This window comes from Rhodamnia argentea, chromosome 10 (genome assembly GCF_020921035.1).
Source record: "Rhodamnia argentea isolate NSW1041297 chromosome 10, ASM2092103v1, whole genome shotgun sequence".
NCBI lineage: Eukaryota > Viridiplantae > Streptophyta > Magnoliopsida > Myrtales > Myrtaceae > Rhodamnia > Rhodamnia argentea.
In genome coordinates, this window is record NC_063159.1 from 24,489,836 (window position 1) to 24,561,924 (window position 72,089).

The following is a 72,089-nucleotide window of genomic DNA, read 5'->3' on the forward strand; positions in this document are numbered from 1 at the left end:
CTTGAATTCACTATTCACTTCAAGAACATGATTTCTCTCTCCTCACAACTTCATTCTCGGCCAAGGCATAAAAATGGCCAAAAACAACCAATTTTTCACCCAAAACTACATAATCTATGGTCTATTAGCACCCTAGATACCTAATATAAGGTTAGGGACCAACTTACAACAAATTTTGCAAGTTTTCCGGTGAGAAACGAGCGAAGGAATCTTGGTTCCAACCAGCGGTTCCGGCGACTCCCTTGCTCGGCTAAAATTCCACAAAACTCCGGCAGTTTAAGGTGGTTCGGGTGGTAGTCGAGCTCCGGTGATCCAAGATGAATCCGGCGAGGCTTAGAAAATTTTCTGGTGAGAGGGAATGAGAGCTATAGTGTTCGGCCAAGAGAGAAGGTGAGGGGTAGAGAGAGAATGTTGTTGGATTTTATGAAGAAGATGGCCAAAAATTCATAATAAAAGGCTAGGATAATATTGGCATAGATATTTTTGGTGTCTTGAAAGTCAAGGAGGGTAGAATGGTAATTTCTCACCAAGGAATAGCCCAAAATTTTGGCCAAGAGGGGTATTGACCAAAATACCCTTGAGCTAAAGTGAAATCTTGGGTATTCTCCAAGGGCAAATAGGTAATTTCCCATTTCCAGTCCAAATTTCATTTTTCCTAAACCTTTTGGGCGAACCGCGAAGAAATTGTACACTAGATGAGGAACGTCCAAAATTTATTTATTGAAACCCCCGAAGGTCCGATGTCAAATTCCGAAACTCGATTCGCGATCAATCTCGATCAATAGAATTTTCAGCGTATCTCAAACTAATGGGCGGCTTTTAGGAGTTATGCGTATCGACTCGTGATTAATATCACGTTTAAGAATTTCTCGAGCCATGGCGACTTTGGTTGTCATTCAATTGCGATGGTCAATCACTAGTCCCGATGGACACGATCGTTAGAAAATAATTCGGGGACGTTCGGAACTCATATGAAGTCAAACGGAATCACCCGTGATCCAAGCGTAGGGTATTATACAAATCGTTCCTTAATTATTCTAGGATCGGCCTATATTGGTCCAAAATATTCCCTCGACAATTTTCATGGCCAAAGAGTCAGTCCATGATCAAGTTCTTAGATCCACGTACTTAATTTTCCTAGCTAGCCATTCCCATTTGGTTAGTCTGCTCAAGATGGACCATTCCCGAGTGAGATTAAACTGAAATACATCAATGAGACTTTTCATTTATTCAAGACTTAAAAAAAAACGAGCCGGAATATAGAATGTCACACATCCCAAAGTGAAGAAGAGCATTCATTTCTCTACCCAAATACTTATTACCCTTTGAATAGACAAGTTGGGCCTTTAATATTCATTTCTGCCTTTCTTTAGCATATAAGATGGTCTGGAATTGCTAGATATGAAAAGGCTCAGGAGTAGTTTTAACTTGTGGACTTGGAGTCTAAGACCAACTTCCATTTTTGGCTCATTTCTTTGCAGACACCATCTGCTTACCCATATCAAGACCCTATTTATTGAAGCATCTTTGCTCCCTGTGATCGTAGTCGTACCCACAGCAGGCCTATGGTGCGCAGCCTATGGTACAATGCTTTTGAATATCAAACTGCAGGATTGGTTTCTTCATTGTATGAGGCAGCATATTCTGTGATGTGACGACCCTTGATTTCTCATGAATTTTGAACGTTTCAATCATCCAAATATTGTTTGCACAGGTCCATCTGCAATTAATGGGAATTCAACAAGCTGAAGTGTCGTTGCCATCAATGAAATGGTCCTCTTTTGCTAAATTTCGAATAAGTACGTGACACAAGCATGCTAATTTGGAAAGTTCATGTGATTTTAGGATTTGCCGACTGAAAGTTTAGGCATTTCGAATGCATACTTAATGCGAGAGCAATGTCAACCATCGTCCAAACTTTAGGCAGCAGAAGACATTGCTTCACTCTCAATTACGTGATGCCAAATTTGTGCTCGACAAAAGCTTTCAATTTATTAATCTGTGCAGGAATCGAAGCTAGGGGCATGGGTGTGACCTCTTCGACCTGCTTGCCAAGAGCACAAAGAGTGCATGACATCCAGGTACATTTAATCAATATGATATTTTAACTTGGAGATTATGTGTTGTTGTCTAAATGATTGCTGGCGTTGTTTTGCTTTTGATTTGGACGTTCTGATGCTGATATAACAAATTGCTCGGTGTTTATAGATTTCTCTGTCTCATACTATCTACTGGCTGATCTCTTTGACTCAACAATGCCTAAGTTGGTTGTGGACTCATTGCATGAATGCTCAAATTCCTTTTATTATTTTACTTAAGACAGGGACCTTTCATCGGATGAGTTCTTGCTATTTGCCCTTCGTATTTAACGTACTTCCAATTTGCCCCTGTACCATCTTATGCGTACTCCAGGTTATAAATTGAGGTAATATTACGGTGAGGTGAGCTGCAACAAAGATGGAGTTGTTATATGTCTGTACGAACAATGATGTCTTTGCTATGTATCTCGCGGTATCACCTGATTAATATGTTAAAATATTTCTATGTTTATAATATAAAGAATTAGTTCCAACAGCAGTATCTTTTTTGCAAATCTTGGTTTAAGACCATTTGGTTAACACTTTCAACTTTTGAGAAATGCCATGACGTTTATATATGGAGAGTTCAAGCTTCATCTCAAGATATCCCCGCACGCAACACCCCCTCTGGGAACCAATCCAAAAAGAGAAAAATAAGAGGAAAGTTTCACTTGCGCATTTGTTATATCCTCGCCGCACGTATTTCGTCATTCGATTGATTAAAATTGCTACTGATGACAATATAGTGGTATGATATATTACCGGCAAGCTATGGGAGGTTGAGGCTTTTCTTGACATGGCCAAAGCTAAAAAGTGCACGCTTTTTCCATGATTAGCTATGTGGAAGTTTTTGAGTTGCTTGAGACTTAGGTGGTATTTAGCTGGCTTTTCAATGGCCTATTCTCGTATAGCTAATGCCTATTATGCTGTTTGTATATTTAATCAAACATAAGAAATGGCTTTCTCTCACCCTAGAGAAAAGCTGTTTATCCTTGTTGCAGGATTCAAGAGAATCACTCTAGCTTACCGTCATCGCATTTGACCACGGTCCGAGTAATCTCGTAATTGATACGACCGAGCCAATTTGGAGGTCTTGATAAGAATTGTAATGAGGGCTAGATCACGGGTTCACAAAAAAGAACTCTCTATTGAGTCAAGGATGTTTGAAAGAGAATCTTCATCATCTGCTTTAGGTTTACTAGTTAAGAACCCTGCAAAATGAGAGATAAATAATCTTGCTCGAACTTCTTCAAGTGATGCTTAAAATCATTTAACTTTACGTTAACTCAAGTGCCTTAATCTGAAGAGACTTTCAAGGGTCGTAACATGGGTTCGGATTTGGGACCGAGGAACGAAAATGTTCGTTTTGGCTCGGAAAATACATGAGAAGGGTTTAATATTGGTGATCATTACGGACTTGTCATTGATCTTAGCCTTCTGGATTTTTCTTCAAGGAATACCATCATTGCATGAGGATGGCATGAACTTCTGCTTAGGATTACATTTTGCAACTTTAACTTTTGTGGAGTTTTACAACCAGACCCCATTAGAGGTTCACTAGGAAAACAACATGCAATCACTGTTCATGGAATTTACAAATTAACATACAAAAATGTACAAGAAAATTTCTAGAGTACTTTACAAATGAACACGGATTTGAATGGACATTGGCCTTGCTTTTAATAGGCACTTTACTTTTTTAATGCCTGGGATTTTCTATGAGATTAGCCTTCGCTTTCTTACTCCCGACTCCTATTCTTTTTTTTTTTTCTTTTGACATCATGAATTTTTTTCTCTTCTTTCTTTTCGATTTTTGTCTCATGAGCAGGTCCTTTTCTTTCAGGTTGAATTTGCTTGCCGTTTATAACCCTTGATTTTAAATCAAGAATTACAACAACATAAACATGCACAAAAAAAAATATATATATATGCTAGACATCACTTGAAAATTTTAAAATAGAAGATGAGTTATCTTGAAAATTTTTTGTTGATCCGATCTTCTTCAGTTTTGCTCCTTGGGAATAGCGCCGGCTTCATCTTGGAATGGGTAACGATCACCAACAAGGCTCAAGAAATGAATTACTGGCTCATGTAGGCTATACAAAGGATATAAGTGTGTATGATAGAAAAATGAATGCTTTTCATCATCCTAAGGCACTTGAATTAAAGTTCGAGTATGGTGCAAAGAAAAAATTGAAGATTGACGTTTGTTCGAGCAAGAGAACTTCTAACAATTTACCTTATGCTGCTGTTGGAATTAACTCGTTTGGTCTCAATGTGGGGTGGTTCTTAACAGAGGTACAGAAATGAAACCATCACTCAAAAAGGGTTAATCAATGGTCACCTATACTATTTGGGATGGAGAAATGAATGCCTCGTTCACTTTGGTGATAGTATCTTTCACAAGAAAATCCTTTACCTCGAGGAATGCGGAACCTATTTACTACTTAACTCATTGGGGATTAAAATGCATGACGTGTGTGGAAATGGTTTGCCTTTCATCATCCTGTCATACCCCAGTTTGTGCATTCAGTGCATCATATACAGTTTTTGCTCCCTATTCAAGATTGGTAAACTAAACATGAAGAATAGTAAGGTATAAAACATGCAATGGGTGAGCATTTTCAAGCACGCAAAATGTATCAATTTCAAACAACTTGTCTTGCTTTATGAAAACATATTTGCTTGAAGAATAGAACATGTAAGCATGCAAAAACTTCTTGGGGAATGAGGGGATTGTGGGTTGCCCCGGAACACGCGAATGGATCAAACAAGGTGGGGAGCTTAGCCCTCGAATTGAGGAGTGACTCATCCATGACTTTGCCTCGACAAAAGGAATAATAAGTCGAGTAAAGACTCGAGATGCTCTAATTGAATGAGGGCAATGAACATCACAATGGGTGGCATGCCCCTGCAAGCAACAATGCTTTATGTTTTAAATCATGTTCCTACGAAATTTGAGCCACTTACTCATTTTGGATTATGGACTGGACGTAAGCCTAGTCTAAATCATTTGAAGGTTTAGGGATACCATGTAGAAGCAAAATTATATAACCCAACTTTGAGTAAGTCGGACTCCGGATCCACTCGGTGTTATTTTGTATCTTATCCAAATCATTCGAAGGGATATCAATTTTATAATCCCAATGGAGGAACATGAATTGTGGACTCACGAACAGCGAAGTTTCTAGAGCTAGATGTGGCCGAAAAAGGTGATTACTCATAGACTATTGAGGATAACAATACACTGGTACTTCTATGTCATTTTCTCTATATGTACAGACAATTGTGGAGTCCCTACACCACGGTCTGAGCCTTTTGAGGTTCGGGAACCCGCTCTTGAAGTAGTTTCTGATGAAGTTCCTCAAGCCTATTAGGAACAGAATGAGGTTGAAGATGCTCCTTTAAGGAGATTCGTTAGGCAGAGATGATCAGCTATACCACCGGATTATATGATCTATTTGGGAGAGCAGGATTATGATATCGACTGTGTTGTTGATCCGGTAACTTATACATAAGATGTTTCTTGTTCTCAATCCAATTTATGGTTAAATGCGATGAAAGATGAGATGCATTCTATGAAACATAATGATGTTTGGGAGCTTGTTGAATTACCTAAAGGTTGGCTATAAATGGGTTTGTAAAACTAAGAGAGACTCCAAAGGAAAGATTGAGAAATTTAAAGCCGGATTGGTAGCTAAGGGATTCACTGGAGTAAACAATGAAGCAACTTTTTCTCCAGCCAATTCTAAAAACTCTTTCAAAGTGATAATGGCTTAGTAGCTCATTTTGATAAGTTGGCACGGACTTTACTATTGTTGTTCTTACTTTTTTTTCCCGAGTAAGAAGCTACTTGAAACAGTGCATTCTACTGCTATTACTCTAGTTCCTAATGTCCCAAATACATCTAGAACTATTCAACCAGTTCTTGTTGCAATGTGGTTTATAAGAGTATCCTAAAACAATTGCTAAACAGATTGAGGGTAGCCCTAACCAATGTGCTTTTCGTTGAAGAAAGGAGGGTCCTAGATAATGTATTGCTCATGTGCATGAAGTTATGGAGCACTCTCATAGGAAGAATAGCCTATATGGCAATCGTTCTGGTTTTTCGATTCTATTCTCCCGAACAAAAAAAGATGAGAATCATGTTTAGTAACATAAATGATTCTGATTCTGATTTTGTTCTCGAAATAGTTTTGGAGGAAAAACAAGAATAAAAAAAAAAGTTGGTTTTGGAAAAAAATAATCACTTTTGAGAATTACAAAACAAAATGAAGTCTACATCTCTTACTTTTCCTTTTAAGTTCTCTCGTCAATTTTCCCTTGACCTAAAATAGAACGAGGTCTTAATTTCAAAGAAAATTATATAAGATAAAAATATAAAAAATAAAAAAGTTTGAAAAAATTGGAAATATTCTAAAAATTAAAAAATTAAAAAAATCCCTAAAAATAGAAGAAGCTTAGATTAGGCTAGTTTGACATCATTTTCTTAAATTTGGGGCTAGATCCCTAGATTTCATAGATTTTATTCTTTTTAGGAAAATCATAAACACCTTTGTAACTAAATTCGAATCACAATTTCTCTAAGCCCTTATGGCTTCATTAGGGTTTTATGATGCGATTTATCAATGTCATGATTCCTTGATCGCGTACTTGATTTCATTGGTTGTGATTTGCCTAGGTTTATGTACTTTAAACTTAGTCTAGTTTTAGAAAATTTTGAAAAAAGACAAAAATAACTATTATGAACACTTAGCAAGTTCTCGTTCTTAAGTTTTCAATGAATTAAGACTGAGATTTGATTTCCTAGAACCAAAAAATGCAAACAAATGCAGGGCAGTGCAATGCATTTTCCATGCAGAAACGAGGGTGCCGGTCGCATCGATTGTCCGCTTGCTCAAAAGAATTTGATGATACCCCCACAATAATGGCGAAAATGACTCGTGATGATTCTAGATATTTTTTACATTTCAATATGAGAATCAATATGAATTAATTTTCGATTAATTCGAAATGTAGGATAAAATTTCACAAAGTAACTACATAATTATTTGACTTAAACAAAAAAAAAATTAGAAAGAGCAACTATTTTCGAGAACGGGAATTTGTGCGGTTATCAAACGCGTTTTTGTTTTAGGAACAGAAATTTTGGGTAATTATTAAACGCGTTCCAATTCTCTAAACCTTATCCGAGAAACAGAATCGGAAAAAATCATTTTAATCAAAATCACTTTTTTGGATCATAATGGTTATCATATAGGCCCTAAGTCTCCCGGAAAAGCTATAAAGTATGTTCTTATGAATGCTTTCATTCGGTGCATTGGCTTTGCGTATTCAACATCCTACATGCTTACTGCAAGCTATATTGATAGGGCGAAATGTTTGCGCATTACCTCGCCTTCTTTATCTGTCACTATTGATGGGGGATCGAAAGGTTATTTTCCTGGAAACAAATACTATGGATAGGGGCATTGATGTGATGTCTCATATGTCAAATAGAGCTGTTGAGCAACGAGTTTCTCATATCATCTAAAAAGCTCTAAAGTAAAACCAACACATATGTGTTTTGTTAATGATGTGTTGATTTTGACGAATGGAAATATCTTTCTAGACTACTATGTCACGGGAGGCAAAAAGTAAAACCTTGCAAGAGCTGAATATGTACTTGAGGAATTTCAACTGCTATTTGGAATGAAATGACCCTGAGGGTTAGAAGTTAGTGCTAGAGGACTCTAATTTGCAGGAATGATTTAGCTAGTCAGCTCTATCCCAAGAAGTTAATCAGAAAAGCAGGAAGCTAATGCAATACCATTTTGTCAACTGCTACTTCCACAAATGTAAAAACAAAAGGAGTCAGGTTGAAGTGGATTGATGTGTTTTTGCCCATGAAAGAATATGGACCAGGGACCGAAACAAGTTCATCGATCTGGATCTTGCTGATGTTCTTGCAGGTGGTGAATGGAGTTGGCCTGCTAGTCCCGATAAGAGTTCTCGGAAAGAAACTCCATCTTAAATTTACTAGTGATAAATCAGAACTAGAACAGCAACTCTATTTCTATCTTATTCCTTTTTTGCCCATCTTTACTCTCCCTTGTCACTATTTTGAAAAATATACCTTTTTTCGTAAAAATAAACATTTAAAGGTATGAATTCTTAAATTTAACAACTTAAGGAACTTATAAGAATTTATTTTCTTATGTTAAGTACATGCCTGGCAAGTATTATTTAGTTTCTCTTGAACCAGTCAAAAAGTATTAAAAAAATAATAATAACATCAAAGTCAGTGGCATGGGAAGCAAGCAGCAAAAGACCATAACATCATTTGCAAGGCAGCAAGATACTAAGGAAGTTTCACTCGCCCTAATTCCAACAGATTTACCGAAAGTAAATAGCACCCTGGGTGAAATCATGTGGCGCACAAAACCAAAAAAAAGTAACCCAATCTAGACAACTAGACTAGATAAGTTCCCCCAGGAAAAGGCAACCTATGTTCATATAACACGAGACAATCTCACTATCCAGAAAAAAAAACTGCCAACACTGGGTTTATATCAATTAGTGGTTTGCATCCCGTGCAGTTGAAATTATAACACTATATTGCGTTTGTAAGATTTGCTAGGCCATTGTTTCTTCCATCATCTACCTAAGGTAACACAACCCTAGGAAGGAGAAGAAAAATGGAAGATGAAAGCGCTGACTATTTCCTAAACAAGATAAGAAAAAATAAGATACCGAAGTAGACATTAATTGTTATTACAAAGGAAACAAGAACATGATACCATGGCATGTGCCGCTCCAACTTGTCGACGTGTGGGCAAAGTGACACCTGGATGAGGCACACCAGTTGCAGGGGAGGACTCATGCTGTTCTCAATGTTTTTACTGTTCCTCACCTTTACCACTTTCTGCATGTATTTTGTAGTGAGGATCCGAAAGAAGTCTGATAAGTACAAAAGATACAAAGAATTTGATGCTTAATGTGCACAGATGACAAAACTAGGGATATATTGCAAAGAAGATTCTTTTCCCATATCTGTAGGCACCAACAACAAACAATTCCTCAGGAGACATCAATTTTAACCAGATTCAATTGAAGTAATACAAGACTTGTAGTAGACCGGTCAATTGGAAACCATTTCAAAAATGCCAATACAAAAGGAAAAGCTTTGCATTCGCCATACTTAGGGCCTGCCAAAATGGAGTCTACTAAAGGAAGGTTTTTTTCTTACAACCCCTGGGGTAGGCAATCCGAACTCTAATTAAGGGAAAATGTGCGTGTGTCCGTGCATATGAGAAACATCAATCATTCTCTCAAGCTCAGTAAACACTCCACAATATGCAATCATGAGAATTATCTTCAACACTAGTATGTGCAGCTACTGCTACATCAAAGAAATAAGCTGCCTGTGGAAAATAATGCATTTTACTTCACCAAAGCCAATATGATGTAAAATTAAATATCACCCAGGAAGCATATTTGGGAGAATAAAGCAGAAAGGGCAGTCTACCACTTGACTTGGAGCTTTACTATATTTCCATACTCCCACTGAGTTCCACTAAATAGATTACCAAATTCTATTGTCTTGAACTCTTAATATCATAAGTCATAAACCTTTTTAATAACAAAAGAAAGAACATTCAAATGCAAAAATTTAGGGGAATATCTTAAACACATTGTACAAATCGTCAGTCAATCAACAAGACTTAATTTCAAGCCAATGTATCTAGATTAACAGTCATCGACGCTGATCCAGTCAAGTAAATTTAGCATTTGGATTACCATCCCAAACAACAAAGTAATAATAATTCGACAAAAAGAAAAGGAGGAGAACCATGGGAGGGAGCATTCTTGATTTTTAGAGGCATATTTTAGATAGATTCCAACATATTTAGCAAATGTTTGGATAGGAACGCTTTTCCCATTCAGCTCGTTCATCACTGTCTTTCTGAGACACCCTATCAAGTCGATTACACTCTTTTTCATCAAAGTAACCACATCAACTTCAACTTGGCTCATGTTAAACCTTCCAAGTCTGATTTGAATGAGCCCTTGGGTCCAGTTTTCGCCCGCCTTGCAAGCCTTAATGTCAGGTCCACCCTTAACTCCCATGTCCTTTGTGCGAACCTTTAAATCAGGGGAACAGATCAGTAAAGGAGTTCAACCAAATCGATTCCTTTACCCACTAAAAATGGTAGAATATTCACTAAAGTCCAATGAATCGCTCAATAAAAATTTGGAACCTGCCAATCTCAAAGGCCGGTGTGAGCCCAATACTGAGGAATGGACACTTCTCTGACTTGGATTTGAGGAACTGCATTTCCTGCAATTCTGTAGTGCACAATTCAGTAGGCTGAGGAATGGTCACTTCTCCGATTTGGATTGCTCCCTCCTAAATTATCTGCTGGGGAGCTTACAAGTAGTCTAGAAAAGAAGAAGAAGAATTTCTTACATAAATTTGATCCTTTCTCACACGACACGAAACCAGTAAAAGAAAAGGACATACAAGATCCAATTGCGGCACTGCCATCTATCTATTTACACAATATCTTGTTGGTTCTCCTTCACATACCAGAGCTATAACAAATTGTATGGAAAAAATTTCTTCGACATTTGATATTTTAACCCTCTCACTTCTATCACCCCCATCATAAAAACAACATTCCCAGCTTACCAACTGAATTGCGAGACTTAAGAACTTTGTTCTCTCACTCAGCTTTTGCATGCAGATGCTGCACGATGCCATGATATTTGTTTTACATTGGCAAAAACAGGGTCCTCAACTGCATTCGATGGCAACGGCACGCCAGCCTGTGCAAGAAACTTTTGGATTATTTAAACATTCCAATGAATGAGCCGTTCTATTTCATATGACTTTCTAGTGGATGTCAACGGAAGTAGGTTTATGCACAACATCCCTCTCACACTCGAAAAGAAATGTGGTTTTATATTACAAAAGAAAAAAGAACAAACCTTTCCTACCCGTCTAAGACTTTTGAGTGAGAGGTCAACACCAACAATCTTTCTCAGCAAGGTTGAATAGTCCAACAGGGATTACAGCAAACTTCCGGGGCCACACCCAAAATCAACTTGCAAAAGCAAGCTCAGAAGCTAAATATCTATTGTCATCCCACAATTAGACAATTTTGAGCTGAGACAAGGTGAACTGAACAGATACCAAAGTAGTTGCACCAAATTTCTTATTGTGTTCCACGACATCAACCCATTGCTTGGACAGAGGAGGGCTTAGAGGGCCAGCTCCATCCTGTCCTCCAGGGGCTCATTTCCATTTACTGGTTAAAAGCAGCTCAATAATGAAGCTGCAATAAAATTCATCACGCAACTAAAGTCACAGCTCCAAGATCGAATGATTACCAATGAGTCGCCAAAACAACCCATGAATCTTTAGATAATATAAAAGCATCAAAGGGATTAAACAGACAATGGAGATCGTGTACAAGAAGCTATTCCAAACATGTTTTTAATGGAGCAATGTTGAAATGACATATTGTCATCTTCTAATTAGCTTATTTGAGGCACTAATGCATCCTTGAAAGGTTACAAACCTCATTTGAGAATAAATATGCAACTTGACAAACTAAAATTTCCCCTGCATCACGTATATTTCTATTGTGCGTTCAAGGATGAATACCTAGCGGCAGAACAAGGCACAAATTAACTAGAATGAAAATCACAAAAGAAGAAGCTGATTTAAATAGCAGTAAATCTCGATCAGAACACGTAATACAAAGAGGAAGGAAACTTAGAACTTCCTCATCCCACTTATATGAAAACTTCAGCTAAAACCGTAGCTCTCAAATATGTATATAGGACCCTCCACTACTACCCGAACAACACATCATTGGTAAGCCCATTCCCAATGCCCATGATACACTCAACTCAACTTTGAAAGACAGAGTTAGCAAACTTCATGATCACCCTTAGACAACTAGTCAGATGATGTTGCATAAATTTCACAAGACAAATTAATTTGACAGATGGCACCTAAATTGTTGGTTGGCCACTAATCAACTGTTACAGCTAATATTCCAAAGAAAGGATCTCTCTCCCAATGAGGATCAGTGCAAACTATAATTTTAGTTTCATGCATGAGTTTAAAAATAATCAATGATTCCAAGGTATTCAAGCTCCTTTGTTTCATAAATACACTTAACACCTGGCTTTTGACATCCTGAGAATGATGATTAACTGCTGAAACTGTCCCTCACTTAGCCTTACACAGACTTCCGACCTATCGTTCACACTCTCCTCAATCCTAATCCAGTCAAGTAAATGCAGCATTTAGAATCCATCCCAAACTAATAAAAAATTTAATTATCAGAAAAAAAGAAGGGAGAACCTTGGAAAGGAGCATCCTGGTCTATCTTAGAGGCATATTTTAGATAGAGGCCCACATATTCGACAAATATTTTGACAGGAGCCCTTCTCACATTCAGTTGGATCTTCCCTCTCTTTTCGATACACACAGCCAAGTCCATCACGCGTTCATCAAAACGACCACATCATCTTTAATGTGGGTTATGTTAACCTTGCCAAATCTGGTGTGAATGAGACCTTGGTCCAGTTTTTGCCTGCGTTGCAAGTCTTAATACTAGAAGCACCTTTATCACTGATGTTCTTTCGGAAGACCTTTAAATCAGCGGAACAGATCAGTATAAGAGTTCAACCAAATCGATCACACGGACCCCATATAATAAATCACTATCTAACTTCGGGTTAATCATAGGCCTCTATGTCAACTTGAAGTCCCAATGTCATACACTTACAAGAACAATAGCAAAGCCTTGAGTTGCAGCAACTCAATGCATGTCTTATCAAACAATGACAGAATTACTAAAATGAATTTGATCATTTCTCACAAGATACGAAACCAGCACAAGAAAAACGGAACATGCAAGACCTAAATGAGTCATCGCAATCTATCAACTGACATGATATCTTGTTGGTACAAAACCAACACAGGAAAAGCGAATTTGTTCATTTCTCACAAGATACCAAACCAATACAAGAAAAACGGAACACGTAAGACCAAAATGAGTCATCGCAATCTATTAACTGACACGATATCCTGTAGGTACTCCTTCACATATCTATGCCACAAAAAATTTTGTGCCACTAATTCCATCAAGATTTGATATTTTAACCCTCTCATATCTGCCGCCCAACCAGAACAACATTCCAAGCTTACTACCTGAATTGCAAAATACCGTGCGAGAGATAAGAACTTTTCTCTCTAACTCAGCCTATGCACAAGACTGTCGACACCTCAAGACACCATGATATTATTTTGCATCAGCCAATACAGGTTCCGCAACTGCATCTGATGGCAATGGCACTTCAGCTTGTTTAATTCCCATTAATTGCAGATGGACCTGTGCAAACAATATTTGGATGATTGAAACGTTCAATCATCCAAATGAAGCGGTAAAAGAGTTTTACATACGGATCGCATACAAAAACTCCCAAATGAGGGAATGCTTTGTAATGCTATGAATTCCCTTGATCGCCGAACTTCTATTCCACTGGAAGTAGGATCGACAAGGTATTGGATTGTCTATCTATTACTTGTAATTTCCTACAGATGCGAAATAGCGCATGATATGATCTGAAAAGAAAGGATTTGAAGAAAGGATTAAAGGGAACTTGTTGCCTATACCACTGGGCAATCACGAAAAGAACCATGCCACCTATTCCATTGCGAGAACACGAAATGGGGTGTGCTGCCTATTCCACTAGGCAAACACAAAAAGATATGTCACCTATTCTGCTAGGTGAACATATAAGAGAGATCATGTCACCTATTCCACTGGGCAAACATAAAATAGATTGTGTACATGGTAGACACAAGAAATATATCACCTGTTCCACTGGGTGAACGTACAAATGATATGTGCTACCTATTCCACTGGGTAGACAAGAAATGAGATGTGCCACCTTATCCACTAGGTGGACACGAAAGAATTTAAAAAGATAATTCGAGCTAATCAAGTATCGATACGAAGCTTTGAAGGGTAATTAGAAAACATATCTAAGTTCTTCCTTCACTAGCAAAAATGGCTAGGCTAAATTGCATTGCACCCGTCTTTTCACCAGAAGTAGGATTTAATGGACACTGTGCTGCAAGATGCCAGGTCAATAAAGTGGACTTCGGGCTACGAAAGCATGCGAGGTCGATAAAATGGACTCCAGGCTACGAAAGCACGCCAGGTCGGCAAAGTGAACTCCGAGCTATGAGAGCACACCAAGTCAATAAAATGGACTCCGGGCTACGAAAGCACGCCATGTCGGTAAAGTGAACTCCGGGCTACGAGAGCATGCCAGGTGAATTAAATGGACACCGGGCTACAAGAGCACGCTAGATCAATTAAATGGACTTCAGGCTACGAAAGCACGCCAGGTCGGTAAAGTGGACTTCGGTCTACAAGAGGACGCCTGGTCAATAAAGTGGACTCCGAGCTGCAAGAGCACGCCAGGTCAAAAAAATGGACCTCGGGCCACGAAAGCACGCCAGGTCCATTTCCTGCAGAAAGAAAATATAATGGTATTTGGATGAATGTTGAGGCTTCACAAAGCAGCTCGATCGCTGGGCACTTTTGGGTCTTCGAGGAAACATTACCTATCAAACAAGATTGGAGGCAACATTTGTATGCATTCATAGGCAACCAAGAACACATATGATAGTACATGCTGAAATTCGCCAATTCAATGGGTTTATGCATAACTACTCTGTCAAGTTTGCATTACCAATTCTATTTAAGGAGGTTATCACATTGTGAACACCTTGAATATAATCTGAATGGGGGACTTCGGTCTGAAAAAGCTTTCTCTCACCCTAGAGAAAAGCTGTTTATCCTTATTGTAGGATTCAAGAGAATCACTCTAGCTTACCGTCATCGCATTTGACCAAGGTCCGAGTAATCTCGTAATTGATAAGACCGGGCCAATCCAGAGGTCTTAATAAGAACTGTAATGAAGGCTAGATCACAAAGTCACAAAAAAGAACTCTCTATTAAGTCAAGGATGTTTGAAAGAGAATCTTCATCATCCGCTTCAGGTTTACTAGTCAAGAACCCTGTAAAATGATAGAGAAATAATCTTGCTTGAACTTCTTAAAATCATTTAACTCTACGTTAACTCAAGTGCCTTAATCTAGAGAAACTTTCAAGGGTCCTAACATGGGCTCGGAAAATACATGTGAAGGGTTTAATGTTGGTGATCATTACAAACTTGTCATCGATCTTAGCCTTTTGGATTTTTCTTCAAGGAACACCATCATTGCATGAGGATGGCCCGAACTCTCGCTTAGGACTAGATTTTGCAATTTTAACTTTTGTGGAGTTTTACAACCAGACCTTGTTAGAGGTTCACAACAAAAACAACATGCACGCACTGTTCATGGAATTTACAAATTAACATAAAAAAAATGTACATGAAAATTTCTGAAGTTCTTTGCAAATGAACAAGGATTTCAATGGGCATTGGCCTTGCTTTTGATAGGCACTTTACTTAATGCATGGGATTTTCTATGAGATCATCCTTCGCTTTCTTACTCCCAACTCCTATTCTTTTTTTTTTTTCTTTCGACATCTTGAATTTTTTTTCTTTTCTTTCTTTTCGATTTTCTTCTCAGGAGCAGGTCCCTTTCTTTTAGGCTGAATTTGCTTGCCTTTTATAACCCTTGATTTTGAATCAAGAATTACATCAACATAAACATCTACAAAAAAAAAATATGCTAGACATCACTTGAAAAATTTAAAATACAAGATGAGTTATCTTGAAAATTTTTTGTTGACCCGATCTTCTTCATTTTTGCTCCTTGGGAATTGTCACACCCCGATCCCCGGGCCCGCAACAACCCTACCAAAATGCCTCGCTGTCCTTTTATTTTATTTTTTTTATCCGACCAAAAAAAAAATAAAAGGACAACGTCCCAGGCACGTCATCGACCCATTATTTTATCTTATTATTATGCGCATACGGAACGTGTAACTCTCAAACAATTATAAAATATACGGGAATAGAAAAGCAGGAAATCACTCCGGATAATCCTTAATATTTATTTACTGTTAACCCTAGGAAGAATATATATATAAGCCCAACCTCGGGGCTACTTCCTACAACCCTCAAAAATATCGGATCGGGATTATGGGTTAACACTACTCCATGTTATTCAAAAAGAATCTGCGAACACTTCCGGCTTCTATAGCTAAGGACCCGAAAAATTGTTAACAACAACGAGGTGAGATATAAAAACTTAGTGAGTCATCGCCTAAGTCCGAGTAGCACATCGACTCGCTCAAGGCATCCTAAGCATGTAATACAATAACGATGGTAAACTAATAGCGTGCGATCTTTGCAACGCTTTACCAATCACGAAGTCAAATCCAAAATCAACAGTCCACCATCAAGCACATGCAGGCTTACCCCACCTTGGTCCACATATTAAATAATTCATATATAACATGTAATCAAATGCATACAACCAAGGCACATAACCGTAACACTCATCATAAATTGCATGCACAATGTATTACGGGTGTTCCAGTTATTAACGACCGTTCTCGGTCTTAGCAAAACCATACTCTTCCGGCGGGACCGGGCACCGTTCCATTCCTTCGGCAACGGCAATTGACAAACCATATGGTTCCAAGTACCCTCGGCATGGATTAACAATCGGACATTCTTATAGGGAGCATCGATCCGTCACCAACTGCGATCGACATCTAATAAGTCGTGTGGTTCCAAGTACCCTCGACACGAACTTACCAGGCTTGAACCCTCGTACTCGGGGGTCGGCTTCGTTCTCACGTACCCGAGAAACGGTATCCATTATGTGATCACACACGCACGACGGGCAACCAGCCAATTTATATCTTTGCATTTAACCCAATGCACACTCACAAACCGTCGTGCTCAAAACTTGGCTCGAGGCCATTTTCATGCTTAAAATGTCGGTCCACACGTGATCACATAAATACACATATTGTCCACCAGACTTTGCATCTATATATATATGATGACCCGGTACAACAATCAAGGCACTAAACATTCATCGGACAATCATCCAATAATAATAATCCAATAAACAAGTAATTACTAATTAACATAATTAATTATCCTAACTATAACTAATTAATATAATTATCGCAGTCCTAATTAATAGATTTAATTACAACTTAATTAGCAATTATAAATCTCGAACATAAATAATTAAATCTATCTTAATTAATTAACCCGACTTTAGTTATTAATCCCTCTCAGTCAATTAATCCATGCTTCGATTAATTAACACCTTAATAATAAACCGACCCGACTTCGGACAAATAATGCAATTATAATTTAAATAAATACATCCGGCACCCGCTAATTATTCTAATCGCAGTCCACATCAATTATTCTAATTCTCGAACGCAATTAACACACTAATCAGAGTTTAGGGGTCGACTCACTACTCCGATGTTCGATGTAGGGTCGGGCGCGAGGCGACGAAAACGGCGATGCGGGTCGGGATTGGGGCTCGGGTTCTTGTTCAGGTCGGGTCTTGAGTTTTGGGTCGGGTCACTGATTTTTTGGTCGGTTCAGTTATTGTTTCGGGTCGGTTCAGATCGGGTGCGGTTCGGGTCGGTCGGCTCCGAGTTGGGTCCGCAAGGCTTCGAGTTAGGGTTCGGATCCGAGTCGCCGGTTGGGGTTTTGGCGACGACAAGACCGGTGGTGTGGCGTAGGGGCCGAGATGAGCTCGGATGGGTCATGGACGGTTGGCGTAGGCGACGAGCGCAGGCGCGGAGACCGTAGGGCTCGGGTGAAGCGCGGCTGGCGAGACCGCGAGGCGAGATGGCGGCGGCTTGGGCGGCGGATTGGGACCGGCAGTTGCCGGATCCGGGTCGAATGGCATCGATCGCGGCGGCGTGAGCCTCGTTGGCCCTCGATTTCGTGCGGTACCGAGGCCGACTGCGGGTGACGGAAACGAACAACCGAGTGAGGTGACGACACGAAGGACAAGCGGCCAAAGTGGTGCAACGACGGACCAAGGCGGAGGCTAGATGGTGCAGGTGGTGGTGAAGGTGGCGTCAGGCAAGGTGAGACGGGGGGGTGGTTGGTGCAGGAAACAAAAGAAACAAGAAGAAGATTACGGTTGGGGGGGGGGAGTTGTCGCGTAGAAGAGAGAGGAAGAGAGGGAGAGAGAAAAGAAAAGAAAAGAAAAAGGAGGGGCGGTCGATCACGTGGGGGAAGGGAAGAGAGAGAGAGAGAGAGAGAGAGAGAGCACATGGAGAAGGGGGAACGGCTGAAGTGATGGGAAAAAGAAGGTGGGGTCCACCTTTAATCAAATCAAAATTAAATTTTCTTGTCTTATACTACTAAAAATCTGAGGGCAAATTGGTAATTTGGCAAAATGGATACCGGTAATCATTTGGCTCAATCGACCGAGGGCAAAATTAGAATTTTGGCATTTAGGGTTCGAATAAGATTGAATTTGCGCGTGAAAGGTCTTGATACTATAAGTCAATGTTTGACTATTCAAACCTTACTTTCTCTAACGGATGTCCCGGAACAACCAATTATCGTCTCTTAAATCCTTAAAATCCAAATTTTATTTTCCACGTTGGAATTCATAATTTTTTTCTTACGGACACCAAATTTCCAGGACGTCACAAGAATAGCGCTAGCTTCATCTTGGAATGAGTAACGATCACCAACGGGGTTCAAGAAATGAATTACTGGCTCATGTAGGCTATATAAAGGATATAAGTGTATACGATAGAAAAATGAATGCTTTTCGTCATCCTAAGGCACTTGAATTAAAGTTTGAGTATAATGCAAAGAAAAAATTGAATATTGATGTTTGTCCGAGCAAGAGAATTTCTAACAATTTACCTTATGTTGCTGTTAGAATTACCTTGTTTAGCCTCAATGTGGGATAGTTCTTGATAGGGGTACAGAAATGAAACCACCACTCAAAAGGGTTAATCAATGGTCACCTGTACTATTTGGGATGGAGAAATGAATGCCTCGTTCACTTCGATGGTAGTACCTTTCACAAGAAAACCCTTTGCCTCGGGGAATGCGGAACCTATTTCTTGCTCAACTCATTGGGGATTAAAATGCATGATGTGTGTGGAAATGGTTTGCCTTTCATCATCCTGTCATACCACATTTTGTACATTCAGTGCATCATATACAGTTTTTGCTCCCTATTCAGGGTTGGTAAATTAAACATGAAGAATAGTAAGGCATCAAACATGCAATGGGAGAGCATTTTCAAGCACGCAAAATGTATCAATTTCAAACAACTTGTCCCGCTTTATGAAAACGTTTTTACTTGAAGAATAGAATATGTAAGCATGGGAAAAATTCTTAGGGAATGAGGAATTGTGGGTTGCCCCAAAACACGTGAATGGATCAAACAAGGCGGGGAGCTTAGTTCTTGAATCAAGGAGTGGCTCATCCATGACTTTGCCTCGGTACAAGGAATAACAAGTTGAGTAAAGACTCGAGATGCTCTGATTGAATGATGGCAATGAACATCACAGTGGGTCGCATGCCCCCGCAAGCAAGAGTGCTTTATGTTTTAAATCGTGTTCCTACGAAATTTGAGCCACTTACTCATTTTGGATTATAGACTGGGCGTAAGCCTAATCTAAATCATTCGAAGTTTTAGGGATACCATGTAGAAGTAAAATTATATAATCTAACTTTGAGTAAATTGGACTTCGGAACCACTCGGTGTTATTTTGTATCTTATCCAAATCATTCGAAGGGATATTAATTTTATAATCTCAATGGAGGAACATGAATTGTGGAATCATGAACAGCGAAGTTTCTAGAGCTAGATGTGGCCGAAAAAGGTGATTGCTCACAAACTATTGAGGATAACATTACAATGGTACTTCTATGTCGTTTTCTCTATTTGTACAGACAATTGTGGAGTCCCTACACCACAGATCGAGCCTTTTGAGGTTCAATAACCTATTATTGAAGTAGTTCCTGGTGAAGTTCCTCAAGCCTATCAAGAACAAAATAAGGTTGAAGATGCTCCTTTAAGGAGATTCGTTAGGCGGAAACGATCAGCTATACCACCGGATTATATAATCTATCTAGGAGAGCAGGATTATGATATTGGCTGTGTTGTTGATCCGGTAACTTATACATAAGATGTTTCTTGTTCTCAATCCAATTTATGGTTAGATGCGATGAAAGATGAGATGCATTCTATGAAATATAATTATGTTTGGGAGCTTGTTGAATTACCTAAAGGTTATAAACCCGGCTATAAATGGGTTTGTAAAACTAAGAGAGACTCTAAAGGAATGATTGAGAAATTTAAAGCCGGATCGGTAGCTAAGGGATTCACCGGAGTAGACATTAAGGCAACTTTTTCTCCAGCCTGTTCTAATGACTCTTTCAAAGTGATAATGGCTTTAGTAGCTCATTTTGATAAGTTGGCATGGACTTTACTAATGTTGTTCTTATTTTTTTTCCCGAGTAAGAAGCTACCTAAAATAGTGCATTCTATTGCTATTACTCTTGTTCCTAATGTCCCAAATATATCAAAACTATTCAACCAGTTCTTGTTGCAATGTGGTTTATAAGAGTATCCTAAAACAATTGCAAAATAGATTGAGGGTAGCCCTAGCCAGTGTGCTTTTCGTTGAAGAAAGGAGGATCATAGATAATGTATTGCTTGTGTGCATAAAGCTATGGAGCACTCTCATAGGAAGAATAAGGGCCTATATGGCAATCATTCCGGTTTTCAGATTCTATTCTCCGGAACAAAAAAGATGAGAATCCTATTTGGTAATGTAAATGATTCTGATTCTGATTTTATTCCCGAAAACAGTTTTGGAGCAAAAACAAGAATAAAAAAAAGTTGATTTTGGAAAAAAAATATTCACTTTTGAGAATTACAAAAAAGAATGAAGTCCACATCTCTTACTTTTCCTTTTAAGTTCTCTCGTCAATTTTCCCTCGACCTAAAATAGAACGAGGTCTTAATTTCAAAGAAAAATATATAAGATAAAAAAAATTAAAAAAAAAATTGGAAAAAATTGGAAAATTTCTAAAAACTAAAAAAAATTAAAAAAATCCCTAAAAATTGAAGAAGCTTAGATTAGGCTGGATTGACATCATTTTCATAAATTTGGGTCTAGATTCCTAAATTTCGTAGATTTTATTCTTTTTGAAAAATCATGAACACCATTGCAACTAAATTCGAATCACAATTTCTATAAGCTCTTAGGGCTTCATTAGGGTTTTATGATGCAATTTATCAATGCCATGATTCCTTGATCGCGTACTTGATTTCGTTGGTTGTAATTTGCCTAGGTTTATGTACTTCAAACTTAGTCTAGTTTTAGAAAATTTTGAAAAAAGACAAAAATAACTATCATGAACACTTAGCAAGTTCTCATTCTTAAGTTTTCGATGAATTAAGACTGAGATTTGATTTTCTAGAACAAAAAATGCACACAAATACAGGGCAGTGCCATGCATTTTCCATGCATAAACTAGGGTGCCACTCGCATCGGTTGTCGGCTCGCTCAAAAGGGTTCGATGATATCCCACTATAATGGCGAAAATGACGAGAATCAATATGAATTAATCTTCGATTAATTTGAAATGTAGGATAAAATTTCACAAAATAACTACATAACTATTTGACTGAAACGACAAAAATTGGAAAAAGCAACTCTTTCCGGGAACGGGAATTTGTGCGATTATCAAAGCGTTTCTATTTTAGGAACAGAAATTTTGGACAGATTCTAAACGCGCTCCGATTCTCTAAACCTCATCCGGAGAATAGAATTAGAAAAAGTCATTTTAATTAGAATCACTTTTTTGAATCATAATGATTACCATACAGGCCCTAAGTCTCCTAGAAACGCTATAAAGGCCGATCTTATGAATGCTTTCATTCAGTGCATTGGCTTTGCGTATTTAACATCCTAGATGCTTACTGCATGCTATATTGATAGGGCGAGATGTTTGCACATTACCTCGCCTTCTTTTCTCGTTACTATTGATGGGGGATCGAAAGGTTATTTTCTTGGAAATAAATACCATAGACAGGGGCATTGATGTGATGTCTCGTATGTCAATAGAGCTATTGAGCAAACACTTTCTCATATCATCTAAAAAGCTCTAAAGCAAAACCAACACATCTATGTTTTGTTGATGATGTGCTGATTTTCACGAACGAAAGCTCTATATTTCTAGGAGAAATTCTAAATATCTTTCTAGATTGCTATGTCACGGGAGGCATAAAGTAAAACCTCGCAAGAACCGAATATGTACTTAAGGAATTTCAGCTGCTATTTGGAATGAAATGACCCCGAGGGTTAGAAGTTAGTGCTAGAGGACTCTCCTTTACGAGAACGATTCAGCTAGTCAGCTCTGTGATATATAGTATGGTTTTATACTGGTGCAATGCACTTATCTTGCCCAAGAAGTTAATCGGAAAAGCGGGAAGCTAATGCAATGCCATTTTGTCGATCGCTACTTCTCCAAACGTAAAAACAAAAGGAGTCGGGGTGAAGTGGACTGATGTATTTTTGCCCATGAAAGAATGTGGACTAGGACCGAAACAAGCTCATCGATCCGGATCTTGCTTACTGGTAGCTTGGGAGAAACTTACTTGCTCAAGGCAAATACCTCCATCAGTTCATTCCTCTTGTATTTGGAGGAAGTTGCTGATGTTCTTGCGTGTGGTGAATGGAGTTGGCCTGCTAGTCCCGATAAGAGTTCTCGGAAAGAAACTCCATCTTAAATTTACTAGTGATAGTGCCTGGAGTAAAATTAGAACTAGAACAGCAACTCTATTTCTATCTTATTCCTTTTTTGCCCATCTTTACTCTCCCTTGTCACTATTTTGAAAAATATACCTTTTTTCCTAAAAATAAACATTTAAAGGTATGGATTCTTAAATTTAACAACTTAAGGAACCTATAAGAATTTATTTTCTTATATTCGTTACCTTAAATATGTTAAGTCCATGCCCGACAAGTATTATTTGGTTTCTCTTGAACTGGTCAAAAAAGTAAAAAAAAAAAAAAAAAAAAGAAGAAGAAAAATTTAGGAAAAAGGAAAAAAAAATTAGTTATTGATAAAAAGAATTTTAATGTCACTTTAAATATGCTTTTTTTAATAAGAATTATTGTAGTACAACGCCTCTTTTGTTTTGTCTTATAAAAGTTAAAACACTATCTAGAAATCCTTAACTACACTAATTAAATCATAATGGTAATAACCAAAAGAATTCGGTCTGCAAGGGTCATCATGAGGAGACACGTGACATCCCATAAAAGGCCACACCCAAAGTTACCTTATTATTTTGTTATTTTACTTTTTCAGTATTTTCTGTCAATATAATTTTTTTATTTTACAGTTTAAGTAAGGTGATACCTATCTAAGAAAGAAATTAACAATAGCTTATTGAAAGCATCTAATTAAAGGTATAGGAAATGAAAACCGGCCACAAGAGGCACAAGAAATAGACATGGCATTGTTATAAACCTTAAGACATGAACCCCATAAGCTTGAGTGTATTATGAGAAAGCTACACAACATGAGTATATTATGAATTTAAACGGATTAATTATCTAATAAATTTAAGTTAGTTATAAATAAGTTGTTTATTTAATTTATTTAATATTTTAATTTCTTTGATTTTTCTTTCTTTTCTTTTTTTTTTCCTATGAAAATCGACAAGGTTCACCATTGCCAATCGTGTAAGTTAAAAATTAGAAAAAAAGAAAAAAAGAATAAAAATATCAAAATTTTTTTAAAAAAAATTATTAGAACTGCCCACACAATGTTTTTAGCAATATATGTACATTTTTGAAAAATATAGGAAATAGTTTTTTCTAAAATTAATTTAATATTAAAGTACTTTAATAATATGGATAGTTTGTGTTGCATGAAAACGAGTCAAAATAAATTGAATGGGTTAATATAAATCGAACCATTGTCGGCCCACCCCACCCCACCCCACCCCACCCTTCCCTTGACGGCTTTAGCCAGAGGCATGAAATGGCACATGAATCTACCAACACGGACACTTTGGATGGAGCCCTCTTATTCTCCACGGGAATTGCAGAGGGAATAATTCATGGGGTCTTTTTTTTATATATTTTTATATTATCAAAAGGTTTCTTTTAGGGAAAATTTCAAAAAAGGGCCTGAAGTGAACATCGTTTCAAATAAAGGCTTGAAATTCTCAAATTATTTCAAAAAAAGGGCCTACTTGAAGGGCATTTTTGTCTTTTAATTTTTTTGCCTTTTTATTTTATTTTTTTCTTTTTTTTCCCTCCCCTCTTGTTCATCATCTCCCCAGCACGTCCTTTATGTCATCGAAAGACCCGCACCGCTCGTTGCATACCGCCACCGCCATCGACTCCCCAAGCTCAACTCCTTCGACCTCCCGCCCGGCACCCATCTTCCCCCTCGGCCCGGTGGCCCGCTCTTCTCCGTCGCCTTCTGCTCGTACCAAAGAGTACAATTTACCTGAGTGGCTTTGATGACAGCGCCTTTGGCCAAGTAAAGTGTCATGTGGCTTGTGAGGTTGAAGCTCTCTATCAAGTGCACCCCGGAAGGCACGTACAACAGCGTGCCGCCGAGCCGGTGCAAGTGCCGAATCTGGTACACGGCCTCCCTAAACGCCTTGGTGTTCAGCATCCACCCATTGCCGATGTTGCCGAAGTCCATGATGGAGATCCTGTACACACAGTCACTCATCGAAATCATGCCGCAGCATGTAACGACTTCCTCCTCCGTAGCCACCAAGACACTGGCTAGCAAGACCGCGATGGCGATGAGCGGGACGACGGCCGAAGCCAACGACCACAACATTCTCGTGCTCTTGATGGCTCCTCGGGGTAAAACGTTGCGAAGAGTGGGCATGACACGAGGGAAGGTGCGACGGACGATGAGAAAGATTGAGATTCTATTGGTGGTTTAGGGGGTGGGATTGGGGAAGACTAGAGATGGATTTGGTGGGCGGATCGAGCCAAGGAGGATAGCAACAAAGAGTCCGGATGAAGCTTTTTTTATGGAGGTGATGATCTAAGGAGAGTAATGAGAGGAAGATGTGAGCAGTACTCGAGGAGAGTAAAGCCGATGAAGAAGAAGACAACGCAGAGAGAGAGAGAGAGAGAGAGAGAGAGAGAGAGAGAGAGATTAATGCATTGATTGCAAGAGAGCGAGAGAGCTTTGTAGAGTAGCTCTTTGTCAACGGCGGGAGCCCGGCCGCAGGAGGGAGAGGAGCGGGCCGCCAGGCCGAGGGGGAAGATGGGTGCGGGGCGGGAGGTCGAAGGAGCGGCGAACTTGGGGAGTCGGTGGCGATGGCAGTGGACAACGAACGATGCGGTCTTTCGATGACATTCCCACAAAGAAGTCGTGCTTAGGGAGATGATGAACAGGAGGAGAGGAGAGGGGACAAAAAAAGAAAACAAAAAAGAAAAGGCAAAAAGATTAAAATGGCAAAAAGATTAAAAGACAAAAATGCCCTTTGAATAGGCCCTTTTTTAAAATAATTTGAACACTTCGGGCTCTTATTTGAAACGATGTTTACTCTAAGCCCTTTTTTGAGAAAACGAGGCCACCTCGAGCCCTTTTTTGAAATTTTCCCTTTCTTTTATTAATTTAATTTCTTCCCATCAACCCACAATATGCACCTACTTGTCCAGACACAGCACCAAAAAATGTGGTTGTCATGATCTGCAATCTAATATTGTTTAAGGAAAGGAAGGTCCTTCCTGGGGACTCCAATCCTATTTAAGATTATGGAAATTGTCCATTGAGAAGATGAAACACACACTGGTAACCGCCATGACCATTAGCATAGATTAGCACGTGTTTTCGGATTGGATCCGGATAAAAATTATGCAAAAAGCATGGCCGTCCTTCAATTTGCTTCAAATGAGTACTTATAATTACTTTTTGGAATACAAAAAAGAAAACTTCTAACTATTTTCTACACAACTAGATATTCTAAATTCGTGGGTTTAATTACGTCAATATTTCTACTAACACCTTTTCCATAATTATTATCTAAGTGGTCATGCATCAAGAGCCCTTAAGTTTTCATGCATGTGTTTTTTGTTGGGTTTATTAATTGATACCAAACTAGACCAAACCTATCCAGAAAAGAAATTAACAAAGCAAGCCATTGAAATAACTCAAAGGTAAACATTCAAGTATTGAAAGCATCTAATTAAAGGTACAAGAAATAAAAACCCGCAACTCGTCGGGCACAATAAATACACAGGAACCCCATAAACTTGAGTTTAAAGCCTAATCCTATCTAGGGTGAATCTAAACTTAAGTATACTATGAAAATGAAGCTAAACAACACTAATCTAACCACCTATTTAGAAAGTGAAGCTAAGTCTACATGATTTTATTATTTAGAGTCTAAATTAATCAATGACAAAATATTAGAAACTTAGCCTAACTAAGCTAGATTAAGCTAACATCACATTGGGCCACCATGGATTGCCTCGGCCACGAGTCTTCGAGGTCTCATGGACTGATGGGTACCGGCAAAATAAGGGCAAATTGAATTTGTTAAAATACAACAACCAATAGGTCAAAGATGAAAGATTTAAGCAGGGGTATTAAAAAAGCCCATGCTAGATGGGCCAGCCCAACCTGGCTCGAAAATTCACTTAATTTTCAAGTTTTTTTGGGGCCGCCGACCGGCCTTTTTTAACACCAATATTTTCTTTTTAATTTAATTTTTTTTATTTTTTATTTTTATATTCTTTTATTTAATGGGTTTGTTAATTGATTTTGATTCCAAAAAACAAAAAAAGAAAAAGATGAATCATACGAGAATCCGACCCGAGTCGGGCCGGGTCGAGCTCAATACTTGTCTGTTTAGGGCCGGTTGGGGCCGGGCCGAGACTTGGCCCGTTGACACCCCTAGATTTAAGTAAGAATGAACAAACACGCAATCATGAGCCTCAAAATATCCTGTGAAGGGTACCACATTGCGGACGTGGGACTACATACATGAACTTCATGTCGGTTACGGCTTGACATTGCCCCACAGTGACCAATCACCTCCTGAGTGCTCCTCTGTATTTGGCTCTATAAAACTTTCCATTAAATCTGCACATTTGCACTCTTGAAACAACCACAATCCGCTTTCTTATGATAGATTAGACCGAGATTAGACCGTTGAAAAGCCAGCTAAATACCACATAAGTCTCAAGCAACTCAAAAACTTCCACATAGCTAATCATGAAAAAAGCGTGCACCTTTTAGCTTTGGCCATGTCAAGAAAAGCCTCAACCTCCCATAGCTTGCCGGTAATACATCATACCACTATACTGTCATCAGTAGCAATTTTAATCAATCGAATGATGAAATACATGCGGCGAGGATATAACAAATGCACAAGTGCAACTTTCCTCTTATTTTTCTCTTTTTGGGTTGGGTGCGGGGATATCTTGAGAAGACATTTGAACTCTCCATATATAAACGTGTGGCATTTCTCAAAAGTTGAAAGTGTTAACCAAATGGTCTTAAACCAAGATGTGCAAAAAAGATACTGCTGTTGGAACTAATTCTTCATATTATAAAACATAGAAATATTTTAACATAATAATCAGGTGATACCGCAAGATACATAGCAAAGACATCATTGTTCGTACAGACATATAGCAACTCCATCTCTGTTGCAGCTCACCTCACCGTAATATTACCTCAATTTATAACCTGGAGTATACACAAGATGGTACAGGGGCAAATTGTAAGTACGTTAAATACGAAGGACAAATAGCAAGAACTCATCCGATGAAAGGTCCCTGTCTTAAGTGAAATAATAAATGGAATTTAAACATTCATGCAATGAGTCCGCAACCAACTTAGGCATTGTTGAGTCAAAGAGATCAGCCAGTAGATAGTATGAGACACAGAAATCTATGAACACCGAGCAATTTGTTATATCAGCATCAGAATGTCCAAATCAAAAGCAAAACAACGCCAGCAATCATTTAGACAACAACACATAATCTCCAAGTTAAAATATCATATTGATTAAATGTACCTGGATGTCATGCACTCTTTGTGCTCTTAGCAAGCAGGTCGAAGAGGTCACACCCATGCCCCTAGCTTCGATTCCTGCACAGATTAATAAATTGAAAGCTTTTATCGAGCACAAATTTGGCATCACGTAATTGAGAGTGAAGCAATGTCTTCTGCTGCCTAAAGTTTGGACGCTGGTTGACATTGCTCTCGCATTAAGTATGCATTCGAAATGCCTAAACTTTCAGTCGGCGAATCCTAAAATCACATGAACTTTCCAAATTAGCATGCTTGTGTCTCGTACTTATTCAAAATTTAGCAAAAGAGGACCATTTCATTGATGGCTTGTTGAATTCCCATTAATTGATGAACCTGCACAAACAATATTTGGATGATTGAAACGTTCAAAATTCATGAGAAATCAAGGGCCGTCACATCATAGAATATGCTGCCTCATACAATGAAGAAACCAATCCTGCAGTTTGATATTCAAAAGGATTATACCACGGGCTGCGCACCATGGGCCTGCTGTTGGTACGACTGCGATCACAGGGAGCAAAGACGCTTCGATAAATAGGGTCTTGATATGGGTAAGCAGATGGTGTCTGCAAAGAAATGAGCCAAAAATGGAAGTTGGTCTTAGACTCCAAGTCCATAAGTCAAAACTACTCAGCCTTTTCATATCTAGCACTTCCAGACCATCTTATATGCTAAAGAAAGGCAGAAATGAATATTAAAGGCCCAACTTGGCTATTCAAAGGGTAATTAGTGTTTGGGTAGAGAAATGAATGATCTTCTTCAATTTGGGATGTCTCAAGCACTCATGAGAATTCACCTAAATTCACCACGAGAAGGTTGATGCAAGTGAAAGGGACGTATTTAGGCATGGATTGACTTTCGTCATCCAAAGTGCTTTCACTTGGCATATTCAACACTCTTTCATTTTGTCAAAGTAACTTGTTAAAACTACCCTCTGTGGGGTGTTTGATTTATGACGCATCTCCCAATGCATGCAAGAGCAACTTTAGAATGAAGAATGTCATTCAAACTTTCTGGAAAAAATGTTTCGACTTTCTTTTATATTCACTTGAATTTGCATTAACAAACATTTTCATTCAAAGATTTTTCAGCAGATTTTTTCATGCAAAGAATTCTAAGGGAGAAGGATACTTAGATGCGCCGTTACGCGACTAGGCAACCCAGTAAAGTCCTTTCTCCTTAAGGTCACAATGGATCATAAGACCACAGTGGCTCATAAGACAACAACAGCTCACAAGCCTAATGAAACTTATGAGAAATATCTTCAACAATAGTATGTGCAGCTAAAGCTACATCAAAGAAATAAGCTGCCTGTGAAAAATAATGCCTATTACCTGTCCAAAGCCACTACCATGTACAATTAAATATACCCGGGAAGCATATTCAAGAGAATAAAGCAGAAAGGGAAGTCTAACACTTGACTTGGAGCATCACTATATTTCCATACTTCCACTAGGGTTGCACTAAACAGATTACCAAACTCTATTGTCTTGAACTTTTGATGTCACGAATCATAAATCATTTTATTAACATAAGAATGGACCTTCAGATGCAAAATCTATGGGAGCATCTTAAAACACATTGCACAAATAGTTGGCCAATGAACAAGACTTAATTTCGCGCCAATGTATCTAGATAATTTGCGAGTTACAACATCAAATAGAGTGGAAGGGCAACACAATATTGTTGTGGCCAACAGCACTGATTAAAATGGATATGCTTATTGTGCCTCTCGAGAATTGGTAGTCAACAATGAGGGAGCATAAACTATGACAATCACAGAGGCAAGTGAAGGGAGCAACAGGACTCAACCCAATCCAACCTATGGAGATGTATTTATTTTGCACTTTGACAACTAACAGGAAACTCGAAATATGCCACATAAATGATTTGTTGAACCCAAGAGGAACTTGAGACAAAAGAATCTCCGAAAAAATAAAGTTTACGTGCACGATACCACACCCTTCAGCAATTTGGCATCCTAAAATTTGAAAATTAATCCATATGAGCCTGAAAAAGGAAAAATAAATATCAAATTACTAACCAAATTGCAACATAGACACTCAGAAAAACAAGCAGTATGCCATTCAATTTTGCTCTCTCCAGTTATCCTACATTCATTGATTGCAAGAGAAAGACCAGAAACCAAAACTCCATCAGCAATAACTAAGCATGACCAAGATAAAATCAGGTCAATGACTTCCAAACACCGAGCAGAAATCTCAAAGAAGATGAAGCAGCTTACTTGATCGCCAATATTAAGCAGTACAATGCTCAATCACCACTGACAACGTACAATTATGTTTCACCATATTGAAACCAAGAGAAAAAAGCTATGTGTTCACAAACAGCAAACAAAGTGTAGGTAGCAAACCTCCATGTGAATATTTCTATTTTCTTCATTTAGGTTTTGAAATAGAGGGGACTGTCTATATTCATTTATAGCTGCAAAGTATTTACAAAAGTATTAAGATCCTTTTAGATCAACTGCTACTTTTTTTATATCATTCAGCTTCCACATGCTAAAAACAGTTTAAACGATCGATTTAGTTTAATTATCCCTACCTTGACAATTGGAGTGATGAATTCAACTAGGAAAGATGGAACCTTCGAGCAAGGATGGCTAGAATGAATGAATGATATTAATTAAAAGGCCGCTAATGTGGGAGCCATCATGATCCTGCAAATGCACATCCAGAAAGCAACGTATAGTTATTTAGAATAATATGGGAAGCATTGACAGTAGGGGCACATGCTTGACAAAAAAATCTATAGAATAGTGAAACCTGGTCTGTCATGTCCATCAAATAACAATATGTTAAAGAGTTGACACTGTCATAATCTTTATTTTGCTGCAACCCAAGTATCTACCTGATTTATTGTTATCTCTTTGTTTTCCTTTGCATGACTATGGCCGAGTTCCCACACATAGAGTAATTTGCCTCTTAAAAGAAACAAACCATAACGATCTCGACCAACAATAGAAAGACCATACATCCGCATCAACTCAGTTTGGTTACTCAACTCTTCAAGAATGTCCAGCCGCAGAATTAAAATGCTTTCCATGTCACACATCCAAAAGGTAAGGGCACTTACTTCAAGGGCCTTTACTGAATCACCTTCTGCCCAAATTAGGGTGCACTTCTCAGAGTTTCTACCCCAGCGTTATTAGCATCCTAAAGCATTGGAATCCCAAGGTGGTTCTCTCCCTTTCATACATCAGTTTTCTTCAGGTTTTTGCTCTGCTTGAAATTTGCCCATGAGAAGAGAGATGCAACAATTCCAGACCTTGCCCCAGCATTATTGCAAGCATAAGCAAACGTCGCCTAAAAATCAATTTCATTAAATTCACTGAAGAATGTCCAAACTTTAGGTACGAACTTGTCAGATAGTTCACACTTGGACCCGAAGCTGCTTTGACAAAGTGTCAGGATTGTCTACGAGGGTAGTGACAAATACTCATAAATGACTTTTAACGTAATGAGCTTTGAGGTTGGCATTCGTATTCTTCTTGGTCACATCATCAACATGTGTGCCTCCCTTAATAGTAGCTAGCACATTCACAAAGCTGACCTGTTGTAGAATTCACAATGTAAAATTCGTTCAGCAGTACTAGCTCTATATTTGTGTGCACCAGTAGAAAGTATTCCCGTTGAAACTGTCCCTCACTTAGCCTTACACAGACTTCCGAACTATCGTTCACAGTCTCCTCAACCCTGATCCAATCAATTAAATTCAGCATTTAGAATACCATCCCAAACTAAAGAAAAGGTCAATAATCAGACAAAAAGAAACGGAGAGAAACTTGGGAGGGAGCATACTGGTCTATTTTAGAGACAGATTTTTAGATGGCGGCCCATCTACTCGGCAAATAATTAGACATGAACCCTTTTCCCATTCAGCTTGACCTTCACTGTCTTTCCGAGACATCATGCCAAGTCCATCTTGCGCTTTTTCATCAAAACGGCCACATCATTGCCAAGATGGGTCATGTTAAAACGTGCCAAGTCTGGTTTTAATGAGACATTGGTCCAGTTTTTGCCTGCGTTGCGAGTCTTAATACCAGGTGCACCTTTATCTCGGATGTTCTTTTGGAAAACCTTTAAATCAGTGGAACAGATCGGTATAAGAGTTCAACCAAATCGATTCCACTTACCCAATATAATAAATCACTATCTAACTTCGGGTTAATCATAGGCTTTTGTGTCAACTTGAAGTCCTGATGTCATACACTTACGAGAACAATAACAAAGCCTTCAGTTGCAGCAACTCAATGCACGTCTCATCAAACAATCACAGAATTTCTAAAATGAATTTGTTCATGTATCGCAACATATGAAACCAGCACAAGAAAAACGGAACATGTAAGACCAAAATGAGTCATCGCAATCTATCAGCTGACACGATATCGTGCAGATACTCCATCACATAACTACGCTACAAAAAAAATTCTGCCACTAATTCCTTCAAGATTTGATATTTTAACCCTCTCATATCTGTTACCTTATCAGAACAACATTCCAAGCTTACTACCTGAATTGCAACATACCTTTCGAGATCTAAGAACTTATTTCTCTAACTCAGCTTTGGCACGAGACTGTCGACTCCGCAAGATGCCATGATATTGTTTTGCATTGGCAAATACAGGTTCCGCAACTGCATCTGATGGCAACGCCACTCCAGCTTGTTGAATTCCCATTAATTGCAGATGGACCTGTGCACGCAATATTTGGATGATTGAAATGTTCAAAATTCATGAGAAATCAAGGGTCATCACATCACCGAATATGCTGCTTCATACAATAAATAAACCAATCTAGCAGTTTGATATTCAAAAGCATTATACCATAGGCTGCGCACTATAGGCCTGCTGAGGGTACGACTGCAATAAATAGGGTTTAGTATGGGTAAGTAGGTGGAAGTAGGTCTCAGACTCCAAGTCCATAAGTGAAAACTACTCCTAAGCCTTTTCATTTCTCGCAATTCCTGACCACTATATAGGATGTATGCTAACGAAAGGCAGAAAATAAGAAACACTCCTAAATCGACCCCAAATAAACTGAAATATCATTATATGTACTAAACAATAATAATAGGGACCGAGTTATCCATTTGTCCTGGAGCTATACAATTATAATAGTTAAGTTCCAGGGCAGAATTTACAGACAACATCAAAATTGTCTCAAGAAATGAAAACTCTACAAACATAAGGATCTTGATGATGAACCAATCAATGTATCAGAAAACCCTTGTACCTGAGCCATTTAAACATAATCACTTGATCTAAAAAGTCAATTTGCTGCAGTAAAAGGCTTGCGAAAGAACAGAGTCAATTCGTCCATGTCAAGTCTAAATATCTATCGGCTACAGTACTTTTCTTCCACATACACATATCAGGACCCGACCCCACAATAACTACATCTCTATGGTTATAAAAATGAAATTACTCATTGGGCTATATTTCAGTCATCAATCCCATTAGGACAAAAGCAAGCACTTGACGTTGAAATTATCACATTTCAGCCATCAATCAAATTACACATTATCTTATTGTTGGAAAATCTCCTCTAATCTCTCCCTAATTATTTGGAATATTCTGTGATATTATGTGATTTTATTTTGTTAGCTGTAAATTAGCTACCGATAGAGATTAGGGGCTAATTAGTATCTATACCTAAAATAGGTTTCTTACCTAATTTAGGTCTTCTATTCCTGTATATATTCACCTTGTAATTACTCAATTAAATGAAGAAAAATACAAATTCAAATCATTCCAAGCCCCTATTTGCCTCCCCAATGAATATTTCCACGCTTAGTACTAGGCAAAAGACCGGACTAAGCGTAAGGGGGAGTGTTGAAATATATAAATATTAAACCACGCCTTCTTCTATCAGCTTAAGCTTTTAGAGCGGTTGGCTGTGGTCCCATCAAATCTTTCATGGTAACAGAGCCTAGTTTTCTAATATGAATTTCCTGCCTCTTTTTTTCACTACTGCTACTTCATTGCAGTCCTTTTTTCAGCCTTATTGCTGACTTAACCAGCCATATTGCTAGCCTTCAGTTGTGTGGTAACAAACCTTGTTACTCAAACCCCTCTTAGTCTCCTACAATAATCTGTCCATTCAAGTTGCCGAATGGAAGATTCAGGGAAGTCTATCTCCAACGAAACCAGGTCCTCTTAAGGATCAATCCAACTCATCGATTGGAGATTTTCCCAACATGAAGGAATACCGATTGGATGGAAGAACACAGGTGCTTAGCAGAACTAAAAGACAGCCACAATCGCACATGACTAGTGAAGGTGAAACTGCCCCTATAGATCAATACAAACTTGTCGGTGAGGAGATATTTAACGGAGAAGAAGTTGGTAAAATCGGGGCTCTCCTTGACTCCGTATCTAAGTCTTCTGATATGTGTTCATTGGTCCAGTTAGGTGCGTGTCTAATTTCTGAAACTCAATAGCTTCTCAGTACCCTAACTCATGGATTGTTGATTCAGGAGCAACCAACCATATGACACATGATCCCTCTAAATTCGAAACTTATAAACCATCACCAGGAAATAGGAGTATTACCATAGCAGATGGATCTCCCGTTACCGTAGCTAGCCAAGGAACCATAACTCTAAATCCCTCACTTAAACTTGACAATGTCCTTCATGTTCCTAAGCTGTCCACCAATCTCCTTTCCATTAATCAACTTACCAAAGATCTGAATTGTAAGATATTTTTCTCTACCGGTCATTGTATTTTGCGGGACCCGACGATTGGATTTGCTAAGGAACGGAATGGGCTCTACTACCTTGAGGATTCGAGCGTAACGGGTTGGTCTCTTGTGGGTTATAGTACCTCTTACAAATCTTGTAATCCTATCCACTCATCTCAAATTTAGCTTCACCATTTTCGGTTAGGACATCCACCGTTTAGTCTTCTTAGGACTATGTTTCCTTCCATTTTTAAAGATGTTGCTGTTGAAAATCTTCATTGTGAAGTTTGTGAAATTGCAAAACATCATCGTGTTTCATTTCCTTTGAATAATAATGCTAGAGTTTCAACACCATTCTCTCTTATTCATACCGATGTGTGGGGTCCATCTAGAATTGCTAATTTTACGGGAGTTAGATGGTTTATCTCTTTTATCGACGATTGTACTCGTACTACATGGCTATATCTTATGAAAGACAAATCTAATGTTCAATCTATATTCCAAAACTTTCATAAAATGATAGTCAATCAATTTGGGGTGTCAATGGGGAGACTTAGGTCCGATAATGGGAAGGAATATTTCAATCAGCATCTTGATCATTTTTTTTCAAACTCAAGGTATTATTCATGAGTCTTCCTATGTTGATACCCCTCAACCAAATGGAGTTGCCGAAAGGAAAAATAGGCACCTCCTAAATGTTACTCGAGCTCTCCTCTTTCAAATGTCTGTGCCAAAGCATTTTTGGAGGGAAGCTGTTTTAACTTCAGCATATCTTATTAATCAGGTTCCTTCCAAAAGCTTAGAAAATAAAAGTCCCTTACAACTCATGTCTACTTTTTATCCCGATGTTTCCCATAAATATCATATTTCCCCTAGAGTCTTTGGGTGTGTTGCATTTGTGCATATTCATAATCACAACCGAAACAAACTTGACCCCCGTGCTCTAAAGTGTGTCTTTATTGGGCACTCCAATACTCAAAAAGGTTATAAATGCTATGACCCTTCAACATGTCGAGTTTTTAGCTCTATGGATGTCACTTTTAATGAAAACTAGCTGTTTTTTCCTTCCAAGCACTATCTCCAAGGGGAGACTCCTAATGAAGATAGTGAGTTTGAATCACCGCCTCCACTACCTAGTACGTCGTCCACTCCAACTTCGTCTCCTTCCCCATCTCTGTCTAGTCCTAGCCCTCTTAGTCCACCTAGTCCTTCATCAAGTTCATCGAGTCCATCGAGTCCTCTATCTAGTCCTAGTCCCCCGTCAAGTTCTCTGCCTAGTTCATCCTCATCATTTAGTCCTAAGAATGAACCAACCAAACCGCAAGTTTACTCAAGAAGGACGAAGCTCAATCCGGAACTGGATCAAGTCCCGTTATCCGAACCGTTATCGGGTAATGAAATCACTCACCCTTCTTCTAATGAACCAGAGTTAAGTGATTTGGATTTACCTAGTGCCTTGAGAAAAGCTACCAAGAAACGTACCCAACACCCTATCTCCCAATTTGTGTCATACCAAAGACTATCTACCCAACACAAAGCCTTTATTACTGTTCTTGATTCAATTACTATTCCTAACTCGGTACATGAAGCTTTTGAGGATAGGAATTGGATACAAGCTATGGCGGAGGAAATGAATGCATTGAAGAAGAATGATAAATGGGAAGTTGTAACTTTACCCAAAGGCAAGCAACCAGTGGCATGTAAATGGGTATATACCCGTAAGTACAAAGCTGATGGGACCTTGGAGAGGTATAAAGCAAGGCTGGTCGCAAAGGGGTACACCCAAACCTATGGAGTGGATTATCGGGAGACCTTCGCACCCGCAGCAAAGATGAACACCGTACGGGTGCTACTTTCACTTGCAGCTAATTTTGGTTGGTCTTTGCAGTAATTTGATGTGAAGAACACATTTTTACATGGAGATTTGGAGGAGGAAGTCTTTATGGAGCCTCCACCAGGTTTTGACAAGGACTTTGGAAACAATCAAGAGTGTCGGCTTAAAAAGGCTCTATATGGTCTGAAACAGTCCCCAAGAGCTTGGTTTGGAAGGTTCACGAAGACAATGCTTGAGATGGGTTACAAGCAAAGTAGAGGGGATCACACTCTATTCATCAAACATTCAAATGAAGGTATGGTCACAGCTCTACATATAGTTGTGACTGGTAATTATGAAGCTAAGCAAAAGTCTCTTAAGAGTAGTCTTGCTCAACAATTTGAGATCAAAGACCTTGGAAAGTTGAGATACTTCCTTGATATCGAGGTGGCCTACTCTAAGAAAGGTATTTTTATATCCCAAAGGAAGTATATACTTGATCTTCTCAAGGAAACAGGATGTCTCAATAGCAAGACAGTGAGCACTTCTATTGATGCAAACCGTAAAATGGATGGATAGGGAGAGAATGGCATAGTTGAGAAAGGGAGATATCAAAGGTTAGTAGGAAGGCTTATTTATCTGTCTCATACTAGGCCAAACATAACCTATGTTGCGGGAGTTGTAAGTCAGTTCATGCATGATCCTAAAGAAGAAATATGCAAGCTGTCTACCGGATTCTTCACTACCTCAAAGCTACTCCTGGAAAAGGTATTTTGTTTAAAAAGGGTGACAAACTGAATCTTGAAGCCTACACTGATGCAGATTATGCAAAGTCACCAACAGATAGAAGGTCCACATCTGGCTATTGCACTTTTCTAGGGGGAAATCTTGTCACTTGGCAGAGTAAAAAACAAAATGATGTTGCTAGATCTAGTGCTGAAGCTAAATTCAGGGCAATGGCGAATGGGATATGTGAAATTTTGTGGCTCAAGATTGTCATTGAAGACCTCAGAGTGGGACATGAAGGAACTATGAGACTCTATTGTGATAATAAATCAGCAATCAACATTGCTCACAATCCAGTTCAGCATGATCGAGCCAAGCATATTGAGGTAGACAGACATTTTATCAAGGAGAAGCTTGAGTCTGGTTTGATAAGTACTCCATACACTCCTAGCAAAGATCAGCTAGTAGATGTACTGACCAAAGGCCTACCTGTGTCGAGATTTCAGGAGATTATTAGCAAGTTGGGCATGGAAGATATTCACTCACCAACTTGACGGAGAGTGTTGGAAAATCTCCTATAATCTCTCCCTAATTATTTGGAATATTCTGTGATATTATGTGATTTTATTTTGTTAGCTGTAAATTAGCTACTGATAGAGATTAGGGGCTGATTAGTATCTATACCTAAAATAGGTTTCTTACATAATTTAGGTCTTCTATTCATGTATATATTCACCTTGTAATTACTCAATTAAATGAAGAAAAATACAGATTCTTTTCTTCATGATATCGAGCGAGAAGGTCCCGAATTCAAATCTTTCCAGACCCCTATTTGCCTCCCCAATGAATATTTCCACGCTTAGTACTAGGCAAAAGACCGGACTAAGCATGAGGGGGAGTGTTGAAATATATAAATATTAAACCACGCCTTCTTCTATCGGTTTAAGCTTTTAGAGCAGTTGGTTGTGGTCCCATCAAATCTTTCAATTATATTTTACACTCCTTTAAAGATTACTACCAAAAGGCCATTTCCGCAAAAGAACATCAAAGTCGGTGGCATGGGAAGCAAGTAGCAAAAGACCATAACATCATTTGCAAGGCAGCAAGATACTAAGGAAGTTTCACTCACCCTAATTCCAACAGATTTACTGAAAGTAAATAGCACCCTGTGTGAAATCATGTGGCGCACAAAACCAAAAAAAATTAACCCAATCTGGACAACTAGACTAGATAAGTTCCCACAGGAAAAGGCAACGTATGTTCGTATAACACGACACAATCTCACTATCCAGAAAAAAAAAACTGCCAACACTGGGTTTATATCAATTAGTGGTTTGCATCCCGTGCAGTTGAAACTATAACACTATATTGCATAAGATTTGCTAGGCCATTGTTTCTTCCATCATCTACCTACGGCAACACAACCCTGGGAAGGAGAACAAAAATGGAACCTGAGAGTTCTGACTATTTCCTAAACAAGATAAGACAAAATAAGATACTGAAGCAGACATTAATTGTTGTTACAAAGGAAACAAGAACATGATACCATGGCATGTGCCGCTCCAACTTGTCGACGTGTGGGCAAAGTGACACCAGGATGAGGCACACCAGTTGCAGGGAAGGACTCATGCTGTTCTCAATGTTTTTACTGTTCCTCACCGTTACCACTTTCTGCATGTATTTTGTAGTGAGGATCCGAAAGAAATCTAATAAGTACAAAAGATATAAAGAATTTGATGCTTAATGTGCACAGATGACAAAACTAGGGATATATTGCAAAGAAGTTTTTTTTCCCATAGCTGTAGGCACCAACAACAAACAATTCCTCAGGGGACATCAATTTTAACCAGATTCAATTCAAGTAATACAAGACTTGTAGAAGACCGATCAATTGGGAACCATTTCAAAAATGCCAATACCAAAGGAAAAGCTTTGCATTCGCCATACTTAGAGCCCGCCAAAATGGAGTCTACTAAAAGGAAGGTTTTTTTTCTTACAACCCCTAAGGTAGGCAATCTGAACTCTAATTAAGGGAACACGTGCGTGTGTCCGTGCCTATGAGAAACATCAATCATTCTCTCAAGCTCAGTAAACACTCCACAATATGTAATCATGAGAATTATCTTCAACACTAGTATGTGCAGCTACTGCTACATCAAAGAAATAAGCTGCCTGTGGAAAATAATGCATTTTACTTCACCAAAGCCAATATGATGTACAATTAAATATCACCCAGGAAGCATATTTGAGAGAACAAAGCAGAAAGGGCAGTCTACTACTTGACTTGGAGCTTTACTAAATTTCCATACTCCCACTGAGTTCCACTAAATAGTTTACCAAATTCTATTGTCTTGAACTCTTAATATCATAAGTCATAAATCTTTTTAATAACAAAAGAAGAACATTCAGATGCAAACATTTAGGGGAATATCTTAAACACATTGTACAAATCGTCAGTCAATCAACAAGACTTAATTTCATGCCAATGTATCTAGATAATCGACAATATTGTTGCGGCCAACAGACTTGCCACCTCACATTAACAGTCATCGATGTTGATCCAGTCAAGTAAATTTAGCATTTGGAATACCATCCCAAACAACAAAGTAATAATAATTCGACAAAAAGAAAAGGAGGAGAACCATGGGAGGGAGCATTCTCGATTTTTAGAGGCATATTTTAGAAAGAGTCCAACATATTTGCAAATGTTTTGATAGGAACGCTTTTCCCATTCAGCTCGTCCATTACTGTCTTTCTGAGACACCCTATCAAGTCGATTAGGCTCTTTTTCATCAAAGCAACCACATCAACTTCAACTTGGCTCATGTTAAACCTTACAAGTCTGATTTGAATGTGCCCTTGGGGCCAGTTTTCGCCCGCCTTGCAAGCCTTAATGTCGGTCCACCCTTAACTCCCATTTGCTTTGTGTGAACCTTTAAATCAGGGGAACAGATCAGTAAAGGAGTTCAACGAAATCGATTCCATTTACCCACTAAAAATGGCAGAATATTCACTAAAGTCCAATGAGTCGCTCAATAAAAATTTGGAACCTGCCAATCGCAAAGGCCGGTGTGAGCCCAATACTGAGGAATGGACACATCTCTGACTTGGATTTGAGGAACTGCATTTCCTGCAATGCTGTAGTGCACAATTCAGTAGGCTGAGGAATGGTCACTTCTCCGATTTGGATTGCTCCCTCCTATATTATCTGCTGGGGAGCTTACAAGCAGTCTAGAAAAGAAGAAGAAGAATTTCTTACATAAATTTGACCCTTTCTCGCACGACACGAAACCAGCAAAAGAAAAGGACATGCAAGATCCAATTGCGGCACTGCCATCTATCTATTTACATAATATCTTGTTGGTTCTCCTTCACATACCTAAGCTATAAAAAAATATATGGAAAAAATTTCTTCGATATTTGATATTTTAACCCTCTCACTTCTATCACCCCCATCATAACAACATTCCCAGCTTACTAACTGAATTGCAGCATACCTTGCGAGACTTAAGAACTTTGTTCTCTCACTCAGCTTTTGCACACAGACGCTGCACGATGCCATAATATTTGTTTTGCATTGGCAAAAACAGGGTCCTCATCTGCATCCGATGGTAACGGCACTCCGGCCTGTGCAAGCAACTTTTGGATTATTTAAATGTTCCAATGCATGAGCAATTCTGTTTCATATGACTTTCCAGTGGATGTCAACAGAAGTAGGTTCATGCACAACATCCCTCTCACACTCGAAAAGAAATGTGGTTTTATATTACAAAAGAAAAAAGAACAAACCTTTCCTGCACGTCTAAGACTCTTGAGTGAGAAGTCAACACCAACAATCTTTCTCAGCGAGGTTGGACAGTCTAACAGGGATTACAGCAAACTTCCAGGGCACACCCAAAATCAACCTGCAAAAGCAAGCTCAGAAGCTAAATATCTACTGTCATCCCACAATTAGACAATTTTGAGCTGAGACAAGGTGAACTGAACAGATACCAAAGTAGTTGCACCAAATTTCTTATTATGTTCCACAACATCAACCCATTGCTTTGACAGAGGAGGGCTTAAAGGGCCTGCTCCATCCTGTCCTCCGGGGGCTCATTTCCATTTACTGGTTAAAATCAGCTCAATAATGAAGCTGCGATAAAATTCATCACGCAACTAAAGTCACAGCTCCAAGATTGAATGATTACCAATGAGTCGCCAAAACAACCCATGAATCTTCAGATAATATAAAAGCATCAAAGGGATTAAACAGGCAATGGAGATCTTGTACAAGAAGCTGTTCCAAACAACATGTTTTTAATGGAGCAATGCTGAAATGACGTATTGTCATCTTCTAATTAGCTTATTTGAGGCACTAATGCATCCTTGAAAGGTTACAAACCTCATTTGAGAATAAATATGCAACTCGACAAACTAAAATTTCCCCTGCATCACGTATATTTCGATTGTACGTTCAAGGATGAACACCTAGCTGCAGAACAAGGCACAGATTAATTAGAATGAAAATCACAAAAGAAGAGGCTGATTTAAATAGCAGTAAATCTCAATCAGAACACGTAATACAAAGAGGAAGGAAACTTAGAACTTCCTCATCCCACTTATATGAAAACTTCGGCTAAAACTGTGGCTCTCAAATATGTATATAGGACCCTCCACTACTACCCGAACAACACATCATTGGTAAGCCCATTCCCAATGCCCATGATACACTCAACTCAACTTTGAAAGACAGAGTTAGCAAACTTCATGATCACCCTTAGACAACTAGTCAGATGATGTTGCATAAATTTCCCAAGAAAAATTAATTTGACAGATGGCACCTAAATTGTTGGTTGGCCACTAATCAACTGTCACAGCTAATATTCCAAAGAAAGGATCTCTCTCCCAATGAGGATCAGTACGAACTCTAATTTTAGTTTCATTATGAGTTTAAAAATAATCAATGATTCCAAGGTATTCAAGCTCCTTTGTTTCATAAATACACTTAATACCCGGCTATTGACATCCTGAGAATGATGATTAACTGCTGAAACTGTCCCTCACTTAGCCTTAAACAGACTTCCGACCTATCGTTCACACTCTCCTCAATCCTAATCCAGTCAAGTAAATTCAGTATTTAGAATCCATCCCAAACTAACAAAAAATTTAATTATCAGAAAAAAAGAAAAGGAGAGAACCTTGGAAAGGAGCATACTGGTCTATCTTAGAGGCATATTTTAGATAGAGGCCCACATATTTGACAAATATTTTGACAGGAGCCCTTCTCCCATTCAGCTCGATCTTCCCTCTCTTTTCGATACACACAGCCAAGTCCATCATGCGTTCATCAAAACGACCACATCATCTTTGAGGTGGGTTATGTTAACCTTGCCAAATCTGGTGTGAATGAGACCTTGGTCCAGTTTTTGCCTGCGTTGCAAGTCTTAATACTAGAAGCACCTTTATCACTGATGTTCTTTCGGAAGACCCTTAAATCAGCAGAACAGATCAGTATAAGAGTTCAACCAAATTGATCACAGAGACCCAATATAATAAATCACTATCTAACTTCGGGTTAATCATAGGCCTCTATGTCAACTTGAAGTCCTAATGTCACACTTACGAGAACAATAGCAAAGCCTCGAGTTGCAGCAACTCAATGCACGTCTCATCAAACAATGACAGAATTACTAAAATGAATTTGATCATTTCTCGCAAGATACGAAACCAGCACAAGAAAAACGGAACATGCAAGACCTAAATGAGTCATCGCAATCTATCAACTGACATGATATATTGTTGGTACGAAACCAACACAGGAAAAACAAATTTGTTCATTTCTCACAAGATACCAAACCAGCACAAGAAAAATGGAACATGTTAGCCCAAAATGAGTCATTGAAATCTATCAACTGACACGATATCTTGTAGGTACTCCTTCACATACCTACGCCACAAAAAAAAATTTGCCACTAATTCCATCAAGATTTGATATTTTAACCCTCTCATATCCGCCGCCCAACCAGAACAACATTCCAAGCTTACTACCTGAATTGCAACATACCATGCGAGATCTAAGAACTTTTCTCTCTAACTCAGCCTATGCGCAAGACTGTCGACACCTCAAGACACCATGATATTGTTTTGCATCGGCCAATACAGGTTCCGCAACTGCATCTGATGGCAATGGCACTTCAGCTTGTTGAATTCGCATTAATTGCAGATGGACCTGCGCAAACAATATTTGGATGATTGAAACATTCAAAATTCATGAGAAATCAAGGGTCGTCACATCACAGAATGTGCTGCTTCATACAATGAAAAGACCAACCCCGCAGTATGATATTCAAAAGCATTATACAATAGGCTGCACACCATAGGCCTGCTGTGGCTACGACTGCGATCACAGGGAGCAAAGATGCTTCGATAAATAGGGTCTGGATAAGCAGGTGGTGTCTGCAAAGAAATTAGCCATAAATGGAAGTTGGTCTCGGACTCCAAGTCCATAAGTTAAAACTACTCCTAAGCCTTTTCATAACTAGCAAAACCAGACCATTATATAAGATGTATGCTAAAGAAAGGCAGAAAATAAGAACCACTCCTAAATCAACCCCAAATAAATTGAAATATCAATATATCTACTAAACAATAATAACGGGGATAGAGTTACACATTTTTCCTGGAGATATACAATTATAATAGATAAGTTAGTTCCAGAGAGAATGGAAAGTTCAGGAAGGTTCAACTGGCAGTGATAGAGACACTGGCCCTTTTGTGGAACGCACAGTCCAGGACACCCACAATGTCCTGAACTTCCTCCACTTCATACAAAGCCTTGCTTCCATATTTCTGGTAAATAGCATGAAAAGAGGATCAAGACCACCCACATGCCTCCCATTGCATTTTTATATCTGAGAAGGAAGACATGCACGTTAATTACAATGCAAAGAATAATTAAAAGTGACACGACTTAGGCAAAGAATTCTTCTCCAAACATTTTCTCATAAATATTCCAATCCTAAAGATGTTTCTAGCCTTATTGCTTTTCGATAGAGAAAAGTCAAGTACATACATTCTACTCTCATCGTTTTAATCTCCTTAATTTACTCTCTCTCCATCTTACTTCCCAGCCTACTCTCCAATCTGAACAAACATGTAAATGAAACTACAACAAGCTCTATCATCCTCCATAAAATTGAGCGGCATGCGTAAGAAAAAATAAAGCTTGAGCTTCTACTGACCAAACAGTTTGCTGCTTTGAATCTTCTACCGCATTTGTTGCAAAAGAAGAACTATCCAAAAACAAGTGAAAAAGTAGAAAATCATACTTGGCACAAACTATCCAGGAAATTTTGAATGACATTTTTTATTGTGAAATTGCCAACCGATATTGGTAAATATCATCAATTATCAAATTCCTTTGGAGGAGAATTATGAACAAGATAATCTTGACTCATTTGAAGAGTATGTTAAAGATGCCAAATGGAAGTGCCTTAGTCAAAAAGGACTTCCCGCAATCTCTCCAAGAAAAGGCTTTTCACCCCATCCTTTGATGTGGGAAATCAACTTTAAACACTCAAGAGTACCTCACACAACCTATGTCAAAGGCTTTCGGAAAAATTCGCGACGAATACACTTTGATCGATCTGAAAGGTCTTTTTAGAGGATCGTAATGTTGGCTTGGTCATGGGCTTCCACAAAGGATAATCATTTTGAGGCCAAGAAAGAAATATTCATCAATTTATATCTTCATCGGGTTTACAAATCAAGAACCTCGAAGACAAGATAAGAAATTATTGCTTTCACTCCTTCAAGCGGTGGATTCCTTTGTGAAATTCTCGCGTTTACTTGAACCATCCCAATCAAAAGAGACTTTGTTAGGGTTGTAATGTAGGTTCGGTGTTGGGTAGGAAATGAAAGGCTAACAAGGCTCAAAAGTTGTTCAAGGGGTTTCAATATTGGTGATTATCTTGGCATCATCACCAGCTCATTCAAAAATTTTGGACTCTTGGCATTTAGTTTGTCTCGAGAGTCCATCCATGAAATCATTTCACCCGAAACATAAGAGCTTTGCTCTTTCCTAACTACTTTTTGCATTCAACCCAATTCTTTTTTACATAAGAACTTTGTTCTTGATGCGATCTTTCTTTTATGGGCATCGGCCTTGCTTTTATTAGGCACACTGCTTTTTCATGCCCTCCAGCTTTTTCTTAAGCTTTCAATTCTTAGGGCTCTCAAGATATTTTCTTATTGTTGCCAATATTCTTGGTAAATCATACGCCTTGCCCCAGTGTAGGGAGATAATCACCATTTGGGTACAGAAATGAATAGTAAAGGCCCAACTTGGCTATTCAAAGGGTAATAAGTGTTTGGGTAGAGAAATGAATGCTCTTCTTCACTTTGGGATGTCTCGAGCATTCACGAGAATTCACCTAAATTCACCACGAGAAGGTTGATACAAGTGAAGGCAATAAAATCTTTCTGAGCCTTTTTCTCCAAATGTTTTCAACCTTAATCACCTCTTTGCCCCAAACATGGGGTGGTTCTTGATAGGGGTATTTAAAAAATTCTCCCTTTTATGCTCAAAATGGCTAGCAAAGGTCATTCTAGGTGTTTAGGGTAGAAGAATGAAACGCCCTTCGTCATTTCAATCCATGTATTCCTCGCGAATAAATCCTTTTTCCTAAGACACGGTTTTCTTGCTCACACCACCCTCAAAGTGTGTAATAGGGACGTATTTAGGCCTGGTTTGCCTTTCGTCATCCAAAGTGCTTTCACTTGGCATATTCAACACTCTCTTTCATTTTGTCAAAGTCACTTGTTAAAACTACCCTCCGTGGGGGTTTTGGATTTATGATACATTTCCCACTGCATGCAAGAGCAACTTTATAATGAAGAATGTCATTCAAACTTTCTAGAAAAAATGTTTCGACTTTCTTTTATATTCACTTGAATTTGGAAAAGCATTAATGAACATTTTCTTTCTAAAATTTTGCTGCAGATTTTTTCATGCAAAGAATTCTAAGGGAGAAGCATACTTACATGCGCCGTTACGCGACTAGGCAACCCAGTATAGTCCTTTCTCCTTAAGGTCACAATGGATCATAAGACCACAGTGGCTCATAAGACAACAACGGCTCACAAGCCTAATGAAACTTATGAGAAATATCTTCAACAATAGTATGTGCAGATAAAGCTACATCAAAGAAATAAGCTGCCCGTGGAAAATAATGCCTATTACTCGTCCAAAGCCACTACCATGTAAAATTAAATATACCCGGGAAGCATATTCTAGAGAATAAAGCAGAAAGGGAAGTCTAATACTTGACTTGGAGCATGACTATATTTCCATACTTCCACTAGGGTTGCACTAAACAGATTACCAAACTCTATTGTCTTGAACTTTTGATGTCAAGAATCATAAACCATTTTATTAACATAAGAATGGACCTTCAGATGTAAAATCTATGGAAACATCTTAAAACACATTGCACAAATAGTCGGCCAATGAACAAGACTTAATTTTGCGCCAATGTATCTAGATAATTCGCGAGTTACAACATCAAATAGAGTGGCAGGCCATCACAATATTGTTGCGGCCAACAACACCGATTAAAATGGATATGTTTATTGTGCATCTCGAGAATTGGCAGCCAACAATGAGGGAGCACAAACTATGACAATCACAGAGGCAAGTGAAGGGAGCAACAGGACTCAACCCAATCCAACCTATTGAGATGTATTTATTATGCACTTTGACAACTAACAGGAAACTCAAAAGATGTCACATGAATGATTCACTGATCCCAAGAGGAACTTGAGACAAAAGAATCTCCGAAAAAATAAAGTTCATATGCATGATACCACACCCTTGAGCAACCTGGCATCCTGAAATTAGAAAATTAATCATTATGAGCCTGTAAAAAGAAAAATAAATATCAAATTACTAATCAAATTGCAACATAGACACTCAGAAAAACAAGCAGTATGCCATTCAATTTTGCTCTCTCCAGTTATCCTACATTCATTGATTGCAAGAGAAAGACCCAAAACCAAAACTCCATCAGCGATACCTAAGCATGATCAAGATAAAATCAGGTCAATGACTTCCAAACACCGAGCAGACATCTCAAAGAAGATGAAGCAGCTTACTTGATCGCCAATATTAAGGGGTACAATTTTCGATCGCCACTGACAACCTACAATTATGCTTTGCCATATTGAAACCAAGAGAAAAAAGCTATATGTTCACAAACAGCAAACAAAGTGTAGGTAGCAAACCTCCATGTGAATATTTCTCTTTTCTTCATTTAGGTTCTGAAATAGAAGGGACTGTCTATATTCATTTGTAGCTGCAAAGTATTTACAAAAGTATTAAGATCCTTTTAGATCAACTGCTACTTTTTTTATATCATTCAGCTTCCACATGCTAAAAACAGTTTAAACGATCGATTTAGTTTAATTATCCCTACCTTGACAATTGGAGTGATGAATTCAACTAGGAAAGATGGAACCTTCGAGCAAGGATGGCTAGAATGAATGGATGAAATTAATTAAAAGGCCGCTAATGTGGGAGCCATCATGATCCTGCAAATGCACATCCAGAAAGCAACGTATAGTTATTTAGAATAATATGGGAAGCATTGACAGTAGTGGCACATGCTTGACAAAAAAAATTATACGGGGAGAAAATCTATAGAATAGTGAAACCTGGTCTGTCATGTCCATCAAATAACAATATGTTAAAGAGTTGACACTGTCATAATCTTTATTTTGCTGCAACCCAAGTATCTACCTGATTTATTGTTATCTCTTTGTTTTCCTTTGCATGACTATGGCCGAGTTCCCACACATAGAGTAATTTGCCTCTTAAAAGAAACAAACCATAACGATCTCGACCAACAATAGAAAGACCATACATCCGCATCAACTCAGTTTGGTTACTCAACTCTTCAAGAATGTCCAGCCGCAGAATTAAAATGCTTTCCATGTCACACATCCAAAAGGTAAGGGCACTTACTTCAAGGGCCTTTACTGAATCACCTTCTGCCCAAATTAGGGTGCACTTCTCAGAGTTTCTACCCCAGCGTTATTAGCATCCTAAAGCATTGGAATCCCAAGGTGGTTCTCTCCCTTTCATACATCAGTTTTCTTCAGGTTTTTGCTCTGCTTGAAATTTGCCCATGAGAAGAGAGATGCAACAATTCCAGACCTTGCCCCAGCATTATTGCAAGCATAAGCAAACGTCGCCTAAAAATCAATTCATCAATTTCATTAAATTCACTGAAGAATGTCCAAACTTTATGTACGAACTTGTCAGATAGTTCACACTTGGACCCGAAGCTGCTTTGACAAAGTGTCACAGCTTCCTTGGCTTGAGAGTCAAATGCAGGAATCTCTATGAGGGCATTGACAAAAACTCATATATGACTTTTAACGTAATGAGCTTTGAGGTTGGCATTTGGTTGGCCATCGGATGGTCACATCATCAACATGTGTGCCTCCATTAATAGTAGCTAGCCCATTCACAAAGGTGACCTGTTGTAGAATTCACGATATAAAATTCGTTCAGTAGTACTAGCTCCATATTTGCCTGTTGCCAGTAGAAAGCATTCAAAGTACCTGTTGAAACTGTCCCTCACTTTGTCTTACACAGACTTCCGACCTATCCTTCAGTCTAGGCAATCCTGATCCAATCAAGTAAATTCAGCATTTAGAATACCATCCAAACTAACAAAAAATAGTTAATAATCAGACAAAAAGAAAAGGGGAGGAACTTGGGAGGGAGCATACTAGTCTATTTTAGAGGCATATTTTAGATAGAGGCCCACCTATTCGGCAAATATTTTGACAGGAACCCTTTTCCCATTCAGCTCGACCTTCACTGACTTTCTGAGACACCCAGCCAAGTCCATCAAAACGACCACATCATCTCCAAGGTGGGTCAAGTTAAACCTTGCCAAGTCTGGTTTGAAGGTGACATTAGTCCAGGTTTTGCCTTCGTTGCAAGTCTTAATACCAGGTGCACCTTTATCTCCGATGTTCTTTTGGAAAATCTTTAAATCCACGGAACAGATCAGTATAAGAGTTCAACCGAATCGATTCCACTTACCCAATATAATAAATCACTATCTAATTTCGGTTAATCATAGGCCTTTGTGCCAACTTGAAGACCTAATGTCTTACACTTGCGAGAACAATAACAAAGCCTTGAGTTGCAGCAACTCAACACACGTCTCATCAAACAATGACAGAATATCTAAAATTAATTTGTTGATTTATCACAAGATACGAAACCAGCACAAGAAAAACGGAACATGTAGGACCAAAGAGAGTCATCGCAATCTATCAACCGACACGATATCTTGTAGGTACTCCTTCACATACCTATGCTACAAAAAAATTTGTGCCACTATTTCCTTCAAGCTTTGATATTTTAACCCTATCATATCAGCCACCCTATCAGAAAAACATTCCGAGTTTACTACCTGAATTGCAACATATCTTGCCAGATCTAAAAACTTTTTTCTCTGACTCAGCTTTTGCACGAGACTGCTGACACAGCAAGATGCCATGATATTATTTGCATTGGCAAATGCAGGTTCCGCAACTCCATCTGATGGCAATGACACTCTAGCTTGTTGAATTCCCATTAATTGCATATGGACCTGTGCAAACAATATTTGGATGATTGAAACATTCAAAATTCATGAGAAATCAAAGGTCCTCACATCACAGAATATGCTGCTTCATAGATCAAAGAAACCAATCCAGCAGTTTGATATTCAAAAGCATTATACCATAGGCTGTGCACCATGGGCCTGCTGTGGGTATGACTGCGATCACAGGGAGCAAAGATGCTTCGAATAATAGGGTCTAGATATGGGGTAAGCAGGTGGTGTCTGCAAAGAAATGAGCCAAAAATGGAAGTTGGTCTGGGACTCCAAGTCCATAAGTGAAAACTACTCCTAAGCCTTTTCATATCTACCAATTCCAGACCATTAAATAAGGCGTATGCTAAAGAAAGGCAGAAAATAAGAACCACTCATAAATCAACCCCAAATAAATTGAAATATCATTATATGTGCTAAACATTAATAACGGGGACCGAGTTACCCATTTGTCCAAGAGCTATACAATTATGATAGATAAGTTCCAAGGCAGAATTTACAGACAACATCAAAATTGTCTCAAGAAATGAAAATTCTACAAACCTAAGGATCTTGATGATGAACCAATCAATGTATAAGAAATCCCTTGTACCCGAGCAATCACTCGCAAAAACTTCATTAGACATTCGACAAAGCAAAACACTTGATCTAAAAAGTCTATTTGCTGCAGCAAAAGGCTTGCGAAAAAACAGAGTCAATTCGTCCATGTCAAGAGTCTAAATTTCTATTGGCTAGAGTACTTTCTTCTTCATACAAATATCAGGACCCAACGCCACAATTTCTACATCTTTATGGTTATAAAAATGAAATTACTCATTGTTTCTTCCATCATCTACCTAAGGTAACACAACCATGGGAAGGAGAAGAAAAACGGAAGATGAAAGCTCTGACTATTTCCTAAACAAGATAAGATAAAATAAGATACCGAAGTAGACATTAATTGTCCTTACAAAGGAAACAAGAGCATAATACCATGGCATGTCCTGCTCCAAGTTGTCGACGTTTGGGCAAAGTGACAACAGGATGAGGCACTCCAGTTGCAAGGGAGGACTCATGCCGTTCTCAATGTTTTTTCTGTTCCTCACCTTCACCATTTCCTGCATGTATTTTGTATTAAGGATCCAAAAGAAGTCTGATAAGTACAAAATATATAAAGAATTTGATGCTTAATGGGCACAAATGACAAAACTGGAGATATATTGCATAGAAGATTTTTTGCCCATAGCTATAGGCACCAACAACAAACAATTCCTCAGGAGACCTCAATTTTAATCAGATTCAATCCAAGTAATACAAGACTTGTAGAAGACCGATGCATCAGGAACCATTTCAAAAATACCCACAAAAGGAAAAGCTTCGCATTCACCAAATTTAGAGCCCGCCAAAATGGAGTCTACAAAAGGAAGGTTTTGTTCTTACAACCCATGGGATAGGCAATCTGAACTCTAATTAAAGGAACATGTGCGTAGTCTGTGCATATGGGAAACAACAATCAGTCTCTCAAGCTTAGTAAACACTCCACAATATGCAATCATGAGAATTATCTTCAACACTAATATGTGCAGCTAAAGCTACATCAAAGAAATAAGCTGCCTGTGGAAAATAATGAATTTTACTTGACCAAATCCCCTATGATGTACAATTAAATATCACCCAGGAAGCATATTTGAGAGAATAAAGCAGAAAGGGCAGTCTACTCCTTGACTTGGAGCTTTACTATAATTCCATACTCCCACTGAGTTCCACTAAACAGATTACCAAATTCTATTGTCTTCAACTTTTAATATCATAAGTCATAAAACTTTTTAATAACATAAGAAAGGACATTCAGATGCAAAAATTTAGGGGAATATCTTAAACACAATGTGCAAATCGTCAATCAACCAACATGACTTAATTTCGTGCCAACGTATCTAGTTAATTGACAATATTGTTGCGGCCAACAGATTTCCCACCTCTCATTCACAGTCTCATCAATCCTGATCCAATCAAGTAAATTTAGCATTCAGAATACCATCCCAACAACAAAATGATTACAATTAGACAAAAAGAAAAGGAGAGAACCTTGGGAGGGAGCATTCTGGATTTTTAGAGGCATATTTTAGATAGAGGCTGATATATTCAGCAAATGTTTTGATAGGAACCCTTTTCCCATTCAGCTCGTCGATCACTGTCTATGCGAGACACCCAGCCAAGTCGATCACGCGCTTTTTCAGACCTTGCCACGGCATAATAGCAAGCATAAGCAAACGTCTCCTAAAAATCAATCGATCAATTTCATTAAATTCACTAGACGAATGTAAAAAATATTGAACTCAAACAGTGAAGGCAACAGGAAAGACTATCAGGGTTATAGAAGGAATAGCAGACACTAAAAAAATTCGAGTCCAAATTATTTACAAGGAGAATAAAGAATTAAGTCATACCTCCAGGCAAGTGCCAATGTCAAAACCATGCATACAAGAATTAAAGACGGTGATTGAACCATCGTAAAGTGTTGCAGACTGGACGCCTCTGCATGGCACATCGGCATCTAAACTTTTGCTTAACTTCAAGTGCAATACCTATAGTAATGGAAGAGAAAAGTCCTTCAAAAGACAAGTTATCAGCAGGAGAGTAAATAAGTGCCATCTTCGTTAACTGATGCATAGAAATGCAACCTTCTCCTATAATGGCTGAATTATTATACAAAAAAAAAGTACATAAAAACTTCTGAAAAATGAGGGCAAGCATTTCAATTGGAAAGTGTTCCAAGTTTTAAGAAAAGCAAATAATTTAGGCGCAACCCCCAAGATGATATGGTGGTTTGCGTTGCAAGTTGAATTGACTACATAGTGGAAAAAAAAAGTGTTGTGGAAACTGGAGGATTTAAAGAGTATAATCATTTGGGGGTATTGGTTACCAGAAATTAAATAACAGCACACAGCAGCAGTATCAACATTGTACTTTTGTGAATTCTGAAGTGTTCCAATCGTGTTACTTTTTGCTGGCAATTACAGAGGAATGTTGGCATTTCAAGATTTTCCTTTTTTTTTTTTTTTTTTTTGCTCAGAACAATTCAAGAATTTGAATGGCCAGATTTTAGTTATGGTAATGACAGGTCTAATTCAAGCATAAATGACAACAAAAATAAAAATTAAGCACATGTTCAGTAGAAAGATCAATTTAAGTTGTATAATCATCAACTTTACAGCAAAATTTTGGAATTACTAAATTCTAACCAGAAATGCTATCGAACCTCGTTTTAAATTAACCATGAATCTGATCATTAGCCTATCTGAAACCACTTGAATCCATGTTGCTACCACTCAGAATTTTCTCTTAGTGCACATGAAACAATGCCCAATTGCACATCAGCAGCCCAAGTAAGCATATGAGGCTTTATGGTGAAGATCTAGCTGATCAGTAGCACAACTTCACCCAAAAATGCATGAACAAATGCTTCAGAAAAGTTTTCGACTCTCGAGTACTTGAATATGCACAAGACAACAATATAAAAGATCTTCCTAGCTTACCCAATATAGTGAAGAAAAGGCCCAGTTGTTCATTGTTGGTTAAATACCCATTTGGATTTGTCTTCCTATACTTCTGCAATTTACGAAAAAGACATGAAGAATATACTCTTCCTCTAAGTGAGTGCATGAGCATGCAGATCCTAAGTTTCTGTATCTCATAGTCGCGAATGCAATTCTACCTAACTCCTGTCATCATGTACATAATTAGATGACCAAAGAACCATCATGACACTTAGCCAATGAGTTTAAATTCATTAGGTGAAAATTGGTTCAGTACCATACGGAGCAGACTAGATTAAGTGCAGTTTTATTTTATATGACTTTCTAGTGGATGTCAACGGAAGCAGGTTTATTCACAACATCCCTCTCAAACTTGAACAACTGGCTTTGTGAGAGAACTCAAAAAGAAATGTGGTTCTAAATTACAAAAGAAAAAAGAAGAAACCTTTGCTGCACAACTAAGACTCTTGAATGAGAGGTCAATGCCAACAATCTTTCTCAGCGAGGTTGGATATTCCAACAGCGACTACAACTAACTCACAGAGCCACACCCAAAATCAACCTGCAAAAGCAAGCTTAGAAGCTAAATATCTACTGCCATTCTAAAATTAGACAATTTTGAGCTGAGACAATGTGAACTGAACAGGTATCAAAGTAGTTGCACCAGATTTCTTATTGTGTTCTGCAGCATCAACCCTTTGCTTTGGCAGAGAAGGCTTAAAAAGGGCTGCTCCATCCTGTCCTCCGGGGGCTCTTGTCCTTTTCCTGGTTAAAAACAGCTCAATAATGAAGCTGCAATAATATTCATGATGCAACTAAAGTCACAGCTCCAAGCTCGAATGATTACCAATGATCGGCAACAACAACTCAAGAATATAAAAGCATCAAAGGGATTAAATAAACAATGTAGATCGTGTACAAGAAGCTATTCCAAACAACATGTTTTTAATGCAGCAATGCTGAAATGACATATTGTCATCTTCTAATTAGCTTATTTGAGGCACTAAAATAAGCTTACACATTCAGTCTCCTCAATCTTCGGACTACACAGACTTAGGCTTACACCGACTTTCCACCAGCCATTCACAGCCTCGTCAATCCTGAGCCAATCAAGTAAATTTAGCATTCACAATACCCCAAACAACAAAATGCTTATAGCTAGACAAAAAGAAAAGGAGAGAACCTTGGGAGGGAAGATTTTGGTCCATTTTCAGAGGCAGATTATAGTTAGAGGCCAACAAATTCAGCAAATGTTTTCCTAGGAACTTTTTTCCTGTTCAGCTCGACCATGACTGTCGTTCCAAGGCACTCAGCCAAGTTGATCATGCCCTTTTTCATCAAAGAAACCACATCTTCTTCAACACGGGTCATGTTAAACCTTGCCAAGTCTGGTTTAAATGAGAAGTTAGGTCCAGCTTTCGACCGCCTTGCAAGCCTTCGTATCAGGCGCACCGTCGACTCCCATGTTCTTTGGGAAAACCTTTAAATCAGTGGAACAGATCAGTACGAGAGTTCAACCCAATTGATTCCACTAACCCAATATAATTAATCACTAACTAATTTCTGGTTAATCATAGGCCTTTATGTCAACTTGAAGTCCTAATGTCATACACTTACGAGAACCATAACAAAGCCTTGAGTTGCAGCAACTCAACGCCCATCTCATCAAACAATGACAGAATTTCTAAAATGAATTTGTTCCTTTCTCACAAGACACGAAACCAGCACAAGAAAAACAGAACGTGCCAGATCAAAATGAGGCATCGCAATCTATCTACTTACATTCTGACCAACAAAAATAAAACATCTATCTACTTACACGATATCTTGTAGGCATCGCGATCTCAGTCCCTGACCATCTTCGCTCCCCGCGACTCTGCCTTCTCCCGGTATGGCCAGCCCTCGCTCTCTCCCCTCCAGTTCTACTTCGCTCCACTCTCTCTGTCCCGTCACTTCCTCGCTTCACTTCCCCATGGCACTGCCGTCCCGACCGCGCTGGGCAACCGCTCCCTTGTCGTCACTTCGCTGCCGGGTGACCCATCCGTTTCCCTCAACAGCGTCAAGATCGATGGCCCACCTCTGTTCGCCGACAAGTCCCTGACGGTTTTCTTTGACCCCGGTTTCGATCTCTCTTCGCCCGCGTTCAGGGCCCTACGCCGGATCTGAACTGCGTCTCCTCGCTGAAGAGGGGGTATCGCGCAGGCTTCCCAGGCTATAGTTCGTTCCGCGAGGTTTCAAGAAAGATGAGATCTTCACATGCAAGTCTTTTCTCGACCGAGCCGATGTAGTTGTCGAGGCGGAGGAGGACGTCGCTGGTCCGCAGAGGCGATTAAGGGTTTCCAAAGATGAGAGGCGATGAAGAATGGAAGCCGAGAGAGGTGAGAAAATGGGTGTTAAAAGAGAGAAGAAGAATTTGAATTTCCAGAGAGAGGGAGGGGATGGTTTTACGACTCACCCTCAATTGTTAAGTGGGTAGTCGACTGAGCTTGTCTGGGCCCTGGGGCGTGGGCTTTGATCAAACTACACGTTACTTTACCATGTAGCTCTCGTATTTCTCCAATTGTCCCGGTGGGGTCTCCAAATATCCATTGATTTTCGCATCCAATTTGTTTGTTTGTTTGTGCTTTTTTGTCGCAATAAAGGTCAAACTATTATACAAATTAATAATATATGTATGTCAAAATCAATATCTGAAAAATTTGTGCAAGTTAAAATTGAGAGGATCTAAGTGTAGAAGGCGAATAAATTGAAACTAGGCAAAACCGCCGTGTTTGGATGGACCAACGCTGCAGAAGAAGTTAACGCCATAAACGGAATGGACAGTACTCAAAGTACGAGAAAATAAGCTCTAAATCAATTTTTTTCAAATCCAAATTGGTGCTTTGGAGCCAACTTTTTGAGGCCTTGGAATCCCTACGGAGACTAAGTGGAAAAGTCGAATGGGTGTTGCCATTTTTTACTAATTAGAGGGAGTGTCGAGCAAGTTTTTAGAAGCGATTCGATCTTATTCAAATCCATTGATTTTCGCATCCAATTGTCAGAAATCTATTTCTAAAATAGAATGGTTATCATTCACTTCCTAAGGCTCCGTTTGTTTCATAGAAAATGAATCGTTTCTAGAAAATATTTTCCAGGAAGTCAATTTTCAAGAAAATGACTATATTTTTCGGTGTTTTGTTGAAATATGAAAAAGATCAAGAAAATATTTTCTGTTGTTTGGGATGGGAAATTGGATTTAATTTTCCTCCATACACTTCATACAATAATTTATTGTTTTTCCATTTTTTTCATTTTTTATTTTTTAAAGTCAAATTTTAATATTTTAAATTATTTATCTTTTTTTCCTTTTTTTCTTTTTCCTCTTTTATTTTTTTCTTTTTAATGTTTTTCTCTTTTTTTCAATTAGGCTCGTGCAAGGCTGGAGACCATTGGCTTGGGCTCACACAAGACCGGCGACGGTTTGCCTTAACTCGCTAGATTTGGAGAAGCCCGACCTTTATCGGGGCTCATGGCTGCTAGCCAGGCCTCGATCGAGGGCGGCGACGGCTCACCTAGCCTCGCTCAAGACCGGCGACGCCTGGCCGGGCCTCGTTCGAGGCCGGTGAAACCGGTCCTCACCTGGCTAGCCACCGATCGCGACCGTGGCGGGCGGCCGGCGAAGGAGGAATACTAAAAAAAAAAAAGAAAAAAGCTAAAAAAAAGGAAAAAAATAAAGAAAATTAAAAAATAAATTTCATCCAAAAAATAAAAAATAAAAAGTTTTGAAAAAACAAATAAAAATAAAATGAAAGCAAAAAAAATAGATAAAAAGAAAAAATAGTTGAAATAGAGGAGGAATGAAAAGTGTGGAAAATGTTTCCCTCTTCTCAAAATGAGGAAATCATTTTCCTTAGTTTTAGAAGTTTTTTTGTTGACCGAAAATTTTCTGTTGACCGCTCAATTTCCGCCCCGCAAACACTAGAAATTGGGGAAAATATTTTCCGGCAAAATATTTTCCGTAAAACAAACGGATCCTAAATGGAAAAGTCGAATGGGTGTTGCCATTTTTTGAATAATTAGAGGGAGTTTCAAGCAAGTTTTTAGAAGCAGTTTGATCTTATTTTGGGTAAGGTTCGTTAATTAGCTTTAGGGAAAACTTTTGAGCTTAAAACAACTCTTGAAAAAGGCTAGAAAAGCCCCGACCAAGGCTATTTGGGTCATGTATCGAAATGGGCACACTCTAGGATGTGTCGAGCAAGTTTCTAGAAGCGGTTTGATTTGATTTGCATCTCGTTTTGCACCTATTAGGATGTGTATGTTTGGTTTGATATTTTGATTAGATTCACCCTTTGTGAGAACCGTACGCATTGAATTCATGCATAATATTGAATTTACTTTTGTCATTGGAATCATATGCATTGGATTCATTGCATGCTGTTCGAATTCCCCTTTGCATAGATTTGTCCATGTTTTTGGACTTGGATGCATCAGACTCATTTGTTGCAATTTTTTCTTAAAAGAACACGGATCACAAGGGACAAGATCGGTCGAGCCCTTATTCACCCCACAACAAGGTGATTTCACCCGAGAGCTGGTCGCGATGTTTTTTAATGTTCTAAACACAAAAAGAAAAATATACCCGTATTACATTAGGAAATCTAATGACATAAGAATCCGGTATCGAAATGGCAATGTGGAAGGTGTTAACCCTTTCCGGCACATAATTGAACTCTTAGACCTTCACTTTTTTTCATCGTTTTATACTCTAGTTGACTTGTCTGTTCTCACTCGATTTGAAAAATGATTGGTGGCAACTTTTACAACAATTTAAGAATTTGGATCATAGTGGCTTACCCGGACCTAGGAAGAAAAGAATATAGATGCTTAAACTTTTGGGTAGAACTATCAAATTTCTACTCTAAAAATGTTTTTTTTTTAAATAAAAGCAAAAACCCACGAGGGACGTGCTATGTGATTATGTCATATGTGTTGACACATGAATTTTTAGTCGGTTTTCCTTTAGTTTTATTTTCCAAAATTCATTAAAAATTCACAAAAAATTAAAAAATTATAAAATCAACATTGGAAGCCTTGGCCAAGCTTAAGGAACCAATTTGGAACAAAAAATATTTTTTCATATTTTTCGCATTTTTTTTAATATTTTCGAAAATAGGAAAATACTTGAAAATCCATAAAAAATACTTTTCGAGGTCACAAAAATACACAAAAATATCCAATATTTTTCTTTTAATTCCTTTTTCATATTGACCTCAAGACAAATCAAAAATTGAGTTCAATTTTAGGTGTTTCTTCATAATGCCTAAGGTTGAATTTTCATAAAAAATACCAATTGAGTCTTTTTATTTGCAATTTTTGCACATTTGGAGTCTAGACATTCAATTGTGGTCCCTTTGAACTTCAATTTGATCAATTGCACCCTAAATTGCGCGAATTGCACAAGTTAGGCAAAATCCCCAAATTATTTGCAATTAAGTCCCTCAACTTGCCAATTTTTGAAATTAATTTCAATTGAGGGACTTTCGTGGCAAAATTGGACTGGTCCCTTATGTTTTCACATATTCTGAATCGATTGGTGTGGGTTTCATGATCCAATTTAATCAAATTGACGTCCAATTGAACTTTTCCCCAATTTGGGCAAATTGAAAAATTTGGGGTTTTCATATAAATTGATGGGAAATTTTGGGCAAAATTGCATTTCTAGACAATATCTAGGCCCCCGAGTTCAATTTTGAGGTTTAATTGTGAAAATTCCCCACCAATTTTGTTTAATTTCAAAAATTGTACAAAGAACACTGCTCGAACCGGTTCGGACCCGGCTGATCGCCGGTCGGACCGGTCGAGCCGGCCCAAACAGTGCCTTCTTCTCCGCGAGCTCAGGTCAATTTGCAGGTTCGAAAGGGAAGATTCAACGACCAAATTGAAGCTCAATTCGTGCCTAATTGGATCGATTATATTAGGGCTTTTGTTCCTCCGATCATGCTCCGTCGATTGGGGCCGGTGACACGACTAATCGTCGCCGGAGAACGGCGGCATTGCCGGTCAAAGTCTCGGCGTCTAGAAAAGTCAACACTATCAAGGCGGGATGCAATTCGTGCTCGTTTAGGATTAACGGACGCCGGACGGTCTTGGACGGAATTCTAACCAACTCCGTCACCGTCCGGCGACCATAATCCACGTGATTGCACGTGCGAGATGAGTCGGCGACCTCTCCCCGACGCGCCAAAATTTTGAAAACCGGGTATAAAAGGCCAAGAGGATTCTAGAAGAGGAAGGAGGGCTCATTCGTTCACCACAACCAACAAAAAAGAGAGAGAAAGAGAGAGCGAGTAGTGAGAGAAGTACTAGAGAGCCTCACCGTAGCTCGCCGGAGCTTGTTCCGCAAATCGTTTGTCCGGCCAATCCAGGCCACTCCAAGCCGTGAAACCACTTCCCGGAGCTCGCCCGAAGTTCAAGGAAGCGATCGCTTCACCCGAATCGGCTTGAAACATCCAGAATCGCGATCTTGCCCGAAAACTCGAGTCGAGCCTTCAACTCACACCGATTTGGCCGAGCGTCGGCCAGGCCATTTTAGCCTGTGCGAGCTCAATCGGAGCTCGAGGTAAGTCTTCTAAACCTCCAATGATGCTCTCGTATGTGTTAATTGCTCTGGTTTAGCTCTGATTTGCATGATTGAAGTTCTGAGTGTCGCGACCGTGATTAGTCCGATTCTTGCGATTTAGTGGATAAAATACTTAGATCTTTGGATATGTTATAGAGGAGGTTCGGGTGAGTCGTTTGGCGTTGGTTTCATGTCATTCCGGCGAGATCTCGCCGTTGGATCTCGCCGGAGGAATGTCGGCCGTTCATGTAGTTATCGTCGCGAGGTTGAAGACAAGGCGACCCGGGCAGTCGGCGAGTCAACGAGGCCGACGTGTCAAGTCCTGATAGGTCCGGTTCGAGTCCGAGTTGGCATGGCTGTTGGCGCGGGTAGTCTGACTCGGCTTTGATCCGACGGCCGAAATAATTAGGTTAGTTTGATTTTAGACCGTTAGATTAGAATTTTCGGATTTTAGATAATCAGTTTATTAGTTAGAAAATGCGAAAAAATCAAAAAGTGTGTCGTTTAATGTAGATAGTGCGACGTCGTTTAGACGTTAGATAGAACGAACGGCTCGGATTAGCTCTGGGATAGATCGTGGCCGTTGAAGGTTTTGCTCAATGTGACGTCGTTTAAGGCTAGAAGGCGGATTCGACGTCGTTCTATACGTAGGCGATATGAACGGTCTAGATTAGAATTAAATCCAAATCGTGGCCGTTTATTTGTTGAGCAACGCGGCGTCGTTTTGATTATAGGTTGGCCAACGGTTGAGATTAGATGTAGATTAGATCGTGACCGTCCGTTCGATTAGGCAATCCGACGTCGTTTTAGTGTGATAGGCCGAAGTGTCGTCGTTTTGTATAGGGGATAGTCGACGGTCAAGATGGTTTTCAGATTCAATCTCGACCGTCCATTCACATTTTAGTATATTCGAATATTAGTAAAGTCGATTTAGAAAATAAAAAATAAATAGATAAATGCGTATACGGCACCGTATAGGGTTTGAGCTGATTTGCGAGCGGTCGGACCGGGTTGACCGGTCGTTGACCGGGTTGACCCGGTCCGGTTTATTAATAAAAAAATAATAAAAAAAAAAATAAAAAGAAATTTTCAAAAATCCAAAAAAATTGTAAAAATACTTAGAAAATTCATAAAAATTCCCCGATTTTCATAAAAAATTTCTAAAAATTTCTAGATCGATTCGGGACTCATAAAGTCTGGATCGAAAATTTTTAAGACTTCGAGGGTCGATTAATCTCGATCCGGAAAATTCCCAATATTTTTGAAAAATAAATAAAAATTCCAAAAAAATAGAAAAAATTAGAAAAATTCAAGAAAATCACAAAAAATGAGAAATGGTCACATTCAACTGGCCAAATCGAAATTTTGTGATCTTCGGGTCCCAAACCCCAAAAAATGACCATTCTACCCTTCCGGGCCATTCGCCCTAAATTTTTACCAAATCACCCCGATATCCAAAATTGATTTTTGTGTGGGTCGATAGGGCCATTTTAGACATATCAAACCTTGATTGATTAATTTGATTGCTTGTAATGATTTTGATTGCGCATTAATTCCTCCGATTGTGATTGATTAGGATAGAAAATTCCCATCCGCATGAATACTCGGATTTTTTAGGACCTACCTCATCCGATATCGTATCCGCATGAAATCTTAGGTTAGAAAAACAATCAACATCGGTAACCGAAAGGGCGTCAAATTTGAAACTTGGCGTAACCAAGTCCCCGGACCCAAAATCTCCGGTTTTTCGCGGAACCGAACGGTTTCTCCCGACCGCTCGGTAAGGTTTTCCGATCGTACCTTCCAATAAATCGATCGGTGGCGACTCCAAGATTGCATGTACACATCGCACATGCCACCCGACCACACAAGGTCAATTTCGATATTTTATAAATTTTATCCGACATCGCGATTCGAGTAATGGGTCTTGGGAGAGACCCGCGATCCCCCATATATATGTCTATAAAAGGAGGGATCGGCTCGTTAGCCCAATTCCACCCCGGAAAGAAATTTCCGGAGGGTCGCGACAATATGTTTAACAAATATTTGGGTTTCATGGACATTGAATTTGTGAGGTCATTAGAGGAGGCATTGTAGTGGCCTATAAGTGTTCATATATGTAATAACGTTGATGGACAAACTTGAAACCAAACACAAATGAGTAATCTGAATGTAGAGGAATGATCCGAGCTCAACGAAATGACGTTGTGTCCTTAAGACAAATTTGTCTCCTCAATCGGAACCCAAGGGTGTTGGACAATTGACTCCCAAAATAAAACGGATCGCTTTTCCTCTAAAGCGGTACTTCTTCAAAAGAAACCTTCGAACGTACTTCGTAGAATAATCGCACAAATGATGAATAATGAAGTAAAAATGGCGGTAGCTCTAATGCGACGGTCAATGTTATATTTATAGACAATGATACAAAGAGTCACGAAATAGAGGTTAAGAACGAAGAGTCACTAATCCGAACAATTCTCTTTCAAACGAATGAAAAGTTACGAAACCGAATGGACATCTTCCAATAGAATGAAGAGTCACAAAATCAAATAGACATCTTCCAAAAGAATAAAGAGTCATGAAATCGAATAGACATTTTCCAAAAGAACATGTTTGTTCAAAGAAAAATTCAGACAAACATGTTTGTTCGGGTTTTGCTCCATCCTTCACTTCTCATTTATCTTCATATGGGATTTGGAGACCAAAGTCCCAATAATGTTCCACATGAATGAGAAGTTCAGTTATCATGACCCTTCGTAATGCATGAAATGTAGTGTGCGATTATTCAATGAGAGACTATTGCATCGAGATAAGTAGTTTGAGACTTTGAACTTTCCCTAGTGAAACCTATCGGACTTACTCAATCAATTAGTAGACTTGATGTACTTGAACCGTCGACCTTTGATGTAAGCCTAAACAATAGAAATCACACAATTATCTCTCGAACAAAGTTGGTTCTCATTGTTGTGTTCGTTTTGGCCATGAACACCGCCTGGTTTTATGAGTGTTTTAAAGAATTCGCCCTTTTCCAATTCTCACAGATGTGGCCCTCACTTCACACTCACATAGATGATTTCTGAATGTATGGCATATCACATACTTGATTTAGCATCATTAAAAGCTTACGCTTCACCTCCACATGTTAGTATTGTCTTCATATGGGAATGAGTAAGAATGAACAAGACTTTACACCGCCCGCATAACTTGGTTGTCCCTTTGAACCTAGATCTTGGGATCTCCAATCAACTAGGTAGGGTTTCCACTATGACGGCTTATATTTTAGGCCTTAAACCCATTCCCCTTGATGTTTTCACAACCATCTCTCTAATTAGGCTTTTTGTTAATGGATCCGCACATTATCTTTTGACTTTACATTATCAATTGTGATAATTGCACTAGAGAGTAGTTGACTTACAGTATCACATCTTTGACGTATATGTGGAGATTTATCGTTATACATAATATTCCTCGCCCCCACGCTTTGAGATAATTCTTGAAATCTTTCCAATACGTTGGTAACTTTTCAATGAAAGCAGTCATTTGAAGTGATTCACTTAGAACCATACCTTCAGCATGAATTTCATGCATGATCACTTGAAGTTCCTGAACTTGACTTGTTGAAGTCAATCGTTGTTGCATAGTTTTGCCCCAAAGGCACGTGAGGCCCAAGCGTGCCGTCCCATCAGCCCGTGAGGGCTCATGAGCCTCCGTTAGGCGACCTCCGACGATCGACGACTAGTCTAAATGCTCGTATCAATGAGCCCTCTCTAGCTATGTGATTATTTTAAAATTTCACCCAAAATAAAACATACAAAATTGATATGAACAGTAAATTTCCTCGGTGATCGTCTCGCGCCGCCACCTTTGGAAGGCCATTTTAGCTCTTGCTTTTACGTTGGTGTATCATCTCAACAAGAAAGCAACTATAGTCACAATCGCTAGGATCCCTTGCAAAGTCCTTGTATGCAACCAAGAAAACACATGAGCCACCAAGGCTCTCGGCCTATAGAAGTAAGCCAAAAGTACACGCAAGATTTTGTGTTGTAGATGGGACAAGGATTTATAGAATAGAATCCTAAAAGCAATCGTTTGCCCCATGATTGTTGAAGGGTTGATCAAGAATCGATCGACGCTCGCTTCATTGCTTATATCCATGCTCTAGCGCATAAACTCTAAATGCTCTACTTCCGGATGTGTTAACTAATATTATGAAAGAACAGAACGAGGAATAGTTTCTTAATTCTCCGGATGCATCTAATGGAACGTAAAACCCCAAAATGGCTCAATTGTGTAGGGAAAGGTGACGGCCTTCAAAATCTTAACGAGACCAAAGCGGGAACCAAGCAACGAAATTGGATTTCAACCTAACCAATAATCGCGTGAACATAATGCGTACAACAAAAATAACTATACGAACCAAGCACAGAAAATCAAATGTGTCTTAAGATTGTAGTGGCCTATAAGTGTTCATATATGTAATAACATTAATGGACAAACTTGAAACCAAATGCAAATGAGTAGTCCGAATGTAGAGGAATGATCCAAGCCCAATAAAATGACGTTGTGTCCTTAAGACAAATTTGTCCCCTCAATCGGTACCCAAGGGTGTTGGACAATTGCCTCCCAAGATAGAACGGATCGCCTTTCCTCTAAAGCGGTACTTCTTCAAAGGAAACCTTCGAACGTACTTCGTAGAATAATCGCACAAATGATGAATAATGAAGTAAAACTAGCAGTAGTTTCTAATGTGATGGTCAATGCTCTATTTATAGACAATGATACGAAGAGTCACGAAATAGAGATTAAGAACGAAGAGTTACTAATCCGAACAATTCTCTTTCAAACGAATGAAAAGTAACAAAATCGAATGTACATCTTCCAATAGAATGAAGAGTCACAAAATTGAATAGACTTCTTCCAAAAGAATGAAGAGTCATGAAATCGAATAGACATCTTCCAAAAGAACATGTTTGTTCAAAGAAAAATTCAGACAAACATGTTTATTCAGATTTTGCTCCATCCTTCACTTCTCATTTATCATCATATGGGATTTGGAGACCAAAGTCCCACCAGGCATGACGAGTAATTGAAGGATCTCAAATACATTGGCTGTGTTTGGTTCGGTTTTGAAAATGGACATTGGGAAAATGCAAATTGTGTTTGGTTAAAACTCATTTGTAAAGCAACTTTTGGTTAACTAGTGTCCGGCAAAATTATTCTGGCAAAGAACTTTGGCTACTTTTTTTCTATTTTTTAGTTATATAAAAAAAAAACCTAAAATTTTTGCTAAAGGCCATAGGCTGCCTGCTATCTAGATTTGGAGCTGGCGGCCGTCGTCTAAAGTCGCATGACCTCAAGTTGCCCTCGTGAGGATCGTGCGAACCCGGGCAACGCCTTGTGGGGGGATGCTCGGCTAGGTCATGTGACCTTGCTGGCCCCTTGCTAGGCGGCCTTGCGTAAGTCTTGAAAGAGCCTTACGTAAATGCCCAAAGTAGGTGGGGACTTTGCCTTAAACTTTTAGCTTTGCCAAAGCTAGTAGTTGACCGAAGAGGTCCAAAAAAGTTTGGGAAACACCTCATTTATTCTAAAAAGTTATGATATTCATGATGAGGCCATGATCCAAATTCTGTTGCTTATGGTAGTAAAAAGTACAGCTTTAGTAATTTTTTTTCTTACTTTATTAAACGTGTTCCACTAGAAAAAATTGACTGACGGATTGCATTATCGGTTTCGAACTTGCCACTAGTATTGACAAACTTTTTAGTGTATAGTTCAAGGCTTCGGATTAACTTTAATAAGTTTTTTATATTAAAATTATAAATTGCTTGAAATAAAGCCGAAATTTGTCCGAACGTGAAGAAAAAGGTGAAGGTTCAATATATCATTAGATTTTAGACTAAAACTTGCAATAATTGGAAAAATGATTTTTAGTTTGTCTAAATCATTTTCACAATTTGAAGTAAATTTAATCTTATTTGATATTTTTTTTTTTGAGAATTTGTGCCAAGCACACGCTCACGTGTAAATCACTTCAATTTGCCGAAAGCCCACAATTATCGAGGCTAGAGGTCCGGCCTTGCAAATTTCATTACTACTAATGGTAGTATTCCCACTCTAGCGAGGCAAATGAAGTAGTGATGTCTAGAAAGGACTAAATTGACTCAATTAAAAAGTTTATAACTATATTAGCTGTGATGTATAATAAATTTAGGATTTTTTGAACAATTATCCTAGAGATCTATTATAGTGCATAGTCATTCCCTACATTTAGGCGATCAAAATTTTTTGTCACTTTCTTTGTTGCTTGTTCTGATAAGTGCACAAGAACTCGGAGACTAATAGAGCAAGTGTGTCAAGTGGCTATCTGATACGAAATAAACAATACCTAACAAACTTAATTTTTTTTAAGTAATGTAGTTATCATCACTATTTAAACATGATATTAGCTCTTATGTCTTCAAGACAGAGACATAGGCTCCGTTTGGTTCATCATTTGCATAAAATATTTAGGGAAATGCAAAGGCCTTTAGGCCAAAGGGCTTTAGTGAAATGCAAATACTGTTTGGTAAGTTGTAATTGGAAAGTGCCTTGGATGCAACTTTGGGGAAAATGTTGTTTGGTGAACATATATTTGCAAAGTCCTTTGGAGTGACCAATGTAAATCTTTTAATTTTAATTTGTTAAGAATTGAAAAAAAAACAATAACTTTAACTTTGGCTACCGTAGAATGTTATCCTAAAATCAATAACTTCAATAGTGGAAGAGATTGTTATCCAAGCCCGAGATGTCTTCCTACAAGCACAAATGGAAAAGGAAAATCGAAAGCATTAGACCCCAAATCATAATTGGTTGATGATTTGGCTGATGCATAATGTTATTCAAAAATCGCCATCCCAAGAGCTTGAAATAAATGATGAATCCGTTGATTATAGTAACCGAATGGACAAACCAACATCAAAGAGGCGAACAGCCGGGAGGGACAAGAGGCAAGCGTGAGCGAATGGTTTAGAGAGGTTAGTGGCCATGAGGTTTTTTTTTGTTCGTCGAGAGAGGTGAGAGGACTAAAGCGGGAAGAGAATAAAATAGGATGGCCATCAAGGTAGGTGAGAGAACCGGAGAAAATAGGGTTTTGGTTAACAAAGGGCAAAGCTAGAATTTTGGTTAATAAATGAGGGTAACATAGGCAATTTTCACATTTTCATTAAACTAGGAAGTTGCATGCTGAGAATGCAACATCCTAAGGGACCTTCAAGGCTCCATTCCCCCAATGGGCTTTAGAAAGCTTTGGAGATACAATTGCATCTCCCCAAAGCTCTCAAAAAATGTTGTCAAACATGATTGCATTTGCCCAAGGGACTTATAAATAAGAAATTAGTTTCTTGGACTGTGGGCTTTGTAATGGTAATAGTTATCAATTAAAATACAACGTTTCCAAGTACGCAAACATAACAAAAAAAAAATAATAAGTACGCGAAAGTATTCTCTCTCTCATCTTTGGAAAGAATTCTTGACTTCACCTAATATTTTGCTATTAGAATCAATAGTAGATTACTCGGACATCCCTCATTTTGGAAAAGGAATCGGCTAAGCTGATTGTCCCACCAAGTCGGACGGTGGGATGGTCAACTTTTTACCAAAAATATTGTTTGCTAAAACTGAATCATCACTTGTTGATCCGGTTTCACTTCACATTGTTTTTTTTTTTTTACTTTTATGTGTTTTTATTGTACGCTAAAAATTAGAAGACAAAGTTATAAGAGAGCCCACACAATCAAGGGTCTAATAAAACATATCCAATTGACAAGCATATCACGCGGATATGTGGTGTGCATATGTTAGACGTGGACTTTTGGATGACAAGCATATCAAGCGGATATGTGGTGCGTTCATGTCGGATGTAGACTTTTAGATGACAAGCATATCACATCGATATGTGATGCATATATGTTAGACATAAAATTTTGGCCGACAAGCATATCACGTGTCTATGTGGTGCATCATGTTAGACATGGACTTTTGGATGACAAGCATATTATGCGAACATGTAGTGCGTACATGTCAAACATAGATTTTTGGCCGACAAGCATATCACATGGATATGTGGTGCGTTTATGCGGATAGAAACGTAATTATCTCATATACTTTGTTTTCTAATTTTGACATACAATAAAAAAACACATAAAAATAAAAAATAGAAAAAAATGTAAAGTCAAACTGAATCAACAAATGATCTGGTTTCAACAAACTATTTATCATAAATAGTTGATCGTCCCACCGTCTGACTTGGTAGACGGTCAGCTAAGCTTTTTCCTTTAGAAGAATACTCGGACACCCATTCAAGATGCGCTCCGCCCGTTTTTCAATTCTTGGGAAAAATAATTAATTGATGGAGCAATCTGAATTGGCTTTTTCGAATTGTCATGGGATCAATAAAATTGACTTGGAATTTTACGGAACTCCACATATCCAAGGAAGAGACATGAAAATAGGATCCAACTTAAATGACCCTACCTTCTTGCTTAGAAGCACACAATTTCCTCTTATGTTTAGAAAAATGGTTTTGCATTTTTGCTTTTTTAAACATCATTGTTCATTGTTCAATTCCACATATGTAAACCCTAACTAAAACATCACCGTATTTCATGTTAGTTTCATGCTCAAGTAGTTATTGAGCTCCAAAGATTGAGTAGATTGAGGGATTGTCTAATCTAGAGAGATTGACACTCATAATTGGAGATGTCACATTTCCTTTGATTAATTTGGCTACTCTGTCTCCGCTTCAAATTCTTGAGATAACTTGTGATGAACGACAATCTCTTATGGGGCTTTAATCCAGTCTTAAAGAATTGACTCTATGCAATGTCAAGTCACCAATAGAAAGCTATTTTCTAACTTGACAAATCTCTCAAGTTTGTGCCTTCATAAATCTCAGTTGAAGGAGTTCGAATTTGATGATATGCTTGGATAACATCTAGAGAAACTCCACTCAATAAAGGTGAGTAATAATGAATTGCTTGAGAGGCTATCGGTATGAGGTTTATCGAGACTAAAGAGGCTCCAATTGTTCAACATGTTTGATTGCCCCAAGCTAATAGTGACTCAAGGTGTGGAGACATTAGAATCACTAGAGGCATTATTTATTCTCAATTGCAGTTCCTTAGAAAGGTTGCCCGATCTATCAGAATTGAATCTAAGACTATTGAGGATCGCGCATAGCCCACTAAAAATTTTGCCCCATTTGCGTCAAACACGTGTCATTTGAGGATCGTAGGATGAGGTTTATGGCTATTACAAAAAGTGGAAGGATACTCGGTCATAGTGCAAACAATATCAATAGCTAACACTATAAAGAAAGAATAATCCCAAATACTCTTATGGTTGGAAATATTACCTTTGGTTACTTCTTTCCCTATAATTTCGTTTTCTTTATGTTTCCCCAGCAATTTTCTATTAGTGCATGAGGGAAATATTTATTTATTAAATGCATAAATGTTCACCTTAATTCTAAAATAACTAAGCACGAATGGCTTTTGAAATATTCATCAATTTAGAAAGAGCGAGAAAAACACGGTCTTATTCATGATTGGTGGATTGATATTTCCATTCTTGAGGAATGATATCCATGGCTCATAAATGGGATAACGACTATAGAGGGAAAAGTACACTAGAAGTGCCATAACTTGTGTACGGCGTTCACTTGAGTGCCATAACTTTCAAAACGTTCACTTAAGTGTCATAACTTTGAAAAATCGTTCACTTGAGTGCTACATCGGAGCAAAATTATTCACTTGAGTGCTACATCGGAGCAAAATTATTCACTTGAGTGCTATAGTAACTTTTCCGGCGCGCCACGTCGCCTTTCCGGTGTGCCACGTCATCTTTCCGGCATCTACTGTAACTTTTCCGGCGTCTACGATAACTTTTTCGGCTGCCACGTCAACATGGCACTCAAGTGAACGATTTTTAAAAGTTATGACACTTAAGTGAACGTTTTGAAAGTTATGGTACTCAAGTAAACGCCGTACAAAAGTTATGGCACTTCTAGTATGCTTTTCCCCGACTATAGAAGTACCAGTTGAAGGAATAATGGTTGTTCACATTCTTTAAAAGATGCTTATGGGGATTTTGTGTTTGATAAGACAAAATGGATTTGATTACTTAGGCTCTCTTTGTTTCGCAGAAACATTTTCCTCAAATATTTTCTTCATTTCTTGACATTTGGATTGCTTAGGAAAACGAGCCAGTGGATAATATTTTTCTTAGTTAATAAAAAATATTTTCCTACTAAAGCTTCAATTCATTCACTTATAATAAATAATGCTACGAAGAAGTTCAAGATAATAGTTTCAAACAACTGAAAGTATTAGTGTTTAAAGCGAATTTTTCTAGCACATTAGGGCATCCCATTAGTAAACCGACTCGGGCTGATTCATCAAGTTATGATATTCACAATGAATCCACAAAAAAGAGAGAGTTTATAATGAGTAAAATGTATACAATAAAAATGATTTCCTCTTTGAAAAAATCATAGATCATTTTCCAAAATATGATTAGGTATCAACACTTGGATCAAAAAATCTGTGCTTGATCATAGGAACCCCAATGCTCATTTTCGGGCGCAGTGAGGCTTGTCCTTGGCGTTCGAACCCGGGTCCATCGAGGCCTTACTCAAGACTCTGGCGCCTCGGCTCGAGTCCATTAAGGCTACGCTTGAGTCCTCGGCTACCGTGCTCGGATCAATCGAGGTCATGCTCGGGACACCAATGCTCGTGCCCTGGATGCTAGGCCCGATATATCAAGGTCGAGCCTAGGTCATTGACACCAAAAAATTTTAAATTTTTTTTGGATATTTTAATAATTTTAATTTATTTTGTTCCATTCTTTTTTTATTTTTTTATGGGAAAAACCCACAAAAACCCACAAATTATGCCTACGGTGACACATTTACCTCTAACCTTTTTGACACAAAAAAATCCCAAACTATCCATGTTGTGACACATCTACCCTATGTTTCGGCTCCATCTAAAATCTCCGTTAAAATGTTGATGTGGATCCGCTGTGGTATTTTTAGTGGCAAGTGGATCTGATGTGGTGCCACATTGAAAAAAAAATAAAACTAAAAAAAGCAAAAACTTGCACTGTTCATCGCCTTCTCCAGCGCCTTGCAAACTATTGTTCATGGCGTATACATCTTCAATTAGTTGGCCAAACTCCTCGACACTTTTGCTTTGTCGCCCACTGCTATCTCGACCTCCGATGGCTCTCATCGGTGTTTGCCCGACCATCCATTAGCTTTGAAGATTGAGGTGAAACCGTCGAGCCAAATTTCGAGCTTCGGCGGCCATGGAGGCTTCGAAGCTCGACCTTCTTCTTCACTCCCTCCTTTTTCAATTTCTTCCACTCCTCATCTACTGTCTCCTCCTCTTTGAGCCTCGCTTTCTCAGCCTTCCTCATAGCCTTCTTGTCTTCTGATAAGAAGAAATCAAAAAGTGTAAGGTTTGAAGTTGCCGCCCCGCCTCAAAGCTTGGCTTGAGGATTAATACCGATGCTCAAGCTCTAGTTGATTCGGATCTAGGTATGGCGCCGCAAGCTAATCAACAAATTTGGGAAAGCGAAGGAGGAGGGAAGGAGGGCTGAGGAGGAATTTGGGCATGGGGGATGAGTCACCCTATGACTTGAAGAAACTCGTCCCGATCCTTGCTAGAAACTCCCAAGTTGAAATCTCCTCCCCGACGTCGGCGTTGACTCGTCTCATGTTTTCATCAAAGATCTCCGCAGCTGGCGCATTTTCTCTCTCACCCCAGAGCCAAAGTCGAGCGAGTACAGTCCCGATTGCGGAGAGGAAAAGTTTGAGAAGCTCGATTCACTGTGCGGGGACGAGTGTGAGGCCTATAAGGATAATGTGGACACTATTCTATCTTCG

The 72,089-nt window shown here is 38.7% G+C and overlaps 1 long non-coding RNA gene across 1 annotated transcript; it reads left to right on the forward strand.

The window, feature by feature from the left end:
- The first annotated feature begins 10,269 nt into the window (after positions 1-10,269).
- On the forward strand, positions 10,270-32,872 carry LOC125312744. The gene is made up of 3 exons (XR_007196790.1): positions 10,270-10,494; positions 28,717-28,721; positions 32,742-32,872. It is a non-coding gene; the product is annotated as an uncharacterized LOC125312744 (long non-coding RNA).
- The last annotated feature ends 39,217 nt before the right edge of the window (positions 32,873-72,089 follow it).